This window comes from Symsagittifera roscoffensis, chromosome 8 (assembly GCF_963678635.1).
Source record: "Symsagittifera roscoffensis chromosome 8, txSymRosc1.1, whole genome shotgun sequence".
NCBI classification, from domain to species: domain Eukaryota; kingdom Metazoa; phylum Xenacoelomorpha; order Acoela; family Convolutidae; genus Symsagittifera; species Symsagittifera roscoffensis.
Genome location: NC_087069.1, coordinates 42,215,199 through 42,287,287, shown reverse-complemented (window position 1 = coordinate 42,287,287; position 72,089 = coordinate 42,215,199). Strand labels below are relative to the sequence as shown.

Here is a 72,089-nt window from a genome sequence, read left to right as displayed (position 1 = left end):
TGTTGCTAGTTTACTGGAGGTTTCAAGAGGCGTTAGTTTTGGGTGTAATGTTTTTATCTCATTCCATGTGGGAATGTTTATTATGTTTGATTCTGCTCCTGAATCAATTAAAAAATCAATTTCAAGATCTGGTGGTTGAAATTCTTTGCTTCTTGGACTTTCTAAAAGAAATGGTATTGTCCAAATTTTTTCTTTGGGTTGTTCTTTTTGTATATTTTGATAGATGTGATTTGTATTCAAGCATTTTGTTTTATTATTTTCATTGGATTGATTTGTAGTGTTAATTTCGTTAGTTTCTTGTGCCGTTTGTGTAGAATGGATGTGTTCAATATAATAATTGTGAAGGATTTCTAATTGATTTTGATAGATATGTGATGAAAAAGGTTGTTCATATATAATAGGTTCGTAGTCATTTTCGACTGCTATCATATTGATGGAGATAGTGTTTTCCGTATCACTTTCTGAATCTGATGATTCACAGTTTATTTGATTTAGTTGTAGCTCGTTATTTCCTGTGTCATCAATACCTGGGGGGTCTGATGTTGTTTCTTGGTTTGATTGTACTTGATTAATATTTCTTTGATGTTTAGGTGTACTACTTCTGTGGCGATTGTTAGAATTATTATAATGGTTATTATTCCTGTGTGGTGATTGGGAATAATTTCTAAAACGGTTATTATAACTTGAGTGTCGATTTTGTGAATTATTTCGTGTTCTGTTTTGATAATTATTGTTTGGTCTGTTATAGTTTGATCTATTATATGAGTTATTCCTTGATCGATTGTTCGGGTAATTCTGGTTTCGGTTGTTTGAATAACTTCTATTTCGATTATTGGAGTAGTTTCTATTTCTATTGTATGATGAGTTTCGTGATTGATTGTTTGGATAGTAATTATTTCTTGATTGGGAATTAGATCTAGAAACAAATTGTGTTGTATTTGAATTTGATCTGGAGTAGTTATTTTGACTATTTGGTCTATTATAATGGTTTTGTGATGAATTTTGTGTATTTCTTCGTTCTGGTGATCTTCCTCTATAACTTGAGTTATATGGTGATTGAGTTCTTGTGTAATTGGTATTGTTCGGAAGTGGTTTTCCTGAACTCTTGTTGCTGTATACATTTTTGTTCGGTAGATTTTGATCTTTTTTCATGTACTGATAGAATGATTTATTCGGTTCTTTATATTTTTGAGGTTTGTTTTGATTGTCCTGTTGTTTTTGTCTACATTCAGAAATACTATGTCCGTATCGTCGGCAATAATTACACCATTTTTTGAAAGATGTTTGCCTTTAAAGTTTGGGTGTTTTTCGTAAATATTGAGTATTTCAGTGATTTTTTCAACGAGGTCTGTATCTGATTCTTGTATATTATTGATATTCGTGGTATTTGCTTCAATTCTGTTAACATATTGTAATTTCAGATTTTCTGTTTCTTCAAGTTTCATTGTGATTTCCGCTTGCTCTAGTTTGTCTACTAGTTTTCGAAAATCTAAATCGGGCTCTCGAATTGAGGAGGGATGGGATGCTCTCTTTTTTATTGCTATTTTCCTTAATTGAGGTGTTAAGGTCATCATTAAGATTTCTGTCATTTTTGTGTTTTTGTAGTCTTGTGTATTTAGTGAGTATGCTTTTCGAACTAGTGTTTCGATACGTACTGCTAATTGTTTGATGGTTTCATTTGGTAATCTGCTAATTTCATTACATAAAACTCTTTGTTGTTGTTTGTTTCTTTCGGAGTCAAACATTTTTGAAAATTCTTGTGTAAATCTTTTCCAGTTTGATTTTATTTCTATAGGCAATAATGAAAACCATTTTTGGGCTGCGCCGTCTAAGGTTGTCTGTATCAACGCTCTGCGTCGATGTATCCAATTTTGATGTAGTGGCGTATTAATTGGTTCAGGTCCTATATTTAAAATTAAATTTGCTGTTACTGCATTTAAATAATCTTCTACAGAATATTCAGGGTCTGTTCCTGTGAATACCATTAATGGTTTGTTTGATGTTATTGATGATCCACCCATAAGGTATGGATTCATTGTCATTTGTAATGATTCTGCTGCATTTGGCATTTGTGAAAAATTAGAAAGTTAATTTTTTGTTATTTCATGTTGTTGAAGGTAATATGGAAGTGGTATTTCATTTTGTATTTGTGTTGGTTGATACGAGTGTGTAATCATTTGGTTTTGTGGCTGAATTGGTTGAAAAAATTGATTGTGTATTAATTGGGTTTTGCATTTGTATTGGTTGTTGATTTTGTGTATCTATCTGGTGTGGAGAAAAATTTCTATGATGTGTATATGGTTTCTGCATTCCTTGTCCGCGATATTCTTGGGTATATGGTGCAAATATATCTGGTTGTAAATAATCATCATCAGAGGATAGGTAATCCGTTTGATGAGGTGCATGTTTTTTATTTTTATTCTGTTGAAAGAATGGGTAATTTTCACTATGATCCTGAGGAGGATGTGGATTAGCTTGAAAATTTACTGAATTGGTTGTTGCCATTGGATTATTCCAATATCGAGATCTGATTTGATTGTTAATATTATTTCGTGGAGGATAGTTTGTTTTTGATGAATGTGTATAATTATAATTATGTTCCGCAAAATTGTTTCTTGTGAACGTTCTGCGTGTTTTTGACGGTATTGTCATGGGTCTAAATGTTTGATAATCCATTTGTGAATATTTTGGAGCAACCGAATGTTTAACGGTTGATTGTAAGGTTACCTGTGCTAGTGAAGTGTTTGTATTTCTTGGCGTTGTTAAATTTGGACGTATTGGTGAAATACTTTGTTGTGTAGTTGTTGTTGTTTGTACAATTTCTTCATTTATGAAGTGTGATGGTGTCTGAATATCTTGTTGAGTGAGATTTCTAGTTCCATTAAGGTTTTCATTGTGTATGACGGTCGAATTTAAGCTGTTATTTCGCGTATCCGGTAGAAATGTATTGTAGTTTAATGGTGTTGCATCAATGGTTAATGGTACTACTCTTACATAATCTCTGGTATAAGATATTGTACTTATTGCTTGACTTGCAATTGATTGTGGGATATTTATAAATGCATAATGAGACCATTCGGGGTCCCAAACGTAGTCTGAATGTTCTGTGATGACAGTATCATCGTTTGAATTTTGAGGTCTAAAATTTTTTCTTGCTTGTGAAATTAAATCTATATTATGTGTGAAATAATCTATTATAAACCATGCCAAAATTTTTTGTAAGTCATGTTTTGTATGTTGTGAAACTTCATCTTTTGTGAAATTTTCTTTAATTATATTTAGAAAAGATGAAAATAGTGTGATTTCATGTCGTACCTTAATATGTTTGGATGTCTCTGTCGGTGAGACATTTGAGATTGGGATTTCGTTTTCTAATATTGAGATATAACTATATATTATTGCAAAAACTTCATTAGTAAATATGGAGTTTGCTCTTTGTGAGTTATGATATTGTATGCTTTTTATATATTCTGAGAATACTTTTGAAAATTCTAAATCTAGGTCGTCTGTTTGAATTACATATTTGCGATGATTCGGGTTTGGTGAGGTGAATTCTATGGTGTAGATTCCGTAGTGTTGTTTCAAATTACATATATCTTTCAGATAGTGATCAATAATTTGTCTTTTGATTTTTACATCTGGGAACTCTGTTTTACATGGGCTGATTCCGGGTTCAAACAAATTTAGTAGTAAATTCTTGCAAAGTATATGCTGTCCTCTATCATTGGTTGCATCTACGAGGAAGGGGAAGATATCGTCATCATCTGGGCCATCTTCACTTGGAGTGTGTGTTTGACTCATTTTTTCGTTTAATGACTGTTAATAGGTAATTATCGATGTGTCTAATTGGTTGATTCCAGTTATATAAGTGTACTGGTTTGTGTTTATATTGCTTTTTTATTCGTCTTTTTCCTCTTTTTGATGAATTTGAAGTTGTTTCTGAGTCGGAAAAATATAATTGATCGTGAATGGGGCAATTTTTATCTATAGATTCTTTTAATTTATAGAGTTCGTCTAAATTGCTGGCTTCTGATTCTGAAAATGCGTTTCTATTTTTGGAAAATCTTTTTCGTGTTATTTGTCTTTGTTTAGTTATTATTTTTCTTTTTAGTGTTTGTCGTTTTGTTCTAATATATCCAACTGTTTGTGTATGAGGTGTGATTACAAGATCGTATTTATTGTTATCTATTTCACAGTTGTGTAAAACGATTGTTTGTTTGTTTCCTAGATTTTTAAATGACATAAGGTTTAGGATGACGGATGCAAAAAGTTGTTAGATGATTTCTATTTTCTTAAATTGTTAGTCCTTACGATTTTTTGGTTTGCTTAACCTGGGTCTATTTGTTCAGGGTTGGAGAGAAAATTATATCAATTCCGGAGAATGATTTTTTACTTTCTCGTGGCTAGTATAAGCTAAGGTGTTAACTTACTTAATCTTACTTAGGGGTAGTGATTGTGTTCAAGGGTTGGAGAATAGTAAATCGATCCACAAGGTTCAGGTATAATTAGAACGCGAGTAGTTCGTTAGATACTATTTTAAACTTACTAAGTCTACGATTTATCCTGGGTCTGGTAAGAGGAGGGTTCAAGTGAAGGACGAATAACCGAAGTTCTTCACTGTTTATCCTAATTTGAATGATTAGTTTTGTTCAAAAATTTCTATTAGTCTTGGGTTTTTTGAAAGGGTTGGATAGTGAATCGACGTTTGAGGTCGTTAGACACTAGCTAAGTGGGTGGGGGAGAACAAAATTGTTCTTTTTGATCCAAGGATAGGCCTTGATGATCAAGTTTAAATTTAATTAAATAGAAAATGAATTAAGATCCAAGGATAAGCCTTGATGATCTGATTTTAAAATTAAGTGAATTTAAGCTTAAAATGGTTTAAATTTGTTTAAGAAAAAGATTTAGTTTTTTAATGATATTAGTGAGCTTATGATTGCTGTTATGTTTTAGGTGATGAAGCTGGGACAATTGGATGATGTATGATTACTAACAGTTTATTGTCATGCTACTAATTTTTATTTTGATTTTCAATAAATTTTTTCCAAACATGTTTTATATAATACTGCAGAATTTTAGGAAAACGATCTGAGATCTTTTTATCAATCGTTATTGTATATTAATATTTTGTTTAGCGCCTGTAATGATTATGAAGATTGACTTCAAAATTTTATGTTTGCAAATGAAAATCTAAATTCATTGCTAATAGAATTCTAAATATAAAAGTTTGTGTTGGCTTTTGCCGTACTATCATATAACTAATTGGTAAGTTTCTATTTTGTCGTATGTCGTCTCTGGTTCGAGGTCTTCTTGCAATACCGGGTAGTTCTGTTATCGTTCGGAATATTGGCTCTGATCTATTGAGTCGTAGAGACATTTCGATTAAATTATCGTCGTATAACATTTTTAAAATGTTTTGTCTAAATTCTAATCTATTTTTGGTTAATTCTAAGCTATTAAGGACTTGTTCGAGACTTATGGTCGTACCAGATGAGTAGGACCGAGGTGGTTAACTCATAGAGTAATTTCGGATAGGGTACACCGTCTGCTCGTCACGCTATCTTATTTTCGGCCGGATAGATTCGTGCAACTTCTTAGTCTAATACCGATCCTAATCTTACTCTTATACTATCTAGTCTCAGGTTGTTTAACTAGTCTCTGCTAGGCTCAATAGATCTAGGGTATACTGGTTTATTGCGGCTGCTGAAGTCTTCTTGGAGAGTCAACTAATTCCTAAGTTAAATTCAAATCTCTCTGGTGCTGAAATTACAAGTAATTCCAGCACTTACAAATAAGTGGGTTGTTAGTTAGATGGATCATGATTGGTTAATATTAAATACTTTACAGTGGTAAAATATCTAATTTATCCAATCATAAAATGTAGTTTAGATCAGGTTCCAATGCCTTCTATAACTCTGGCCAACTCGGCTTATTTGAGGTCAAATTGACGTTGTGAATAAAACTTTTCGAAATGGCACACAAATTTGATTGGCTATTTCTAGCCAAACAGATTAAAGCGAAATAATTTCATTTGAAAAATTGATCTTTGAGCGGAAAAAGACCTTTTGAATGTTGCGACCGCACTTCGTAAAGAATTAAAAGTTTATTTGGTTGAAAATTAAAAACATGTCTTTTTTGTTGTCTTTTTATCTTCCATTCAAATTCCCACACGCTATCGCAAAATAAAAGGGATGTAATTAGCGTCTCGTCTTCTTATCATAAGACCAAACTGTTTGAATTAAATCAATTAAGAGCGCATTAGTCCGCAGCTCACGCGTGCTTTAAAAATACAATGCTAGGTTCGTTTATTATCCCTAATTAACCAAAATCGCATAAAAACAAAAAATTTACAAAAAACAGTTCTTTGCCGCTTTATGAAAATTATCATAATGATTTCTTCAAAAGGAATGGTCTGCTAACCCAGATCGACAAGCTCGACTTATGTTTCGAAATTGAAAGTCAAGCAAGTGCAATTGCGCTACTGAAAACCCGGGTCAGACGTAAGACAGTCGAAACATACTCATTTTTGATCGACAGAAACGAAAAATAACTATTCGGGGTCAAACAAAGAGTTTTTCAAGCAATGTTTAAAAAAATTTTAAGAGAGCTGCAATTAGTAGAATAAAAACCTACAACAAAAAAATCGATTATTTTGAAAACAGAATTTTTTTTTAATCGATCATAATGAATTTGAGATAGATCAAAAAAATTTTGGAAAATTGTTTATTTATCTATGCGGGGTCGAAAAGCAAATTCCTTAAAATTGCTGATTGAAGAAGTCGAAATACATCGATTTTTATGTCGAGAAAGTTGAAACGTATCTAGCGGTCGAACAAACAAATTTTCAAATTTTTTAAAATTGTCGGTCGAGAAAGTCAAACTTATTGAATTTTGGTGGAGAAAATCGAAGCATCGAAATTTGGTCGAAAAAGTTGAAACATACCAAAATTTGGTGGAGAAAGTTGAGACATAAATTGAGCACATAATTTGACCCGGGAAGAATTGATGAGAGGGTAGTAATCTGTTATCAAATTAGAAACTACTAGACTTACCAGAAAGAACAAGTCAATATAATTTTAGCATGGCTTTGGGGTAAAGGAATGTGAATTTGGTCCGCGACTAATTCTAAATTACACGAAATCCACCGGGCAGTCAAAAATGGCTAGACATTACCCGCCCAGAAAAAAAAGAAAAAATTCGCTATGTGAAGCTCGTCAGGTATAACGTTAAAGTCCTCAATCTAGTTGCAATAATTAGTTGCAAAATGTATAAAAAACTAATCAAGCTTTAAGTTTAAATTTTGATGAGTCAAAAATGCAGAAATTCGGGGAATATCAAGGGTTTCAAAATGAGTGGATCAGGTCACAAATTTTTTGTCTGTGGAAAGTTGCAACGCAAACTGGCCGAAAACTATGTCAAAAGGGCCAATGAAAAATGACTACATCGATATAGATCGAGTGCTTCAGAATAATGAACTTGATCACAGTTTCGATTTTCGTCTCATGAGAAAAAAGTGTTTTAATCATCAGTCAAAGAACATACAATTGAGGATCTGCCTAGTTGGAGGCTCATAAAACTAACAGGCTAGCCAAAAGATTTATTCAAGCAGTGATAAAAATCTTTTAATTTCAATTTTTAAAAAACTTATAGTTTTCCTAAAGGAGGCGCTCTCAATATTTATCTTTAACGTGAGCCTTACCATTCAGGCTGTTGGGAAACGTTCTTACGTAAGCATTGGAAAAAACATGAATCACTGCCAGGGGGCGGATCTAGGATTTTCTCGAGTAAAATTTTGAAAAACAGACCAAAAAAGGCGTGTTTAGCCGCTTTTCGGAAAGTTTTGACCTAAATTGTGTTTTTTTCGGCGCTCCCCCTCAAAGTTTGTATATATTGGCACCAAAGGCTTCTTTGGAAAAATTTCAGGGTCCGTCACCAAAAGTGGATATTTCAAAATAGTTCAAAGGGGGACCCGTTGGGTCGGCAGGGATGCGAATCCCTGAGGCAGGAGGCTTCCGCCCCCGCCTTCTGCCCCCGCCCATTCCCCTAAATTCGCCCCTGCTCACTGCTGAAGAATTTGAGAAATCAGTTTACAGGAAAGGTTTTGACGAATCAAAGCTTAATTTGAAAAAACCCCAGTTTTTATTATTTCTTTCCGGTTTTTTTTCACGCTGTTTTGTCTCAAAATCTGAGGCAACCACAAGTGCTCAGCTATATTTTGATTGCCCTGTGGTGGATTTCTTTTAATTTAGAAGCAGTCGCGGACCAAGTTAACTGTCTTTTCCCCCAAAGCCGTTATAATATTTTAATTAACTAGTTGTTTCTGGTAAGTCGTGTTTCTAATATGATAACAGATCACTGCATTCTCATCAAATCATAGAAGCCCACTCTTTTTGAAGAAACCGCTTAAAAAATCCGAGTGTGGCATTGAACTGGTTTCTTAACTTCTCTGTTCTTTAAGATGCACTTTATTATCTTTTATTATCTTTTAAACTAATACATCCTAATTTATGTTTGAAATGGTTTCATCCAGTCATTTTTCGACTCTTTATCTAAACGTTCTCGGCGGAACGTTTTCAAGACCATTTGAGAGATTTCTTTCCTGGAGCTCATTGTAACAAAACTTCATTTGTTATCATTTTACATAAAGTGTTTTGGGTTTAAAAATTATTTTTTGGTTAAATAGGAATGATTAACGCATCCTGCATTTCGTCTTTACAGCACTCGTGAGCGGCGGTATAATGCGCTCTTAATTAATCTAATGCAAATCAGTTGGTCCAAAGATAAGGACAAGAGACGCTAAATGCATCCCTTTTTATTTTATGAACATAAATTAAAGAAAAATGGACAATCTTTTTAACTTTTTTCAACCAAATAAACATTTAATTTGTTTTGAAGTGCAGTCGGAACATTCAGGGCCTTCGTTTAAATAAGAACTGTCTGTGTTTATTTTTTGGAAGGGGAACAGATGTTCAACAATGTTGGCCGTTTTGCCATTTTTTTTTGCATTTGGCACATTCTTTCAAACCTAGCAGGGTCCACACGGTTATCAATTTCTCAGACTCACGGGCATAGTTTTCTTGGGCCCAATTATTCTGTTTGCAGCATAAGTTAGCAGACTTGGTAGACGTGATAGAGCAGCAGAACGGGCAGAGTTTTAATCACACGGCAGAGTATACAAATTTTTCTCAGAAAACCTTTTAAATTTATGCAATTTTTTCTCAGAAATGCAAAAAACCCATCTAACTAATCCATGAAGTTTTATGTTTCTCAGAAAAACAAAGTATAAAGTATCAATGCATTACTTTACTATTCTACTTTGCTGTTAACAAACATCGCTTTTTTTCAGACATACAAAAAACCCATCCATGTACTTCTCTACTAATCTTATCTGCTGCTTGGAAAAAAAAGCCCTATATCTCAGAAATAGTAAAACGCATCCATTCAAGACCCTATAGTCTATAAAATTATGCCTCCGAAAATCTCAGCTATGACAAAAATCAATAACCAGCGGGCCGTTTAGTTATGTGTTAATTTAAGAAATTCCAAAAGTGATTATCCAAACAAAGATTGGTGAAAATGAATCTCAACAAAACAATCTACGATCATTTGAATTGGCAAAACACTTGGAATTTAAACTCAACCCGATTACTCAAAACGCAACTGCGATTTGTTGCTGCGATTTATGCTACAGAAAAACGCAACGAGTTTGCAATGGAGATTGTTATGATATATATACAGGTAAAACTTCCCTTGGAAAAGCCAACTCTCTAACCCAAATCGTTTTTTTTTTTTTTCATTTTTAGATCTAAATTTTAAAAACTTTCCCAAATTTTGTGGATTTACAAAAACCGTTGCATTGATTTCTTCATCTGGGTCTGATGTAGAACGAAAACTTAGTGGGCTACCTTAGATTAAAACTCCTCTGAGACTGAATCTATGGTAATGCAAAACATGCGAATTTCTTTTCTGATAAACCTAATAACTTTTGACTAAAAACGCAAAATTACTGTTTGATTAAAAATGCAAAACTTCGATTAACGCGTGAAAAGCGCAATTTTTGTAGAGCAAAAAAGTTAGCTCTCTATCGCAGCAAAATTGTTAGAAGCCTAGTTGATTACTATGATTAGTTTGCAATTTTGTTACTCGCCATGTTATCTTTAAAAGACTTAACCGTATTTTTGGATTTCAAATTTAAAAAAAAAACAATAAGTTTAGGTATGCGGAAAACACAGTAAAATTAGGCTGGTTTATTTGTGGATCGCCAGCTAAGAGGACTCGATTGTATGGATAAAGTTAACGAAATTTTCTTTTGCACAATTCTTAGAATTTTCCCCAAAAATATTTCAATTATATTGTCAAGGTGTCTTTTGACACTCCTTTGAACTCCATAGCAAACTAATTTCTATAACAAATTTTTCACAGTAAAAACGACAGAAAAACGAACATTTGACTATTTTATCAGCCGACTTGTATATGTTCTTTTGGTTTTATGTTAGTGCCCAAAGAAGATTTTTTTTAATTGCAAGTTTGCTTTTTCTTCGAGGAAACTTAAAACATGGATGCAATCTTCTAAGCCGCGCTCCAAACAAGGGGTAATCTGCATTGAGATCGAATTTTAGCTATTTTTTTTGCTCTGCTTGTTTACATGCATACAGTTGTTTTGCTTAGCTGACGTGATATTCTGTGATATAAATTGACAAACTTTAATTAAGAAATAAAAAAAGACAAACTATTTTGATGAAGATGCAACTTGAACTTTCTAGATGTATTCGTGATGACGTGCATCCAAGAATAACAATCAATTGTTTGGTAATTTATAGCTAGTCTTCGAAAATGTGAACTAATTTTTATAATCGAGCTGAAATGGATAATAATCAGGGGCGTATCTAGGATTTCCAAATAATTTTCAAAAATTTTGTAGACCTTTTATTAAAATTGAACCAGCTGATTTTCCGAGCTCTCCCAAAGCGCTAAACAGACATGTTTTGGCCCAAGTTTCTACGCGTGGGCCTAAACATAGCCTATATTCTTTCTTTTTGGAACAATTTTACAAAACAATTGTGATTTTTACGGCACCCGCTCCCCTCTCAAAATTATAATTTATTGGCACCAAAGGCGCCTTTAGGAAGTTTTTAGGGTCCGTCACCAAAAATGGATATCTCAAAAAAGTACATAAGGGGGACCCTTTGGTTCGGCAGGGAGTCAAATCCTGACGGACACAAGCGTCCGCCCGCCCGCCACCGCTCCCGTAAATCCACTCCCGATAAAAATGCTACTGTTTTTCAAGCGAAAAAATCAATATGTTTGGCTATAATCCATTTATTTGTTTGCATTAAAAAAATTAGTCTTAGATTTTTAATCAAGATTTGATACACCTTTAACCCAATTTGCATTGCTTAAGTTTTTTATGTATTCTCACTTCACAATTTTTCTCTTTTTTCTTATTCTCACCTCGCCTTAATTTGCATTAACTCGCCAAACTAGTAAGCCCTTTTACAAAATCTCCCATGCTAGGAAAGCATGCGGGTACATAAGGGGTTGGGGATGTAGGTGTTCAAAGTGCAAAGGATATTTTTTGATCAAATTGAGAAATCGAGTAGGCCGTAAGCAGTGCAGAAATTGCCGCATATTTTGCATCAATTTTATCCAAGCTCTAACCCATTAGAGCTATGTTCATGATAGCATCATAGCATGACTGCATTGTGCGGGAAATACTTGACGAATATAAGTTTGATAATCATAGCACAGTCAAAAAATACCCGAAAAGAAATTCTTAATGTACATAAAATATACTTTCAAAAGTTTACTGTTGAGCAAAATCTATCACTTAATACTTTATATGTCGTGTAAGGGGAGAGCTCTCACAAAAAATCTCAAATCTTAAAAACCTTAAAAGACAGTCGAAACATTCAAGGCTTCGTATTGATACGAGCATAATGTTTTCCTTTTCGGTGACTTTTATACGTACCGGTCAATCGTTGCTACATAATAAAAAGTTGATAGCCGGAAATTTGATTCAACTTATGCTTAAGTTTCTTTTGTCGGCTTTGGTCGTGACATATATGGGTTAAAATGAACTTGGTAGATATTTAGTTGAATTGTTCGAGGTGAAACTCGCTTTGTTAAACTTGGTTCAAGCCTTGATCAAGAAAACTGATCGGTCTCGATCAGAAATCTGATTTGGTAACTTGCGCACCAGTCAAAAAAAATTATGTCTGTCAAACATTACCGACACTGAGTTTTTTTGATGAACATAGACAATCGAAATCGCACTGACTGAAAATTCAAGTCAAACGGAAACCTTGAGCCCTTTTAAACATGCAAGACTTGCAATGGTTCTGTGTTTTTTTTTGTGTGCGCGATAAAATTCATTACCATACGTGACAAGGATGCGTCAAAAATATTCGGAACTTAAGCATCTCAATTAAAAACACGTTGTCTTATTAGACCTATTTAAAAAAAAACATAGAAATGATTGAGCTCATTCTAGTTTTTTTTCTCCCAGCTAATTTTTAGTTTGACTTTTTAAAATTTGAAACTTCGAAATTCCTGTTTGATTTATTAAACAGGTATTATGAAAACGTTTTTTTTTTCCAGATGAGATCTGTTTTTTTTTATTTTTTTTTTTTTTTTATTGAGACGCTTTTTCGAAAAATTCGCTTTCCCAAAAAACTACCCGTCAGATTCTCATAAAAGTAATACCAATGGATTCAGTAGCGTTTCACCTACCTGCCTGCATGAAATTTAGGGCAATTTTTACCCTACCCCACCCCTACGGTCTTAGAAAAGCTTCACAACTCGAGTTTTTTCACGTTTTGCCCATTTTTTCGGAAATTTTCGATTTCCTCAAAAACTACCCGTCCAGATTTGGGATTAAGGGTTTAATCGATAGACCAGGTTGTAGGAAACTCCCATGCACAAGCGGCTGGTCCCTAATTTGCGTAGGGGAAGAGCTATAGACTTAGGAAAAGTCACTTTTTTGATTTTTTTGCCTATTTTTTCGGAAATTATCGATTTCCTCAAAAACTACCCATCCAGATTCGGAATTAAGGGTTTAATCGATAGACCAGGTTGTGGGAAACTCCCCTGCCCAAGCTGCTGGTCCTTAATTTGTCTAGGGGAAGAGCTATACACTTAGGAAAAGTTTTTTAAAAAGTTTTTTGGCATTGGAACAAAGATTCAATATACTTATTGTGTGTATTTTTTAGACAATGGAATCCGCTATGCTTACGTTTTCTCGCTTTTGCTTGGTGCTATTGGCTTTGTGTTGAGTTTTTTTGTATGGCTCGAAGAAGTCCAACGAGAAGTTGCACGAGTTACGCTAGTTCTCTTTAATCAGGTCGGTTTGTTCCAGAACGTTTTTGTGATGTCAGTTATAGTCAACATTTTATAGTCATATTTGCCATGCTTGGACAAAATTTAATTAATTCGAAAATTAAAGAGTCGTCAGAAAAATGAAAAATACTTTTCATTAAATTAATCAATATTAAAATAATCAAACAAGTCTCTCCAGCTTTCAGTTTGATTTATGAAACAGGTATTATGAAAACGTTTTTTTTTTCCAGATGAGATCTGTTTTTTTTTTTTTTTTGAGACGCTTTTCGAAAAATTCGCTTTCTCAAAAAACTTCCCGTCAGATTCTCATAAAAAGGGTACCAATGGAATCAGTAGCGTTTCACCTACCTGCCTGCATGAAATTCAGGGCAATTTTTACCCTACCCCATCCCCCCCACGGTCTTAGAAAAGCTTCACAACTCGGTACTTTTTTTACTTTTTGCCCATTTTTTTTGGAAAATTTCGATTTCCTCAAAAACTACCCGTCCAGATTTGGGATTAAGGGTTTAATCGATAGACCAGGTTGTAGGAAACTCCCATGCACAAGCGGCTGGTCCCTAATTTGCGTGGGGGAAGAGCTATAGACTTAGGAAAAGTCACTTTTTTGATTTTTTTGCCTATTTTTTCGGAAATTATCGATTTCCTCAAAAACTACCCATCCAGATTTGGAATTAAGGGTTTAATCGATAGACCAGGTTGTGGGAAACTCCCCTGCCCAAGCGGCTGGTCCTTAATTTGTTTCGAAGAAGAGCTGTACACTTAGGAAAAGATTTTTAAAAAGTTTTTTGGCATTGGAACAAAGATTCAATATACTTATTGTGTGTATTTTTTAGACAATGGAATCCGCTATGCTTACGTTTTCTCGCTTTTGCTTGGTGCTATTGGCTTTGTCTTGAGTTTTTTTGTATGGCTCGAAGAAGTCCAACGAGAAGTTGCACGAGTTACGCTAGTTCTCTTTAATCAGGTCGGTTTGTTCCAGAACGTTTTTGTGATGTCAGTTATAGTCAACATTTTATAGTCATATTTGCAATGCTTGGACAAAATTTAATTAATTCGAAAATTAAAGAGTCGTTAGAAAAATGAAAAATATTTTTCATTAAAATAATCAATATTAAAATAATCAAACAGGTCTCTCCAGCTTTCAGTTTGATTTATTAAACAGGTATTATGAAAACGTTTTTTTTTTCCAGATGAGATCTGGTTTTTTTTTTTTTGAGACGCTTTTTCGAAAAATTCGCTTTCTCAAAAAACTTCCCGTCAGATTCTCATAAAAGTGGTACCAATGGAATCAGTAGCGTTTCACCTACCTGCCTGCATGAAATTTAGGGCAATTTTTACCCTACCCCACCCCCCACGGTCTTAGAAAAGCTTCACAACTCGGTACTTTTTTTACTTTTTGCCCATTTTTTCGGAAATTTTCGATTTCCTCAAAAACTACCCGTCCAGATTTGGGATTAAGGGTTTAATCGATAGACCAGGTTGTAGGAAACTCCCATGCACAAGCGGCTGGTCCCTAATTTGCGTAGGGGAAGAGCTATAGACTTAGGAAAAGTCACTTTTTTGATTTTTTTGCCTATTTTTTCGGAAATTATCGATTTCCTCAAAAACTACCCATCCAGATTCGGAATTAAGGGTTTAATCGATAGACCAGGTTGTGGGAAACTCCCCTGCCCAAGCTGCTGGTCCTTAATTTGTCTCGAAGAAGAGCTGTACACTTAGGAAAAGTTTTTTTAAAAGTTTTTTGGCATTGGAACAAAGATTCAATATACTTATTGTGTGTATTTTTTAGACAATGGAATCCGCTATGCTTACGTTTTCTCGCTTTTGCTTGGTGCTATTTTTTTGTATGGCTCGAAGAAGTCCAACGAGAAGTTGCACGAGTTACGCTAGTTCTCTTTAATCAGGTCGGTTTTTTCCAGAACGTTTTTGTGATGTCAGTTATAGTCAACATTTTATAGTCATATTTGCCATGCTTGGACAAAATTTAATTAATTCGAAAATTAAAGAGTCGTCAGAAAAATGAAAAATAGTTTTCATTAAATTAATCAATATTAAAATAATCAAACAGGTCTCTCCAGCTTTCAGTTTGATTTATGAAACAGGTATTATGAAAACGTTTTTTTTTCCAGATGAGATCTGGTTTTTTTTTTTGAGACGCTTTTTCGAAAAATTCGCTTTCTCAAAAAACTTCCCGTCAGATTCTCATAAAGTTTTTTGGCATTGGAACAAAGATTCAATATACTTATTGTGTGTATTTTTTAGACAATGGAATCCGCTATGCTTACGTTTTCTCGCTTTTGCTTGGTGCTATTGGCTTTGTGTTGAGTTTTTTTGTATGGCTCGAAGAAGTCCAACGAGAAGTTGCACGAGTTACGCTAGTTCTCTTTAATCAGGTCGGTTTGTTCCAGAACGTTTTTGTGATGTCAATTATAGTCAACATTTTATAGTCATATTTGCAATGCTTGGACAAAATTTAATTAATTCGAATATTAAAGAGTCGTTAGAAAAATGAAAAATACTTTGTTTCCTTAATGTTAGCTGGTTTGTGAAACACACATTTCACTTAATTCTAGTGAATAATTATTCTCATTGTTGAAGCATTGTGCATATAATTTTTTTTTAAATATATTTAGCATGTAACCATGATTGATACGTTTTGCCTTGTCGCACTCTGAAAGGCCCGTTTAATTCACACTACGGTTGCCTTGTCCCACTGTGAAAGGCTCGTTAACTTTAGTACGGTTTGCCTTGTCGCTCTGTGAAAGGCCCGTTTAATTCATTTTACGGTTGTCTTGTTGCACTGTGAAAGGCTCGGTTTATTTGCATTACATTGTGGGTTTACAGCAAATCTTAATAGTCTCATTCTATATCTTGTCACACTTTCAGAAAAATGGCTCAGAAAGAAATTGACAACACTCAAAAAGTTGTTGACAATGTATTCTCGTCTATCCAGAGCAGGTTAGAAGAAGCTCTGTGTGAAGAAGACGACACAAACGTCAGGATTCGTGTGCAAGCTGTGCTGGAGTCGATGCCGGAAAAAATGGATACTGTAAATGGACACTTTAGATGTACGAAAAGTGCCTTCAACGCCGTTACAAAACGGTTAAGATCAGTATCCCGACCACGACCAGCAGTATTGCCACCAGCAGGAGAAGCAACCCCAAGCAAAGTTATGAGATCATCAACTCTTGGGCGTCAATTTAGTTTTGATTCTAATCCTGACAAAAAAAAATTGATGCAACTTAAAGCAGAAGTAAGTGTTATGTGCTGTTATGAACAATTGCCATGGGGTGATAAATTTGGATTGAAAATGAATCAGTTGAATGTTATTCACGGCGTTTGTACCTAAAGTTTTTTTAGTCTGAAGAAGCTCATTCACTAGCACAGTTGTTCGAAGACGATTCAGTTTGTTGTTTTTCTCTAGATCAGGTACATTCCTCACCAAATCCTGAGTGATTTCAATTTTTCTCTACATTGATAATATCATGAAAGTATCTGTTCTATGAAGTATTTGTTCTGTTCGATGAATCCCAAATTTCACTTAAGGCTCACTTAAGTATCCTTGATGGTCATGTGCTTTTTGCACATTTTTCCAGTTTGTTTGGATAGTGTTTAATGCCTTACGGTCAGTAACTTCCACTGAAATTTTATCATAACAATCAGAATTGATTCTATCGTGAGTTTGTTTGATCAACAACGACACAAAAACACCTGTTTCTTCTGGGATTTACGTCGCAGGTGCTTTCTTGAATTCCACCATGTTGTCTGTGCCAGCAAGCATACCCGCTAGGGGCCCTTCTCACAACTGGGAAATTTCCGCTAATTATATGACTGATCAGAAACTTCCAGACTTTGAGTGTTGCATTTGTGAGAAGGGTGGAGAGCAAAGTGCATCCGGGTCCTCGTCCCGCTCCCTGGGCAGAATTGTATAACAATTCTGGCAGAGTGATGCACACAATTACCTTGCTACATTAGTTTACAAAACTCATCCGAAATCAATCTGCGATTTCGCTAACCTTACACCCCCCACCCACATTTTTTCAAACTCGTTTTTTCATTAAAACAAAAAGCGCTAGCTAATTCGATTTCATCAAAAATTTGTATAACGTTTTTTCTGAAATAACCAAACAGGTCTCTCCAGCTTCCAGCTGGGCCCCTATTGTCTAGGGAAACACCTATGGACTTGAAAAGTTCCCTCATGAAAACTTTTTACCAAAGCGTTACCAATGAATGCATAAGCTTCTCTTTCACTTTTTTTTGCGTAGGAAGGGCGCTATCGACTTGAGAAACCTGATATTTTAAAACAATTTGAAAATAATCAATATTAAAATAATCAAACAGGTCTCTCCAGCTTTCAGCTGGGCCCCTAGTTCTGATGCATTGAGCACAAATTTAATCTATTTTCAGCTGTGATTTTGTCTTGTGATTGTTTTTCCTTAAATTAGGACTAATTTGGCCATTTTGGAACAATTAAAGTTCGCAATTTACTAGTGTTACATTAACGCGTAACGGTAAAGCAAACTTACAACCGCTCAGAAAATATATCAAATTGAATTGAAGCTATATCTAAATAGGCGTATGCACTAAACGGCCAAAAATTTTATTTCTACATCTTGATCTAATAATTATGCAGTCGAATCTGATTGGTTAAATTTGCGGCCAGGCATTTCAATCCAGTTTTCTAGCTGATAAAAATATAAACTTTGTCCAGAAAAAGTCAGTAATATGTTTTCAACAGAACCTAAGTTCTATACTTTTGGTTTTTCGGCTAATCAATTTATCAGCTTGAAGTTTGAATGGAAATGCCGGATCATGTTTGTTTTCGGTTGAACAAGTAGCCAATCAGATTCAACCACATTAATTTCAGTTCAATATCGAAATGTAGAAACACGCACTTTGGGCCGTTTAACGCATGGAGCCCCTAAATAGTCATAGCCCGAATAAAATGTTACTCAAGTTCGGGACTGGTCAGAGAATGTTTTAATTTAATACAAAACGTTCGAAACAGTTTTAGAAAACAGTGTTTTAAACAACGCACCAACATTTCGGCCAAAAAACTTTTCACTTTTTTTGAAAGTCAGACAATCCAACCACAAACGGATAACTAGCAGGCACTGTTTTTTTTATGAGCTAAACATGCTAGAAGTGAAACGTCAGTGAGCGAAATATGTACTGGATATTGCGTGCTTCAATAAATGGATTTTTCTAATGTTTTTTATCAACAACTTCGCACCGAAACGAGCAATCTTGTCGAATTAAGAGCTCAAAAAATGGTTGTATATTTTTGTCTAAGAAAAATTACATTATCAAACTGCTAATTTTTTTTTCGTATGGTCATCTAGAGTGGCCTATTTTTGATGGATGACAACCAGATGAGTCTAATCTAGACCGTAAACTTAAAAATGAGCGAAACAAACAAAATGAAGGCATTTTGTTGGTAAGGTGACCAAAACTGGCGGTAAACGTACATTTTACGATATAAAATGTTTTTTTAATCGATTTTCATTGATAACTTTTGAAAATTTTAGATCAATTTAAGAGTCTATAAATCGATTAAAACCGATTTGGATGGAATTTTTGACATACTGAAATGCATGCAAAACTCACCTAAATCCATTTCAAATCGATTTGAATCGATATTTCTTGAAAATTTTGATTCGATTCAAGTGTCTTAAAAATCGATTTGAATCGATTTGGATGGATTTTCAGACTCAGAAAATTCATTTTTTTGCTAATACGGCAAAAAACATACTCATCAGAAAAAAATTGAAATATTTTATTCTCGATTTTTTAAATAGAAACAGACGTGCCAGATGTTATAGAATTTATTTGAATGATCCACATTAACCAAATTTTCAGCTCGAAAATATGCAAAGAAATTATAGACATTACGTCGCCAATCCGTGTTATTTCAATAGTCAGATTTGACTATTAGTGTACATGGATTCCGAATTCAAATGATATAACATGCACATGCCATGGATTCCGCGTTCAAATACTCGCATGGCGGCACGAACAGGCATATACGCAAAATCCCGGAATCCGGGACAATCAATTAAACCACCGAAAATTGGCAAAATCCCGGAATCCATGGTATAGCGAACAATTACTTGAATTCGGAATCCAGGACATGGTCCCGGAATCCGAGCCATTTTTACTCAACCACTAAACAAATAGTTGCTAAACAAATAGTTGATAAATTCAATACAGTATAACCATGGAATCCATGACGTTGGAATCCAGTGAGAAAAATGGCATGGAATCCAAGATTTTTATATTTTTGAATTAATCTGGCAGAAGTTTGCAGTTTTTAAGCAATTTTATTTTGTTTATATTTTTGAATTAATCTGGCAGAAGTTTACAGTTTTTAAGCAATTTTATTTTCTTTTTTGTTTAGTTTGTCCTACAAGTTATTATAACTGCAACTATTAACATACGTGCTAAAATACTGTATTCCGATGAAAAAAGTTGTGGGTACAATCGTTTGATCAAACTTAGTTAACGAGCGTGCCGAAATACTGTACATGTACTTCGATGAAAAAAGTTGTGGGTGCAAATGTTTGAACTACTACTAGTAGTAACTACACGTATGTAACATACAGTATAAAGAACATAAAATATATGGAACTTCCATTGAATGAGTGTAACACAACTTGAAAAGTTTCTAAGGTAAAAAAGCTGAGCTTGTGAACTTCACATGTTGAACATGTATCGAGCAACTTTATCGCCATAATCGTATCGTAGTTGTTCGAAAGGCTCAATGTTTCTTCGGGCTTTGAATACAGCTAATCGTTTTGGCGGATCGAAGGCATTAAGAACAACTTCTATGATCTTCATATTCGCATCCAAATTCTTCTTGGAGTTTAGCGTGCTGTGATTAGCCAGTCGACCAAGACAGCGGTTGGTTGGATGCTCAACACACACTTCTGAAGAAGCATCGATGAAACGCTTCACAGGCGCGCCAATTTCCAGCACAAATTCAGTCGGAACAGAACGGTTCCTTATCAAATCTTGATATGTTTTATCTGTCACGGCAACCCCATGGTAGTCCATGATAATATCATCCTTCTGGAAGGCCTGTGTGCTGACAACGCCTGAATCAGAAAATATTCAACATTTAAAGTTTACTCTATATTATGTAACACTGTTACATGGCATTTTTGAATGGAATTCAAAAAACTGTATTGGTTGAAAACTTTATGACTTTTTAAAACTTTAAACTATAACGTTTGAATCACAAAAGAAATTTTTTTGAAAAAGAAACTTTTGAAAGTTTTGGAAACTTGTCGTCAACGTTTTCAAGAAACGCAAGATTACCTCTTCCGAAGGTAGGGAAAACAACATCACAAATGCCAACCCATTCTTGCGTATCACATCTGTGGGCCAGAAGCGTTTGTGCTTCCAATGAAAGAAAGTTTCCAGTGCCTTTATAACTAATGCCGCTGGAATCAGAAAGCGGCTTTTGTTGTCGCTTGCTTTTCTCTTTCTGCAGCATGGCGATTTGGGACATGACTTTCTTTAGGTCGTGATGAGTTTCCCATTTGTTTCGCTGGAAAAAACCCGACACGCGCGTCTCCGATACAACAAAGTTTGGATACTGATTCACAAAAGCTTGTGCTCTAATTGTCTGTCTAATGTATCTTTGTTGATCTTGTCTACATCGCACAGCTTTTTCAACATCTTTGTAGGTGTGATTGACAATCTGGAAAAACGTGAGCGTATTGTTTCATACATCCAATTGATAAATTGTGATACTGTATAAAAAAACTGTGAAGTACAAATCAGCTGAAACAGTCGAAACTTTCCGAAAGTTTCCGAGTCGAAACGTTTTTTAAATAAAAAAAATTCTTGGAAAATCAAAGTAGTACCTTCTTGTGAATTTCCTGCGTTTTGTGTTTCACCAGTTGAAATGCAGGATCTTTTGACAAAGGCATGAATTTTGCCACTTGACGATCGAGCAATGTCTTGGGTCGCTTAGCAGGCTCCATTTGAGCAGAAATCTAAACAGATCCTTCTAGAACGAATTCCCCGTTGTGTTCAAATCATATTAGGAAGTTCAACTTCCACAGACTTATAAGTTAAAAGTTGAAACGTACCATGTCAGAAACTGTGGCGGCAATTCTATTCACACGAAACTTGGTGTTTCCACTGGAGTTCACAAAAAAAAGTTCTGTTTTGACTTGGATTGGTTGCTCAGGGAAAGATCGGGTGAAAGAAATCTTTTCTTCCGGGACACTCTGAGGTAAGAAATGTGGTCGAACTTCGGTGTGATAAAGTTTCAAACCCTGTACGAGCCATCGCGGCAAAATGTGATTCGAACGTTCAGTAGACACTAAACAAACAGTTTCACAATTTTGAAAAAAAGTTATACGGAAGAAATTCAAGATGACTCACTTTCACTTGGTTCAATTGAAACCGTTATACAAATTTCGTCCTCATCTGACAATGCCACAAACGCTTGTGCAACTGCATGAACAGACATGCAGCTTATGGTTTTTTCTAGCATTGATGGCACGACATAACAGTATAAGAAGGCTGTCACAAGTTGAAATAACGAAACACGTTGTTTATGGGTTAAAAAACCCGATTCTTGGAAAACATCCAAGTGCTCTTTAACAAGTGTTTCGATTTCTTGCCTCTCGCAATTTTCATTTTGGTCGTCTTTGGACGAAGCAGCTTCAAGTTGTTGAACGCGTGCAAGTTTTGCAGCTATCTAAACTCAAAACAAAAACTTTTAGTTGAACTACAAAAGTGAACAAAAACATTAGCTGAAAGTTTCCAACTCTTCACGGTTTGAGCATTAAAAATGCTTTTTGTTTCAAAACAAAAGGAATCTTACCTCGGTTTGCGAGTCATTGTTCGTTGGAATAACTCGTTTTGCCATATTCTCAGATGAAGAATCAGTCGGAGGCTCTGTACTTGAACTGCCAGTCTGAGTGGCAGTCGCTGACTGCGGCGTGAACAGAGGTATTTCCCATGACAAAGTTGTTGATGAATGCTGGTTTGAAGGAGTTGATTCTGAAGGTTGAGAAAAAAAACGACTGAGTTCTGTTCCATTGGCAGTGTAATCATCATGATGATCAGTGGGCTGGCTGGCAATTTGATTTCTATGAAAAAACGCGGGATCAAAGTGTGGTGGGTACACCACTGGCATTGGGCTAATGAAGTTTGAATACCCTTCACTTCGAGAAGATACTTGCTGCGGAGTCTCCAATGTGTGGTAAGTATTGTCATTATGATTAACATCTGTAATAATTGTACAAGGTTCAGCATAGGGCATAGGTCGGATGGGGGTTCCTAAAGGAATTTCCACAGATGGGAGCTGTGCAAAATTTTGGTCGAAACTCCGAGATGTACTACATCTGTTAGTAACAGACTGTTGACTAGATGGAGGTTCATTATGATCTCTATGGAAAACAGGAGTTTCAAGTTGCGCAGTATTCACAGCAGGAAGTTCGGAGTCCATAGTTCAGGTTAACGAAACTTGGAATGAAATGAGAAGTGACTAGAAAGGATTGCAGAATCGAATGAATCACCCTCGGAGGGTGTTACTAACAACTTACTATAATAGTATTTTTCAATAATTGAAGTTCAATTGGTGTTCAATTGGTACTCAAATTGGTTGTGATAAAATGCCATATTATACTATATTATATTATACAGTGTATAATTGACTCTTAATTGCTGAATTACTGCAATAATATAAGATAGTATAATATGGCATATTATCACAACCAATTTGAGTACCAATTGAACACCAATTGAACTTCAATGATCGTTTCAATAGTCGTTTTATGCGGTTAAACCTAAAGGTTTAAATTGGTTGTTAAAAAATATACTCATCATGACAATTACTCATCATGACAATGTACTAAATATTATTCATTTAGATAAAATCGCTCCTACAAGATGCTTCCATCATTGTTCAAGGAAAAAGAAGAAGTGCAAGTTCTTGATGAAGTGACGTACATTTGGGAAGCCGCTAGAATACTGGGTTTCATTAGTAACTGGGGTGTGAGTGTCAAATGGACTGAATGGAAGGGTCCACCCGTACAGATAACAATTCCAGAAGACCTTCGCGACAATCGGAGGATGAAACATTGGAAAATAAGAAAGACAATCAAAGTTGTTGAAGAGCCAGATAGGGCTAAAAGAAGAAACAAAAAAGATCCACTTCTGTTCAACCCAAGACGCTTAACTCGCAATACAGATGTTTTTTTTCTGTGCTGCTTGTGAAACAGATTGCGTTGACAAATGCATTCTGATGACAGGGGTTGTACTGTACAACGATCCTTTCAAACGTGAATGTACATTGAGAATTTTGGACTCGGAGCACGATGAAAACCCCCGAGAAGAACCAGAGGCTAACATATTGGTTGTAAAATACAATCAACTTCGAAATCAAGGGCTCTTTGAAGATACGCTTACACCTGAGGTACTTATTCGCTTTGAAAAACATCTTTCAAAACATCACTCGGAAAGAAGTTCAACTTCAAAAGAAGTTTTTTTGAATAGCTGAAATTGAAAAACATATTTTAACTTCATTCATAATCTGTTTGAAATCTTGAATTGTTTCAGACATCTTTTTGTGACACGGCTACTTTAGTTTTGGAGCCATGTGAGGTTCAGGATCATCAACGTAATCCTACAAAAAGAGCTAAAAAAGACGAAAAAGAAATTGACATGCTGACACTTCTCGAAGCCACAGAAGACATAGTGCCTTTGACCTTTGTCCCTTGTTCCAACGGTGTCCTCAAGGTTTGTTAACAAAATAATTACAAGCTTTGGAAGTGTGTGCCGCAATTTTTTCAGATGTCATAAAGTTAGGAATATATGTCTCAGCGCCCGATCAAAATAATTTGTATAAAAATTCAATTCTTTGTTTCTCAGGTTGGATCAACTGCTTTCTATGGAGGGGAAAATTGCAGAGTAGACAGCTTGGAGTTTGAAGGAAGGACAAAAAAGGCCTTTGCACAGTTGACATGCATAAATAACGAGGACATTTCTATAAGGATGCCTGCACTCTTGGTTCAGCTAGCTTGTGAAGACTACCTCAAGGTAAAGTTTTTTTAATGAAACATTCCGAATTTTTATTGTCCCCGATTCCATAAAATTTAACATTGCTTACGACTGAGAAACGAACTAGGAATTCATGTTCAAACCTTTAGCCATAAGGCCCGGAATCCAGTGTCAAATGACAAAACATTGCCAGTTTTTATCACAGGCTAAGGCCTACAATTTTCATTTGAAACATTCCGAATTTGTCACGTCCCGGATTCCATGGAATTTAACAATGCTTACGACTGAGAAACGAACTAGGAATTCATGTTCAAACCCTTAGCCATAAGGCCCGGAATCCAGTGTCAAATGACAAAACATTGCCAATTTTTATCACAGGCTAATGCCTACAATTTTTTTATCGTTTTCAAAAACTGAAATACTTTGTTCAAAAGTACAAGATTTTGGCACGTAAAAACACAGGCTATTGCCTACAATTTTTATCGTTTTCAAAAACTCAAATACTTTTATTCAAAAGTACAGGGTTTTGGCACGTGACTAATTTTGTAACATTTCAGCATGAAACGTGTGACTTCAATGCAATTGAACATCCAATCAATTTATCGTTTGCGGTGTTTTCCGCCTTGAAACGTGCTTTTGGACTGGCTAGGGACAAAAACTCCATCACTTTCAATCTTGGACCCGTGACCAAACTAACAAGACAAATAATGGGTTTTTCGACAGAATCCCAAAATGAAGTGGTCAAGTTTAATGCAGCAATATCCGAAGGAATTCGAGGCTGCCACAAATCTTGGGATTCTGTGTTGGGTAGCAGGTGGGATGTATTGCCCGCACAAAAAGACAATGGTCATGATACACTTATAAAGTATTTAAGGATTACAGAACACCGTGAATTCACAAGTTTCAACTTACGATGCAACGTTCAAACGTGCACAGGCCACTACGCAAGTGAAGAAGACTACCGGACTCTTTTTTCACACAACTTAGAACAGTCAAAACCCCATTATTTTTATTAGTTCAACTAGTTCAAAGTTCCAGTGTTTTCGCGTGAATGTGATCAATTAAAGTTTCATAAACTTCAAACCTTGTTGACAATGTAACTTTTTTCAAATCCGAAAATTGGCAATCATCTTTTTCTCTCTATTAAATGAAAAGAAAACAAATTGTTTGCAAACACTTCAATTGGAAATGTTTCTCATGAGGCTCATAGTAAGAGCTTTAAGCTATGTTTTTTTGACAGTGTCAGTACAAGCAGTACTGACAAAAAATTACAGTATAATCATAATCATCATCATAACGTCATTCAACGACGTAAGTTATAAATTATCATCATAAATTCACTTTGACGGTCACTCACAGTGATAACTGCGCGCCGCGAAGGAGTTGAAAAGGCGTATTTACACAGAATTTGGAAGAAAGTGGACTCCACATCGAATGTTATTGTTTCATGTTCGAATAATCGAGAGAAAAATAACACGTTGAATGCGGTCGCTAGGGAGCAGAAGATTTTTTTGAGCAATATTCAGTGGTTGGCATAAACGGCTGTCAGGTTGAAGGATTTGCCTTTAACTTTTTGTTTGGACTTGGGGCTGGACTGACTAGGACACAATCATGTTGCCTCATCATCATCATGAGTTCGATTCGCTTTTCCAAAAGTTCAACTTTAGAGAAGTTGTTACCCAGGTTCGAAGAGTTTCCAGTTGCAAGAAATTTATCCTGGAAAACAATACTGGATGACATCAAAAAAAATATTCAACTTTATACTATAAATATAGTATACTATATATAGTATATATTGATATAATAATAATAATATTGATATACTTGATATACATTGAATATATATGTAAGTTACATCAAGCCTTGATGAGTAATATTACTGAGTAATATTAAATTAATTTTGTCATAAACTCAGAGAAGTTTTACCAAAACGTTATGAATAAAATTGTGTGAAAAATATTCAATATTTCAACTTGAGCATAATTTGTACGTACGTTGTCTCTTACTAGGGAAACATGTTGTGCAAACGATGAGTCGTGTTTTTTCAGAATTTGAAACACGTCAAAAATTGCCGCGAGCTCATCGGCATTTGCGTCGGATCCATCTCTGTAAACAAATTCAAAAATTTCAAAAAAAATAGATTTTGTCATATTATTCCAGTTATTGATTTTGAGGTTACATTATTATAAACTTCAACCACAGATTTTCACAGTTGACTCTTTAACATGATGTTAATTTTTCAAAGATGTTAAACGACTCACTGTACTCGAGACACAATATGAGTAAGCGCAAGGAACGAGAAAGAAGGGTAGCATTCAGTGAACTTTGTTTTCTGAACGCGTTCTGTCTTGAAGGTATCAGCGGCCAGACGAAGATGATTCTTGAAAATGAAGTTAACTCCATAGGCGACAGAAACGCCTGTCGTCTCCACCATATGAATCATATTCGCTGGCATGATTAAACCTTGTCGCGCTTTCAGCGTGATAGCTTGGCACCCTCCCATATTCAAGCCTTCATGGGAACCGAAGAAAAATTTCCTTCGGGACTGCTGCAGGAACTGGTTGAAGAGATCCTGGTTGATGCTCGTCGGGGCTATCAAGAAGAACGTCTTACATCCTTTCAGTAGAATATAGAGGACTGATGTGCTGGAAAAATCTTGGTGGAACATTGTCACAGCGCCATCTTGAGAAATGAGAAGGAAGTTGGACTCTTTATTGGGCCGATATGCTGCGGGCAATTTTTTTGAATGAATGTGTCCCAGCGAGGTACTCGATAGGAATGACGGTTGTGTAAATTGTGTGATTTTTTGATGTGCGGCATCAGCGTCAATAATGTTGTAAAACATGGGAGGTGTTTTTCTGAACAACTGATCCACCTCTTTTCCATCAACTATCCTTGTTTGTTCCTGGAATGGTTCAATACTATAACTTAGTAAGAAATTAGAAATTAAATTGAAAAAATTTCGGAAAATCATCCAGAGACATTTCAACCTCAACTTTCAGTGAATGAATGAATGACGGTCATGATAAAAATTTTATACTGGCAACCTTTGTTGGCAAATCTTTGAAAAGAAAGCGTACTAAAGCGTTAGTAGTACTAACCCTGAAATTCGAGTCGTACGAGCGGAGGGTTAATGGTTTTTGTTAACCTTCCAATAGAAGCTTCACGACGTTTGGGTTGTCGAGGACTGATTGTGACACTTTTGACGTGAAGCCGTTGAATCGAAAGGCGTCAGGAACAAAAACAGCATATTCTGAGTTCAAAAACTCTGCTTCCTGAAGGGCACTTTCGATATGTCGCGCTTCAACTGTCCTTACCAACGATTTCGCGATTTTTACCTGTGAACATAATTTTTTTCTGTGTGAAACACTTTTCATTTTTTACGAACAAAATGAAAACTCACGCAGGATAACACTCTTCGTAAGTCTTGGATAGTCGTGAAGCTCTCCAGTTGCCTCAAATGCAATATGCGTGAGTCTCTCGGCAAGACTATCTTTACAGAAGGCCAGATAGAAGCGGCCTTAGAATCCACTCTAGTCTGTTTTGCTTGCTGAAAAAAGGAAGTAAGTGGGTAGTTTGTCCGGGTGAGTCAAACTCATTTGAAAAAACCCAAAGAACCAGCGTTGTGACTTCATTTAAAAAAATTAACTCCATTCTTCATTCAAGAAATATCATATTTCTATTTCTATCATAAATAATGATTATTTTCACTAAACGTGCCAAAATCCTGTACTTTTGAACAAATTTTTTCGAGCTTTTGAGAACGATAAAAAAGTTGTAGGCATTGGCCTGTGATAAAAATTGGCAATGTTTTGTCATTTGGCACTGAATTCCGGGCCATATGGCTAAAGGTTTGAACATGAATTCCGAGATCAATTTTTTGCATAGTTGACAGCATTCGAAAGTGCCATGGATTCCGGGCCTAATGAATATCTCTCCGGAATCCATGGCACTTTCGAATGCTGTCAACTAGGCAAGGAATTGATCTCGGAATTCATGTTCAAACCTTTAGCCATGAGCCCCGGAATCCAGTGTCAAATGACAAAACATTGCAAATTTTTATCACAGGCCAATGCCTACAACTTTTTTATCGTTCTCAAAAGCTCGCAAAAATTTGTTCAAAAGTACTGGATTTTGGCACGTTTAGTGAGAATAATTTTTCTTGAATGAAGAATGGAGTTCATTTTTTTACAGTTCACAGGCCTACAATTTTTTTATCGTTCTCAAAAGCTCGAAAAAATTTGTGAATTTTTCGAGATTAATGATTAACAATGTTACCTTGTTTGCAGTTGAACTTTGCTGTTCTTCTGTATCAAGAAGATTGAAGTTGAACTTAAAGTCATCCCCAACTTCAGAGTCAACTTCAGCTGTTTCAAACAGTTCTTCCTCTTCAAGAGGAAGCTTTTCCTGTGCAGTTCCCGGACTTTTCGTAGAACTCGTTGAATGTTCTTCTTCCTCTTCCAGTGGAAGTTCAGCATTTTCTTGGTTCACTGAACAGGATGTTGTTGGCAACATTTGTGCTGTTCCTGCCTGTGGAGAACTCGTTGAAGGTTCTTCTTCCTCTTCCAGTGGAAGTTCAGCATTTTCTTGTTGGTTCACTGAACAGGATGTTGTTGGCAACATTTGTGCTGTTCCTGCCTGTGGAGAACTCGTTGAAGGTTCTTCTTCCTCTTCCAGTGGAAGTTCAGCATTTTCTTGTTGGTTCACTGAACAGGATGTTGTTGGCAACATTTGTGCTGTTCCTGCCAGTGGAGCCCTCGTTGTTTTTTTTTGGCTTGTTGAAGTTGACTGGGCAAATAAAACACCTGGGAGTCAACTGCGTCCATGTCTAAACACAACTGGTCTATATTGACTATGACTTCCGAAGTTTGGAGTCCAAAATCTTACATAACAAAAAAAATTGGTTGAAAATCATGTTCAACATTCAAGTTGCAATTGATTATTTTATTATTTTAGTTTTTTTCAGTCACTAAAATAGCGGTTATTTTTTTATTGCAAACTTTTTTTTTTCAGTTGGCCAAAAGCAACCCAGGGCCTGAGGGCTAACAAAACCTTACCAAACCGAAACTCTTCGTCTTCAAACTGCTTGCTTCGACGTCTATCAGCCAGGGAAAACGCTCTTTTGCAGCCTTTCCATGTTCTCACGACTGCATCAAAGTTTGTTCGTGTTGGCGCCAGAAAATTTGCTTCGACTCCTCGTACACGATTGCTCCTGATTTTGTTCCAGCAGTAGGGACTCAATGCATGTTCAGCAACTGCATAGATGTCCGCGAACCAAGAAGATTCGGGCACACCGCAAAACATGCATCGGAGCATGCTCTCCCGTTTGACCTGCTTAGCTCGGCAAACGTTTAGTCTTCTGTGGCGGTTGAGCGTGCCGGTAGAGTGAAAGACTTTACGACATTCTAAAAAAGTTATAGTTTATCACTGATATATCATGGGATGATGGAAGCAAAATTCTAATATGTGAATGATTATTGATTAATAACATGATGTAATTTAATTACAGTACTGGCTTCTGGAAAAACCAATAAAAGTTTTGTTGATTACCAGGTTACATACATGCCATTTTCCTGTAAATATCGGTTGTACATGCCGTTTTCCTGTAAATATCGGTTGTACATGCCGTTTTCCTGTAAATATCGGTTGTTCTAATATGATTGATTTCAGTGATTCGTCACGAATTCGTGAATTACGAATTCATTCACGACAATGATTCGTGACGGTCACGAAACGGTTTCAGTCATATAGTATAACCCGGTTATACGGGCCGTATCATGACAATGATTGTCACACTTGACGGTCAATATTTCAGTATTTAAATAATTTATTTTTCTTTATAATGCAATCTAGAGGTTTTTGTCAATCAAAAAATCAATCAAATGAACTTTAAATTCACTCAAAAACACAAAGTGTATTTTGTTTAAGACCAATCATAACTGTAGTTCAACTGAATGATGGTTTAACCATTCTAATTTACACTTAATTATTATAATTGCTTACCATTGCAGGTTTTGTCAGTTTCTCTTCTCTGACGATTTGGCATTTCTCACTGAAAATAAGAAATTTAACTTGTAACAATTGTTGAATTTAAATTCAACTTTGAAAGTTTGAAGGTGGATTATAATCTTCAAGATTATAATCCACCTTCAAACTTTCAAAGTTGAATTGAAGTTCGCTGCGATTAACGAATAAATGAAAAATAATTGAACAATGTTATCAATAACTCTTCGCCGACAAGAAGGTTACGAGAAAAGACACGAGAAAGTTATATACTATTCCTGCCGTTTCAAAGCTCATGTGACTAATTAAACGTGTGTGTGAATAACAATGCACTGCTACGTGTTATTATTGGAAGCATTGGACAAGTGTGCTAAATTACTGTAACCTATTTACTGTTAACGTTTCAAAGCTCATGTGACTAACTAAACGTGTGCATTGAACAACAATGCACTGCCACGTGTTTCAGAGAAACTTTCTCAGAGAAACGGATTTATTGCTATGGTAACAGAGAAAGCATTGGACAAGTGTGCTAAATTACTGTAAACTACTGATTTTGATGTAGGCCGTTTTTTTGCAATAATTTATTTTGTGTAATCTCAAAAAAGTTGGGTGCCGAAATCCGAGGACTGAATTCTTTTCTGGCCCGGAATCCGGGACAAAGCCTTTTTAACAGTTACCATCTAGTAGCACTGTACTACTAGTACATCATGTAGCAATTACATAAACTTATATATATATATATATATATATATATATATATATATATATATATTAAAGCTGCCTATATATATATATAATTTATATATATATCATACTTGAAGTAACTTACATGGACTTGAAGTCCACGGTAGACTGGACTGAGTATACAATATATTATATGATTAATATGAACACTATTATAGTATAATATTATACTAATATTACTAATATATACTAATATTGATACTATAACTATTATACTATCATAGTATGATATATATTAATATGTATATGATGTAATTAATCTTTATTGATGGACAAAACTAGGAAGGACAAAACTAAATTGCACGTCACTGTCAACTTTTGAAAACGGTTTTAGTGGAAATTAAGATAATAACAAAATTGAAAGACAAATGAAAAAGTTATAAAGCGGATTCTTCGCATTTGGATTTTCTAAATTTTCGCAGTGAACTAATGGCCGAAACATTTTCTTCAGTTTTTTTGCCTCCACATTGATCCATTAACAATGGGCGGACATCATTGACGTTTATCTTTCTGAAACTTGATCCTGGCTGTAAAATATAGTTTTCAGGATCAAGAACACAATCAGATTTGATTGTATCAAAAATAAATTGAGCTTTGAGGAACTGAAAATCGCCTCCAGCAAAAAGCTCACAAATTAAAGCTGCCTGTGATTTTTTTCGTATTCCTTTCGAGTTTCTTCGCTCTACATTTTCACTGTTACAATCAGAAGTTCTACTTTCACTTTGAATCTTTTTCTTTTTTGTTTGGCCCTGTCTAAGCGTCGTGTAGAATTCATCAACTTCTTCCGTTGTCATAGTTCATAGTTCCAATTGAAAGATCGGTTTCGTCCCTCAAAACTATGTAACAATGCGGGGTTTTGGAGTGTGAATATAAGAGAGTCTCTGCTGTGTCTTTTCGGTAAACAGAACCCCCATGTTCCTTGATCCACTTTTCCATCATAAGTTGGGCTGTTAGACGAGGCACGTGTCTGTTTCCTCCATCAACTGCAGGGGTTCCAGCAAACGAGCCCAGTACGTAAAATCTCATCCCAGTTAACATCTTATTCTTCGCACGCACTTCTCCGACAGCAATACGAGGATTCGGTACTGCGTCGATGCATATTTCCAGATAAGTTTGTCCTAATGACACGTTGAAAACACTCGTAAGATTCGCTAAAACGTCAGGCACTTCTTTTTCTGCTTTAGTACGTTGAAGAAGCTTGCAAAAAGAGAAAAAACTTTCAAGAAAAAGTGGATCATGATTACACATTTTTCCGCCTCCACGCATTGTTCTTGTATGAAAATCTTTGCTGGCGTGATGGTTAGATTTTTCTAGACCTTCGCAAATGTGGTTCCACGGGGACACCACGAAGTTTCCTTCAACAATTTGCGGAATAGTCACCAGCTTGAGTTTGTATGGCGTCAGTCCGTGTTCTGCGAATAATAGTAAAGAAGTTTGATAGTAGGTTTCCGCCCAAAAATTGAAATCAATTACGTTAAAACTCTCCTTAGAACTTCTCAAGATAGTAATACAACGGTTCAAGCTTTTTCTCAAAAGTTCGCTTGCATCCAGAGTCGTTATAGAAAATTTTCCTTTCGCTTTAGGGTCCTCTTTCGTGAACAAATTTGGATGCAATACTTTGAGGACATCAATGGAATTTGCGACGGTTTTATCTGAGGTACCGCTAACTATTTCATCGCACCACACTCCATCATATAGGTCGGTTATTGTTCCAAACTTGGCATCCTAAATTGTAACATTGTAAAATTGAAATTATGAGGATACATTAAAATGGTAATTTAGCATACCTTCAACTCCTCTTTGTCCGCGATAACAGTTAAGGCACCACTTCCAGATAACGATACCGCTCCAACCGTTCCAACTTGTTGCGCATTTTTTGCAGTTCTTGTAAATTGGAAGACGGGTCTCTTGGCATCACGACTTGACAGATTCTGTTCAAAGCGGTGAAGAAACTCCATTTCGAACGGACTTTTGTCGTTGATAATTTTTTGAGCCATTTTTCTCAGGTCACTTTCAACGCATCGAGTGAGCATGTGCGTGGCATCTGGGCAAATGCATCTCACGTCATTAAGGAAAACTAGAGAAGTTTCAGGAATATTCGTGCGAAATGGAATCTTTACATCCGTTCTTCGACCAGTTATTTTGTCGCAAAGGGAAGGTAGAAAACGTTCGTCTTCTACATAAAGTGCCATCTTAGAAGGGTAATCTGTAGACAGGTCGTTTCCGGAGCCCAGTATCAGTCGATGGAGAAACGGGGTATCTCCACTGTACGTCAATTTTGCTCCCAAATTTTTCAAATGATTTGTTTGCTGGAATAACCACCCTGACTCTTGACATCCGACAACACTCGGTCCCAAGTTCAACTCCATCGCAAACCTTGAGTCTTTTCCTCGATAAGCTAAAAAAAATCATTTTAGTCTCAAGTTGAGAAAAAAACTTGCGAAGAAATGATTTTAAAATGATTTTAGAAAAAGGAGTACCTGCGAAGCAGAAGACGCTCGTAGCAGATTGGGCGCTAATATCTTCAGAAAGTAGTCTAAAAGCCATTCTCGTAACTTCTGTGCCACCAATTTCACAACCGTCACCCCAAATATCGACTTTAACGTTGTTGATGTTTTCTGTTTTAAACGATAGAAAAACAGCTAGTTGTATACATGCAACCAAGTCCGTTCTGAATCCAGAGAAGGACTTCTGTGGTTTGCACAAGGCCAAAAAGTGATTTACAAGGCTTGCAGTTGATCGTTGGACATTTCTCATTGAGGGTACTAAATTATGTCCGAGGCCAATCAGTTGTAGTCTATTCCGGATAATGTTGATCACTTCTTCTACGTTTCCAGTTTTACAAGCGATGCCCAAGCAAAACTCAAAATCCTTCGTTGAACCTCTTTTAGAAAATAGTTCCATCGCCAAATCTCGTAAGACATTTGTGTCATTCTTTCTATACCCAGAATACGTCTTTTTACGGCTGAATGCGGATTGTCGAATCAATTTAACAAATGTGCTTATTTGAATTTTTTTTTGTCGTATCAGTTTCAGCACTTGTCCCCATAGTTGTTGGGAGTTGTCAGCTGTTATAGACATAAATTTTGATCGTTTCATTATCCTGGAAACGTGTCTTGACTCTTCCAATGTTTGAGGTAGGTTTGATTGAGTGCCGCACTGTTCAAATGAAAATGATGTTTCGGTTGCTTTGAGCGCTTTATAAGGATCAACTTCGTCAGGTATGAACATTGGACCGAAGAAACATTTTACTAGCTCCTTCCGAGTCTTGGTCCAAGGCATTTCTCTTGAACCACGAAGAATTACGAGTTGCATTACGCGAGCCTAAACAGTGTTGTGTTGTCCCAATTGGATATAAATTTTATTGAAAGTTGAATTTTAATTGAACGTAAAGTTGAACGTAATTGAAGTTGAATTAATCAACGTAAAGAATGTTTGGTGACTGAAAACGATAAATTTGTGAAGAGTTACTTACTGCTAAAATTGTAGCTTTTTTTGATTGTCCCCGCACAGATATCTGACGAAGAACATCAGAAACGATCCACTTATCCGTCCCTGCGAGCATCTCTTCAAGAATCTTTGATAACTTGTCGTACTTTTTTTGGATAAACTTTTCGGCAATTGCATCCAGAATGTTACAGTCAACAAACTGAAGGTTAATGTCCGAGTCGGCGCCAGAAATTAAAAATTTATTCCATAATTCCATTGTTCAAGTTGACAATTGTGAGTAACTTTTGTTGAATCTTTCGATGAAGGACTTTTTTCAAAACAATGATGAATTGAATTTATGCAATGGTGATTTAAAGTAACTATCATAGGTACTATATGATATAGTGTGAATCTTGACACTGAGTTGTGCGCACGCGCGTGCAAATTTTTTCTGACAACAAGTTACTAACTTATCCTATTATGAGACTCAAGCTTAAGTGTTGAATAGTTTATGAGACTCAAGTTTTAGTGTTGAGTAATCATGAGTAGTATTCATATTCAACTCACAGGCTGTTTTTCTGAACTTCAAATGTTGAACATCAAATGAAACTAGTTAAACTAAACTAATATAAAATTTGCTAGAATGCTGAAATCCTGTAAATGACAAATGGAATCAATGACAAATCCTGTAAATTGACAAATCCTGTAAATGACAAATCCTGTAAATGACAAATCCTGTAAATGATAAATGACAAATGAAAACTAAACTAATTGAAATATCTGTATATACAGTATACAGTATAGAGTATATAGTATACAGTATAGAGTGATACAGTTGAGAAGTTAAGAAGTCACTTAAGTCACTAAAAGATTTCTTTTGTTAATCATGGTATCATTAACAGTTGTGTTAATCATGAAATCCATGGCAAAACACTAAACATTTCTAATTTTGTGTATTGATAATTGTTGTAAAATGTCATGGAATCCGGTCCCTTGGTAAAGTCCCGGATTCCAGAACACGCAGAAGCCAAAAGCCCAGGAATCCATGGTAAAACCGTTTTTTAATGCGTTTTAATATGGTATCGGATTCCATGGTTTTTGTCATGGATTCCGGGATTGTCACAAAATCGGTGGTTTTAGCTGTCCCGGAATCCATGACAAAAGCTGGTCACATACAAACTGGTTTGAATTAGGAATCCACGGAATCTAAAATTATCAAAGAAAATGCGTGCGTTCCGGAATCCGGGACACACGATTTCAAGCTTTTTGGCACCGATTCCGCAAAAACCAAATAACACGGATTGGCGACGTAATGGAAAATCATTGTAAATCAGATTATGGACAAAATATTATGTAACAAAGAAGAAAAGAGTCAGCATAAAATAAATTTTGATCTCAAAAATATGCAATTAGAGGATAGAAAATCATGATTGTTAATCAAATTTTTTGTAAAAACTTATGAAATTAATCAAGAAAATGTGTCAATATAGATCAGTTTTTGAACTCAAAATATGTAAGAAAATCATAGAATTTTATGGATATTTTGGTCTTTTTTTGTTTTTTTTTAAAGCTACAATACACTATGGATGTGAATTGAAAAGTGATAGACAACAAACAAATGCAATAAAAACTCAAAATTGACGAAACTCGAATAAAAAAAACGCTTTAAATCGATTTAAATACGCTTTATTTCTCTTAAAAATAAAAACAAATTAAGACTGGAAAAAGTGGATTTGGATGGATTTAAAATGAGTTTGGATCCGTTTTTGTAGCAGGGATTTAGGATCAATTTAAATCGATTTTAAATCGATCCAAATCAATCTTTATCTTTTTTATTTAATCTTCGTACTTTTTTCAACTAAAATCAATCTAATTTTGTTGAGTATTTTTTTTCATCCTAAAATTGATCCAAATCCATTTTTGTCAGTGTGGGTGATTCAATATTCAGCAAATAATTTTTGTATAATAGGTTGCCTTGATTCTGCTTTGTTTGTCTTACTGTCTCTCATAACTCTTATTAAATTCACTGTCTGGATCAGATCCGTCTCCTTCGTCATTCACACAAAACTTTCACTTAGCTGCCAACTTGCTCACTGTGAATGTCTCATAAAAAAATGTTACGAAACCAAACTATGCACTGGTTAGGCGCACAGTTTTGTGTTTGTATGTTGCTGGATTCCACTTACAAAATTAGAGTGATTCCGCGTAAAAATACCTGTAACGTAATTTTTGTCGGCACACTGATTTTGTTGCGATGTGTGCAACGAGAAAATATAGGTAGTTGTTCCGGATTCCGCAAATGGAAGTGGATTCCGCAATTTTATGCGGATTCCGCATACAATTTGCGGATTCCGCTTACAATTTGCGGATTCCACTGACAGTTGCGGTTTCCGCGACAGCTTAAATTTACTTAATACATGTATTATTATTTGTTCATGGATTCCACAAACTTGTTCTGGATTCCAAAAAATTATTTGTGGATTCCGCAAAGTTATCTGTTTTTGGAGCAATTTTGAGCAATTCAGTGTTTTAGCTATTTGTCCGTGGAATCCAAACCAGCAGAAAGGATCAAAAAAAGCAATGTTGCGGATTCCACCACAAATCTGGTTTTTGCCTGTTGCGGAATCCGCTTACAATTCACAAAATGCACAGTTTGGCCTCGTAATGAAAAATTTGACATTTTTGTTTTTTGAAATTAAGCAAACAGAATTTGCGGTCGCAGCCATGCAGGTATTTTCACACAGCTCAATTCACACAGAACTTATTCACACAGCTCAATTACTTAGCTGCCTTTTGACTCTAGATATCTTAAGAAGACTGAAGTTACGTCATTGTTGGGTAATGCGCTGTAGCTGTACAGAATAGATGGAATATTCCGTTCAGTCAGTCTCCTTTCCCTTTACTTTCCTGTTATTTCCCTTTTACTTTTCTTGACGCTGTTTTGCGTGCGTGCGGTCGATTTTACTCGTAGATATTTAAAAAAGTGTTCAATAAGCAATTGAAATTGTGTTTTTTTGCTGTCTTTTATTTAGAAATCTAGAAAATAAAATTGAGCCGGTTTGATCTACGTTTTCCGCGAAGCTTAAAAAATGTTTTCCGCGAAGCTTACATCATTTTATTTTCCTACCACTTCCGAAACAGTAAAATTACAAACCTGTTTGGGCTATATGACGCTATAAGGCCATAGTTTTTGGTTATGAGTGGCAAAAATTTCTATTTTGGAAAAATTTTATAGACTAACTCACTAACTTTCCTAAATTTTCATATACTATTTACAAACACGCATCCAGTTTTTGGCGTTAATAATCAATTATTATATGATTTTAGTAACAGTCTTAGAAAAATTGAGAAAAAATTGATTTTAATTAATTACTTATCGATTATTATCTCTCTTTTTGAAATCAAATATAAACAACTATTATACATTATAATCGAACATAATCAATTATTTTTATCCAAATTTTTAATTTGTTTGTTTTGCAGAACAAATCCATTATATTCGATTATAATTGTTTATAATCCCTTTTGTTTTCCCAATTTTTCTTCGACCTTACACATGAATTTTGTTGCGTTGGTTTATTTAAAAATTATAAAATTGTTATAACAATTTTCAAATAAATTCAAATTTAAAACGTTTTTTTTTCTTTTTTTCTGGATTATATTTGTTTCATGATTCCCATTTTAAATTTTTATGATCAGCAAATTATCAGCACACTGCTTTAGTTCCATGATTAATATAGAAGAGTCATATTCCACTTACCGCGAGATTCTTTCAACTAGCATGAAGGGATCTCTATGAAACTTTTGTGTCGCGGTAAAACTCTGTTCAAATGAACCAAGGAAATCCAAGACATCTCATTTTTATAGGTTTTTGACAGAAAAAGCATTATAATCTAATATAATAGACTATAATTGATTATAAGAGAATATAAGAGACTTTCAGAAAAACTATGTTCAATTATAATTGATTTCAATTTTTTATAATATCAAGAAAAGTTTTATCATTATTATCGATTATAAATAATTTAAACATTTAAATTTGGTGCTTATAATTAATTAAACTTTTAATAAAAGTACAATTGTAATTGTAATTGTAATATAATCGATTATTTTCTCTTTTTTTTCTCAGTGCGGGAAAGCGTCTTCTAGATAAAATTTTGAAGTCTGGGGATTGGCTAAATTAAAATGTTGAGGAAAAGCACTAAAAAGTAGACCTTCCGGGCGACTAATTTTTTGAAATTTTGGCCGTTGGGCGTTCCACTCCTTGATTAAATGTGTCACTGTAAATATACCAATAATGCCAAAACAAGAAAAATTGTAACTCAGCTTTTGTTTGAAGTAGTTTTTTTTGTAACTTTGGACTATCAATTTTCTTACATAGTATAAAGTTTACTCAGCATCAATCTATCCCGGGTTGACCTCCATATAAAAAAAATTCTTGTCATACAACTCCATAAAAGAAAAATGCTTATCGTGCAATTTCATACGCGGAGTCTTTGAGGCGATGATGTTAACTTGGGGCGATGATGTTAACTTTGGGGGGATGATGTCCAAATTTTGTTTCCGAAACTTCAAACAATCGCTTTTTTCTTGAAGTGCCATTCAATCAAAATTTTTTAGAAAGGTCAACAATTGATCAATCAAGCAACCAGATTAATGGACAAGTCATCAAAACCACTTATTGAAGTCATGGATTCATCACAGATCAATAATTCTCGATTTGCGGAAAAAAATTAGCTGGCTTTTGTTAATGTTTTTTTTTACTTATGATCAAGGGCGGATTTAGGAGGGAGGGAAGGGGGTTAACGCCTCCCTCCTAGGGGATTCGACCACCTGCCGACCCAAAGGGTCCTCCCTTTGTACTAGCATGAAGGGATCTCTATGAAACTTTTGTGTCGCGGTAAAACTCTGTTCAGATGAACCAAGGAAAGCCAAAACATCTCATTTTTATTTTTTTTGACATAAAAAAGCATCATAATCTAATATTACAGACTATAATTAATTATGAGAGATTATAAGAGACTTTCGGAAAAATTATATTCAATTATAATTGGTTTCAATTTTTTATAATATCAAGAAAAGTTTTATCATTACTATCGACTAGAAATCATGTAAACATTTAAGTTTGGCGCTTGTAATTAATTATAATTTTGATAAAAGTACAATTGTAAATGTAATTGTAATATAATCGATTATTTTCTCTTTTTCTCTCAGTGCGGGAAAACATCTTATAGGTAAAATTTTGAAGTCTGGGGATTGGCTAAATTGAAATGTTGAGGAAAAAGAATTAAAAAGTAGACCTTCCAGGCGATTAATATTTTGAAGTTTTGACCGTTGGGCGTTCCACTCCTTGATTAAATGTGTTCCTGTGAATATAACATTAGAGCCAAAACAAGAAAAATTGTAACTCAGCTTTTTGTTTGAAGTAGTTTTTTTGTATTTTTGGCCATTCAATTTTCTTACATAGTATAAAGTTTAGTCAGCATCAATCTATCCCGGGTTGACCTCCATATAAAAAAAATGCTTGTCATACAACTCCATAAAAGAAAAACGCTTATCGTACAATTTCATACACGGAGTCTTTGGGGGGATGATGTTAACTTTGGGGGGATGATGTCCAAATTTTGTTTCCGAAACTTCAAACAATCGCTTTTTCTTGAAGTGCCATTCAATGAAGAATTTTTAAAAAGGTTACACAATTGATCGGTTAAGCAACCAGATTAATGGACAAGTCATCAAAACCACTTATTGAAGTCATGGATTCATCACAGAATAATAATTCTCGATTTGCGGGAAAAAAATTAGCTGGCTTTTGTAAATGTTTTTTTTTACTTATAATCAAGGGCGGATTTAGGGGGGAGGTAAGGGGGTTGATGCCTCCCCCCTCGGGGATTCGACCACCTGCGACCCAAAGGGTCCCACTTTGTACTATCTTGAGATATCCATTTTTGGAAACGGACCGTAAAATTTTTCTAAAGGCGCCTTTGGCGCCAATATACCAATTCTAAGGGGGAGCCCGGGCCAAAAGTAAACGTTTTTTTTTGTTCAAAAATTTCTAAAACCTGCCTAAAAATCTTTTCCTCGCTTGGCGCTTTTCTAAAACCTAAACAAAAAGTTTTCCGTTGTCTTATTAAAATCATTTTCACGCAGTTTGTAGAACCTTTTACAGATGGTGAAATCTAGCATATCAAGGCCCATAATAACTTTCTGAGTGCTCAAAACCAAAAAAGTTTGCGTTCATACTGGGCAGTTCAGATTAATTGCTGCCAGTTGCTGTAAAAGTTTGATCAAACTCTGAAAAAATCGTGTTAAATAACAGTTATTTTTAAAATTAGACTTTTCATTGAAATAAAACCTATTTTTGTTTTTTATCTTTCCATTTACCGTAGATTTTTTCACTTACATAAGACAAAAGCCAGTAGAAATCTTTGAATCCAAATCGTTATTTAGTCATGCTTTTTTGCTAAAAATAGGATTGAAAAAAAAACATTACTATACATCATGCTTGACATTTTTTCGTTCTAAAGAGCAATTTTGCAGTGTTTTTTTTTGTAAAATGCCGCATATTTTTTAAAAATCATTTTGAATCGACAAGCGCACAATTAAAAGCACATGTTTCGTTCCGTGTTAAGATTCAATTCAAAAACACTTGTGACTTCAGTGTCCTGTAAATCTCTAAAACGCCTCTAGACCAAATAAGGTAACACGAATTCTGTTGATTCTTTCTTTCCTCTTGCCTCAGTTATTATTTTGTGTCATAAATTAGAAAATCCATATTTTAACAATTCCCTTAGTCGCCTTGTTCAGTTCAATTAGAAAGTGGCTTCTTGCTTTTCACAATTTTTTTGCTTAAGCAATCGTTTTGACACCTTTCCTTTACATATTGCAGCATAAACGAGCAAGATTTTTGGGTTTCGGTTAATGAACTTCGTGAGTTTATTTTCTTGGATTTGAATTGCGACACTAACTTTGAGTCATAATAGATTTTATTTATAAAAAATTGAAGTGTATAATTTAATTTGTTTCGTCTTTATTGGTCGAGCTTATTTGACACAAAGTTATTGAACTGTCTTTTCAACATTTAACACTTGAAGCGTTACCCTTAGAACTTTCACAAATTACCGTTATACCCCATTAAGCGCTATAATACCAATACCGATTTACTCGTCCTAGACGGTATACCACTCTCCAAGTTTTCCTGTTGGCTTGTAGCCTGAAGTATCGGGTACTCGAATATTAACCTAATACAGAACAGACATTTTGCGGTCACACCTATTTTAATACTATTACCCGTTGTTTGGGCTTCATATAGGACATTTGTTTATCTTCGCAAATTTACAGATTACCTCAAATCTAGACAAAATCTCGCTCTATCAACTCTTTAGAAATAATCGCACTGTTTATATTCCTTTAAAAGAGTGGACATCTCATTTTGGAAAAAAACGTGTTTGTCTTCCGGTATGTACATTTCCAAGACTATCCAATTTTGTGTCTTTTTAAAACCGTCAAAACTTAGAAGCTTGTTTTAATACAGCTTTTAAAAGCCGCATTCGAATGTACGTTTAACTAGAAAAAAAAATAGGATTCCTCGTCAGATACTTACAAGTTTGTGCAAAACTCTGTCAGAATCTTGCAAGTTTTACAAGTCGGGGTGAGGCTGATCACTGTTTTTATATTGGGTTATGCGCAAGTTTGAGTAAATCTGTAATGAATATTCAAAATTTGCGTAAATGCATGCTAAAAATTATTTAAATTGGCATTTTATACGAAAAAAAAATATATTTTTTTTTCGGCGAACGAGCTTTCATATTTACCAATCATTAGTACAGAGAGCGCTTCCAGAAAAAAATAACATGTTGTGACGCAAGTTCTTCAAGTAGAACCAACGGGGCTCTCCTTTCCTTTGAGTGAGCTCCTATAGTTCCGCTCGTTATTTTATCAAAACTTTAAACAAACTTAAAATAGCAATAGGAATAAGAACTTTAGCAACTAAAAAGCGCACATCATTTACATACAGTCTAAGAAGACCTCTAATTCTCAGCCAGCTGAATTATTTCGTAACCACTATTGAACCGCATCCGTGAAAATGCGCTAAACACCTTAGACAGACATTTTAATCGACCTGTTTAAACAGCTTTTATGAAGGAAAAAATGAAAGATTATTTTCTCTGACGAAAAACCTTAAAGAACTTCCTGTACGTCCCAGAGTAGGATACCATACCCTAACATACTTTCACAATTTGTTGAATAACAAGACTGCTCGTATCAAGGCGAAACCCTGAAATTTCCTATTGCCTTTCAAGGTCTATGGAGCAGTAATAACATGAGAAAATAATTGCAAAATAAATAAAATGGATTTTTTGAGCACTGGAGGTTTTTTGTGAAAATTATTCCCCCACACGCCATGTAAGATACAAATTCATAGATTTTGCTCCTAGTAGCAAAAAAATAACAGCAACTCAATTACAGCAAATAAGCTTCCTTAAACCACTTTTCAACGATTTTTGGACAGATTAAACCTCCGCTTACGCGTCAATAGCGCGAACTATATCGCTCATTAATTGCCCCCAGTTGGCCAAAATGGAAATATTTAAGCCTCCATAATTTGATCGCACCTGGATAATTTTTTTCAAAATAAAGTTCAGGACAGCAAGACTTTTTGATTGATATAAAAATTTTTGTCAAAAATGGCTAGTTAAAAGTCGAAATTTGTCTGAAATTAAAAAAATTACCCCGAGCACTAACTTTCCGTTACTCACATTACAAAGGTTGGAACAATAAATAACCACGTTCTTATCGAAGATAATTTCCAAATCACGAATTTTGCAACTTAAAAGCAGGTACTAAGGAAGTAAACTTTGTTTTAACGGTGACAAGTAATTGTAAAGACAACATTTCCGTGTCAAATTATGCAATTGATTTGATATCTTGCCTGAAAAACTTAAAGCCACAACCTCCTATCCTCTGTTAAAACACAACTGAACAAATTATTCAGAGTTGCTTGCTATGTAGCTGCCAAGTTTCAGTAACACTTTGTTGATTGTAAGATTGATTGTAAGATTAAGACTACAACTGCCCGGGTTGACCAAAAAAGCTTATCATAGAATTCTCATAAATGGGAAAAATTTTTTCCTACAACTTCATACAATTCCATACGTACAGAAAGTTGTTTGAAAACTCTATAATAAACATTTTCACATAAATGGAAATTGTGTGATAGGTGTTTTCTCCATAAACCAAAAAGTTGTTTTTTGTTTCTAAATTAATTTTCTAAAAAAAATTTGGGTTGTGTTTGCAACCGAACACAAGTGACAAAGACCTTGGTTACTCAGAGCACAAAAAGTTGGACGGTACTACATTTGCAATGCATGAAAATCGACCTGAATTGTCTTCTAGGTGTCTTTCACAAAATAATATAACAAAAGTAACAAACTTTTATTTTTTGCAAAATTTTTCAGTGATGATTATTTTAATTTTTTGAATTTTTAATCTATCAGATATTGATCAAGGCATACATAAACACGCCATACAAAAGAAATAGGAATTTGAACAAAAATTTTAAGTGAAAAGATAAACAAAGCCAATATTATTGTATCCAGGACTACGTTATGCACACAAGAAATTAATTTTTGCATACAAAAAATTTTTTTCGGAAAATGTTTGTGTCGTCATCAAAAAGTATATGAAAATTGTATTGAAAGCATTTTTTTTCAAAAAATGTTTTAAATCAGTTTTGTTTGTCACCAGTCTGTTCAACTGATCTCAAAAAGCCGCAGAAATGGTTTAGTTTTTTTCTAGTGTTTTTCGAAAATGTATGAAAATTGTATGACAAGCATTTTCTCCATACACTTGATGTATGGAATTGTATGATAATGATTTTTGTTGTATGGAATTGTATGTTAAGCATTTTCGGTGTTTGGAGGTCAACCCGGGTGAATAGTTAAGTATTTCACCGTAATTGTTACCATCTTGAGATCACCTGACCCAAAAAAGTTTTTTGTGTATATTCAAGTTTAAGTAACTAGATTCAAATAAATAATTTTCGAAGTTTTTCTTGAGGCGACGCAGTCAGTTTTAAAGTCGGATAGCTAAATGAAGTTCAATTTTCAATCAACAAAAATAATTATTAGTCTAAAGTGCTAGTTTTGAGACTAGCACTTCATACTAGCAATGTAAGAGGTAGTGGCAATCCCGTTCAATCATTCGTTCCACGAGTCCGGAATCAGCGACGCCGGGATGTCCTCCATATCTTCAGGGTGAATTAGCCAGTGTGTGAAATCATGACACTCAATATGACACGCCCAAGTAGCAGTAGTGAACTGGTCTGGTTTCGCCTGGTATTTCCACATTGGGTGGGGGATCCTTTGATATCTGGAACATCTCTGGCACTTGTATCGGAGATTGTTCATAGAACCTAAACGCAAATATATGTTTTCAGGTTTGCTATTCGAACTGCTTTTGAGTTCCCCGATTGCTAAAAAAATTCGATTGTTAAGAAAAGTCTGCGATATTTTGAAGTTCATATTTTTGTTGCAAATACTTGATCAAGTTTTTCTGAAATATTTCTATTCACCTATAAGACAATTATCGCATAAGTTCTTGTCAATTAGCACGCGCTGCTGGCAACACATTCGACACTGTCCCCGAACTTCGACTTTTTCAATTGTCTCCTCTTGAAACTTGAACACTTTGTTGCAGACAGGGCAGTTGGCGCAATTTGGCTGTTGGTTTTCGGCTTTGTCAACCATTTCGGCTAAACAACCGCTGCAGTATTTGAGAATTGAAGAACTGCAGCACGGCATTTCAAAGAGGGAGTCAGAACTCTCGGCATCTTTCATGCATACACAACAACCTGTCATTTTTAATAATTTAGGCTTCCTTTTCCGTTTTCAGTTTGCGGTTTCAGGAATTGCGCTCTTAATTTTGGAGAAAAAGTTTGAAAATTGGAGTATATAAGGTCAATTGAATGCGATTTTGAAAAAGGTTTTGATTGTCAGTTAAGAAATGTAAAACTACCAGAGTGAATCAAATATTTGCCAATAGCGCAGGTGTCGCAGAACACTAATGTTCGAAATCCGAAATTGTATTCAAAATCTGAACATATATCGGACACCTCTCAATCTTCAAACAAAACAGTCAAATATGTTAAATCGAGCTGGAGCCTTGAGCAGAATGATCTAATGGCAGAGTACTGAGTTAATAATATCGGAACAAGCATTTATAATACTAGTCGAAACCAGACTGGTGGCGTTTTGGTGTCCCAGTCATGATTTACTGAGAGAACAATTTAGTCAATTTTATAATAAATAGCAGAAAGTTTGGAAAGGGAGAAATATAATTAGTAGCAAAAAGTTCGGACAGACAGAATTAATTAAAATGAGCAAGCAGTGCTTTTCGACGCTTTTTTGCATGCAAAATCTGAAGCCGAACAACCTTGAATTTTTTGTCAGACCAAATTCAAAATGCGAGATTGTCGGTTATCCGATGATTATGCTAGCCTAAATTTTAAATACTGCGATGAACATCCAGATTTAACTATAAAACAGTTCGGCGCTTCGGATGCAATTGCCCGCCGTGGTTATATATTTTGAGCAAAACTCGGATCTACTTAACAATCTCAACCACCCCCCTCCCTTCCCCTATTGTTTTACTAAATAATATCCACCCCTGTAAATAAAAACAGTAATTTCGCACTAGAGCATTGTATTTTGCTGCATTCTGATTGGTCGAAAGTTCGCTGCCAGTAATCTAATTAACAATCTCCTCCCCTTTCTTGAAAGTGGGGATTGTTAAGTAGATCCGTTAAGTAGATCACTCTGCCTTATGAACTTTCGATGTTATGTTTATTTCAGTTTTAATTTCAGTTGATGTCTAGACAGTTGCTCTTTTTAATTATTTCTGTCTGTCCGAACTTTTTGCAACTCTCTATAAATTGAAAAGAGCAATGCTCCAAAAAATTCGCACCAAACTACAGTGCTGATTTAAATTAACCGGACAAAACGAGCTAAACTTGAAATTTAAAACGCGTTTTTCTCAAATTGGGTTGAGTTTAGATGAAAACTTATGAAGACAAAACTTGCTTAAAAATTTAGCAGAATTAATATGGCGTAATTTGTTTTGCAAAATTCGAACCCAAAATTTAACCCCAAAAATGGGTCATTTTGGCTTTTCTTAGTTATTCAGAAATAACGCCAAAATTGCCCAGTCAATCATAGACACAATTATATCAAAATGAGGCCCTTGCGTAGCCCAACAAACTTTAAGAAGGGTATATTCTCCAAAACTTTTTAAAAAGATAATTTATTTTTGTTTGATAGACAAAAAGGTCGTTTTTACTATATAAAATACCAACTTTTTTTTAAAAAAACCTTTTTTAAGCGGTTTGCAATTTTTTTTTGGAGAATAACCCTTCTTAAAGTTTGTTGGGTTACGTAAGAGGCTCACTTTGATATAATTATGTCTGTGATTGACTGGACAATTTTGGCGTAATTTTTGAATAACTAAGAAAAGCCAAAATGACCCATTTTTGGGGTTAAATTTTGGGCCCGAATTTTGCAAAACAAATTAGGCCATATTAATTCTGCTAAAATTTTAAGCAAGATTTGTCTCATAAGTTTTGACCTAAACTCAACCCAATTTGAGAAAAACGGGTTTTAAAATTCAAGTTTAACGCGTTTTGTCCGGTTAATTTAAATCAGCACTGTACTTGCACAAAAAATTAAATTTTCAAGCGGGTGCGTTGAAATGTTGACCGATTAAATTGTTCAAGGTCATCTATATTGCTAGCAATTTGGCATTAAATATGCAATCGAATTTTCAAACATAAATTCGAACTGTCAAAAGAGCAAACAGAAATGATTGAGTTTTTTCAGTGGTCAGTTTATTTAATATTAAAGAGTTGCAAAAAGTTCGGCAGACAAAAATACATAAAAAGAGCAATATGCCAATTTTGATCAATTTTGAATGCAAATTTGAATTTTTAAGTGACATTGAGACATATTTCTGCCTGCAAAATTAGTGTTTGCATGCAAAAATTGATCGAAAAAGGTCATTTGCTCTTTTTAATTATTTTTGTCTGTCCGAACTTTTTGCTACAAGATATAACTTCATAACATTATAAAAAATAGCAAAAAGTTGGAACAGACAGAATTAATTTTGAAAAGCAATCTGCCAGTTTTTGCAAGTTTTGCATGTAAATTTAATTTTTAGTCGAGCTTGACACATCATGAGTTTTGCCTGAAAAGCTAGCTTTTGCATGTAATAGTTTTCTAATTTAGGACGATTGCTCTTTTTAATTAATTCTGTCTGCTCCAAATTTTTGTAATTCTCTAGATCTTCAAAATAATTTGCATTCAACAGCAATCTGACATGCAATGTTTCAAAGGAAAAACACATAAAACGACAACAGAAAAGCAAACGTGAAACTTCAATGGACTGTGTCTGATAAGTTTCAACTTGAAGGTCAGAATTATTTCAACAGCATAAGACGTGGTCCAATAAATTTGTTATAATTAGTATCAAAAAGATGGGACACAGAAAGTAGATAAAAAGAGGAATTGACCAATTTTGGATGAATTTTGCATGCAAGATCTAATTTTTAAGTCCAATTTTGGGTCTCAAGGTTGTCTAAAAAAATTGCATTCATAAATCTATCAAAATGCTACGATTGCTCTTTTTGAATAATACTGTCCGAACTTGGCAATATCAGCGAAACTAAGCAACTTGATTGACATCCAAATGAGCAGTTTTAGGACAAATAAAGTAGTTTAGATTCGTTTACCGAATAGGATATTGAAAAAATTTGGCGTTGAGTTTAATTCTTGCCTTGAAAATAAAACTATTGGTTTTTTTCTTTGAAATTTTTTGTTGAACAAAATAAATTTCGATGCTTTGCCTGGCAATTGTTCAAAAAACTGACATCTCTGGAAAAACATAATTGCTTTGCAATGCTTTCTTTACCAGTTCAAGGCAACTTTCATTATTTTTAAAGTCAGAAATGTTTTTTAAAACCAGAACGTTGTCGGATGAATTTATTATAACGATTTTGTTACTATTTCGATTTTGAAAGCTTGTAAGTTCGATTTTGTTTGTAAGTTCGTTTTTGAGAACCTTGAACCATACTTTTTGCCCAAAAAAATTAAAAAGGCTCGCTAAAAGCAAGTTCCAAAAATTTGAATAAGATAGAATTAAATAGAAAAAAGCAAATTGCCAAAATTGCAACCAAATTGGATATTTTTGTTAATCTTTGAGTTATACTTTATGTCTCAAAAATTGAATTTTGCATGTTAAAGATGCCTGAAATAAGGTATTTGCTCTTTCAATTAAACTTTCTTGTTCTAAGCTTTTGCAACGCTTTAAATGATAAGTTGCAAAAATGTTTTATTAGACAGAAAAAATTAAATAAACCATGCGCAATTTTTGAGCAAAGTTTGCAGACAAATTCACATAAAGTTTTTCATAATTTAAGTGTCAGCTATAACTTGTGACATAATTTGTTTTCCAAAAACATTAGATTTTGCACGCAAAGTTTGTCTGAAGTAGGAAATTTGCTCGTTCTAATTTATTTCCTCTGTTCCAAGTTATAGCATCTTGCTGTTCATGTAGATATAGAGAGTTGCAAAAAGTTCGGACAGACAAAATTAATTAAAAAGAGCAATCGTACCATTTTGACAGATTTTTGCATGCAATTTCTTTTTTCATACAACCTTGAGACACAAAATCGAACTGAAAAATTAGATTTTGCATGCAAAATTTTTTCAAAATAGGTCAATTGCTCTTTTTAATTAATTTTGTCTGTCCGAACTTTTTGCTACTAATTATAGCAGTTTTTAATAAAAAAAAACCCTAAGAAAAAACGAAACCTCAGGGAACTAAATTGAAAAAATTTTAGGTTCAAGGTCAGAAAAATCATATTTTTTTAAAAGTGTTGACTAAAGTTTTAATTGAAAGGAGTTTGTTTTTGAGATTGAGCCTATTTTCGAGCGAGTACCATGTGCAATTAGAATTTAATATTTTGTAATTTGAAAAAATCAATTTGTACCCCGGAAAAAAAACTTCGAATATTTTATTTGGTTCAGCCGTTGCATGAAAAACTTTTTAAAAGCATTTAAAAAACTATTTTATAAAAAGTGAGAAAATTTTTGAGAATTTTTTTTTCGAGTTTTTTAGAATTCGGGCAAAACAGAGCATGGTTTTGGAGTGTTTTAGGAAACTATTCAATCGACTTTAAAAACGCAATTTGCTTAACGGCAAAATTTTCAAAATTAGACAAGTTTATGTACCTAGCAGCTTTAATACTTGTCGCTGATTAGATTTCTTCGGCAACACTAAAAGTTTTTTCCACAGTTCGTCAAAAAGTTTTTTTCCTTACGTGACTGCGAACGATTAAAACATTCAAAAGTTTTTTTGAAAAACGAATAACATTATTTTGAATCTTGTTCAGCCGTGATTCATAAGATAATTACAACTTTTCAAAAGTTATTGCAGTATGGAGATAAACCGGTTTTAACTTTTGAGTTTCTCCTAATTTCGAGCAAAAAAGCGAGGAATTTTTTAATGTTTTAATTGTAAAAAAAAGTAATTCACTTTAGTTTTTTTTTCGTTTTGCACATTTTTATTATCACACCGCACAGTATCAACTGAATCTAATTCGAAAACTTGAAACAAAAGAAACTATTTATTGTAGCTTTTTGAGGTCAGAGCATTATGTGACACTACAACGGGTTATCTTTGTTTTATACGTTTTTTGATTTTTTGATTTCTCATCAAAAGTAACTGTTGTCGTTGCTCTCTTTGCTATTTGCTTATCAATCTGTTTCATTTTTTTCTCAGCATAAATTTCCGTTTTTTTTTTCAAACCAAGAACTTTTTGAAGCGACTTAAAAAACGTACAATTCACGAATTTGCTTGATATGAGAAGTGTTGGTTTTGAGTGCTAAATATTTAAATAGAAATAAACAACGTAAAGACACTTGTTAAGAACTTTCGCATTTTTTAATTATACATTTTTAGATTTCTCTATTAGCGGTTTGAATTTTTCTCTCTTATCTTTTTTAAAAAATTTGTTATAATAAGAGCAAATTATGCCATCCAAAATTGTGATTTTTTAAAAAGATTTCAAAGAAGATTAATATTATGATTATCCTAGCAAGATAACTATCCTTGAGTCCATGCTCTGTTACCCCCTGCGGTTATTATTTTTCCAGTATCAAAGTTGGCCATAAAAATTAAAAACCATAAAAAAGATAATCATGCTAATTATAATCATGATAATCATAATCATTATAACCATAATCATAATCATACTAGTCCTAATATTAATCATAATAATCATAGTAATCATCATAATAATCATAATAATAACAAAAAATGACAATAATCATAATCATAATAAACATAATAATAATCATAATAGTCATAATCATAATCTGTTGTTAACTGAAACCAAAAATTAAAAAAATAAAAATTACAAAAACTTTTAAAAATATTTTACATTTTGATTTTTGGTGAAATGATGATGGCACTGGAACCAAATATTCCTGAGTTTTTTTTTGTTTTTTTTTCAAAGTAAATGAAGATAAGTTTTTCTTTCGGGCTGTCGGGTGCTCAGCTATTTGATGGAGTCTAATTTATGCTTCAGTTGAATTGTCAACAAAAAGGGTTCCAAAAAGGTCATCAAACCGAAGTGCAGATTAAGCGTCAGCAAGTTACTCGGTTAGATTACCAAATACGCATCAACGTTGCGAATTTTTTCCGATTTTTCATTATGTGCTATTTTCCTCCGCGCCTCTATAGAAGCAGACAATTACGAATACTTCCGCTACCATAGGAGAATAGTTCATTTCACAAAAGTAGTATATTCAATGTAAACTGCACAGAACGCCGGGATGGCTAGAGTTTTTACTGGCGGGCTAAATGTGTTCAGTTATTACAACTCTTTAACGTTGATTGACAAATGTGTTTCAACATTTGGGTTGGAGGAAGGGGGTTACAGCTTTATTTTGAAGACCTCATACCAAATTGGTCTTGCAAAATAGATTCTGCTGTGCTGTTGAAGCTATCCGCCCTCAAAGTTGTTAGTTTCTATCCTTTTCTGTGTATGCACATAAAATTGATGAAAATAAAAGAGAGAAAAAAGGAAACAAATTGGTGTTTTTTTTTGCAACAGACAGGAAACATGACAAAGGTATTTATTCTTGCTCTATCAGTGTTATTTTGAGCATAGCAAGATGCCTAATACCAAAGCACATTTTGTCAAAACTAACCAACAAAAATTTGCTTTAAATAATAAAATTATTGGTTTCTTAATGTTTTAAGTCGATCTATTTGTCCTAATTAACAGTTTTTCATGAGAAAAATCCTTATTTTACTTTTATTTTTTCAAACAGTTCACTGGATCAGCTTTTTATCAGACAAATTGTTCAGGAAACCGAATGTAAGTTTGTGCCAATTGGTTTTATTTTAGTGTGTGATTATTCGATTTTTTTTCCAAATTAGATGCAGAATTTTGCCCACACTTGAAAAAAAAACACGAACCAGAAAAAAGATCCAGTGAAAAAGAACACCTATATATCTGCTCAAATTCCGCCTTTTTGCAAATCTCTTAAAAAATGATCAAGTTGAATAAACCAAAACCAAACCAATCAGTGCTTTCAATGTGCATATTACAAAAAAAAACAAGAGCAATGAATTTTGTGCGGAATAGGTAAAAAGTTAGCTCGCTCCTGCGATTCACTAAAATAGTAAAATGATTTAGAAAAAATGTTTGCGCTATTTTAGCGTTAAAAAATTGAAACAGAAAAAAGGTACAAACAATGAGACATTTCTATTATACGGCACAATTATCAAACCTGTCAATTGAGCTTGTTGTTTCGACTTTTGTGACGAAAGTAACGGATTGTTTCTGCTCGGGTGGTCTTTTTTTCTTCAGACAAATTTCGAATTTTTAACTAGCCATTTTGACGGAATTTGGATTTTTTTAATATCATTCAAAAGAGAGTTGTTGTTCTGAGCTTAAATCTGAAGATATCTTTTACCTGTGATCAATTTTTCTAAAACTCTTCGGGTTTAAAGATAGTCATTTTGGTCAATATGGGACAATCAACGCGCGATATACTTCGCGCTATTAAAGCGTGAGCGGAGATTTATTCCGTTTTAGAAATCGTTTCAAATTGTTTGATGGAAGCTTATTTGCCATAATTGATTTGTTACTAGGAGCAAAATTTATCTCTTTGTACTTTTTATGGCGTTTGAAGGGATGATTTCATTTTATTTTTTTACACTTAGTTTTTCATGTTTTTACCGCTCCATAGAATTTGAAATGCAGTTGGAACATTCAGGTCTTCGCCTTGATATGAGCTTGTGTTTCTTAAAAATTTCTTTTCGCTGATTATATTTTGACTCTATCAGATTCGAGCAGCATCGTCAAAGTTTGAAAATAGCAACAATAATAGCTTTAGGACGATAGAACAGAAAAATGCCCAAAAAATTTAAGAATTAGCCACGAGAACGCATTTTTAATTTATAGCATTCTAGTTTATAAAACTACGGAATCGGAGCAATCAGCAGAATGGTCTAAGCTTATTCTCTTTAATAAACTAATCGGTTAAAAATATATTAGTATTGTCAATATTACCCAAGAAACGAAAAATTGAAACAGAAAAAAGGTACAAACAATCAATATTTGTCAATTTTTTTGCATTTAGACCCTTTCTGCTCTTAAATCATTCTGCTCATTGACTGGCGTTTTTAAAACTCACTTAAATCAGGCGGGCCCAAGTGAATTTTGCACAGAACAATACTTTTTGAACAACAAAACAGCTAATTTAAATGGCAAGAAAAAAATTGTCAAATCAATCTAGACACTTTAATTGGAGACAACCCTCAGATTGAAGGCGCGATGAAAGAATACAATTGAAACTTTTACCAAAGGACTGAATGTTATATTAGCTACATGGTGTCAGATTCAGCACTCAAAGAAAAGCGTAGTTAAGTCGATAAAACATTCGCGTTTTATGAAAAATTGTAAAACCATTCGTGTAAAGCTGCTACTTCGAGAAAAACAATATGAATTAAACAATATGATCAATATGAAAAAAACCGGCGGCAAAAATTGATCACCCTTCAACATTTAATGACCCGGTATGTGATGGGGGTAGTGAAACTTGACGTCAATTAATTGAGGCAATATTAAAGAAGCTGAATTAAGCCGATCGAAAAAATCGTATAGCTCAATCGATAAAAGTTTCGTATACATGGTAATTAAAAAAACACACGAACTTAGGCTTTTTTCATGACAGAAAGGCCCAAATTTTTCGACCAATCAAAACTTTCAGCATTGTCAAACCTATGTTTGAATAAGTTGAAATTTTCTGCCGTTGAGACTTTCTGTCTTGTGAATAGATCTACCTGCCTTTATTTTTTGTTAGATGCCAAAAAATTAAATTATGAGAACTCTCATTACGAGTGGTTGAATGTTGAAAGGTGCTTCATTTGAGCTGTATTGTTTTTTCATCCGAGTGGTTTAATTTTATTAAGAAGAAAAATATTTTCTATTGTTATCTGACACTTCATTTTGAGAATTGTGACTTTCGCGACTATATGTTCAGACTGGTATCTGACAAATAAGACGACAAATGTTTAGACGACAACTGCTTTTGGTGAGATTTTAAGGCGACGCCTCAAACAAGTTATCCAATTTTAGACAAGTTATCCAATTCTAGAAAGTGAATTCACTTAAAATCATTTCCACTTCACGTGCTTTAACTCTCATTTGTCGTCTTAACTTCATGTCGTCTCAATGTCTTGTCGTCTTATTTACCTAGCAAGTGTCCTGATTTTTGCGACCAAATTTTGGTAAGTCCAGAACTTCGCGACCCTCTGCGCGACTCTACGTCCAGATTGAAACTCTCTGTACAACTATGATTTTGAGTCTGGGCATAAGTGTCGGATCTCGACCCGGGTAGTCACGCCTCAAAAGTTTATGAAGGTTGTCTAGCTAATATGGCGACAACTTTGGAGCGACAATAAAGGAGCCGAATAATGGAACATTTTAACCCACTGTAAGAAAGCCCTGTACTGTAAGAAGTCCTTGTAAGAACTGTAAGAAGCAGTCCCTATACGCTACGCTTTTTTTGACAGAAAATGAATAAAAGCATATTCAAGTCGTGCGGTTCTTCTATATTTGGTGTTTTCCTTCCTAGTTCTAAATAGTCTGTCTCCATGAACTATTAAGTATTTCCTGTGTTTTTTCTCTCTAAAAATATTCAAAAAATCGTGATACTACAATCTGTTTATTTTGCAATAAATTTTATGACCTGGGTTGGTTTGTTTTGAGGCCTCCCTGTCATAAGGGGCTCCATTGCGACAGCATTCAATGCGAAAATTTGGTCAGTTGGTCGGAACTCTCGAACGCACTTCTGTGGGGACATCCAACCCCTTTTTATCTTTCTCGTCTAATCTATTTTGTCTACTTGAAGTGCGGAACTTCAAAAAGACAGTTAGATTAGAAGAAAAATATGAAGGAATTGCTTGCATGTTTCTGAGTGCAAGAACAATGAGCAATGGAGAAATTAAGCAATCATCAAACAAGTAAGATTTTTCAACTGATAACTCGTGATCAGTCAAAACTATCCTGTAATGTCTCAAACTCGAAACTGACTGTCGCACTAATGGTTAATTGTGTGAAAAGCTGAGATTTATTTTTTTAATCATACGTTTGTTTTCGAAAACATCTATTTCGATTTTTTTTGTGCTAGTTCATACGATTTATTGTTTTATTTTTTTAAGTCAAATTTTATATTAAACAAAACACCGCCGGTCAGGAATAATTTCGTTTTTGCTTTCACTTTAGCGTATGTTGATTTAAATTTGCAAAAAGCCCAGCAAACCAAAATTTTCCGGCACTTTGACTTATTCCGAAGCTATTTTTGGCACTCTTCAACACTTTTTTTATTTCTCGAAACTTTTTTCACCTCGATGATTTTCTACTGAGTCTTCCGTAAATGCTACTTGAATCTATTGAAGTGAATAATGTGCTCAAGGGCTACTGGCTGTATCATGATTGGTCGAAACTTAGCCAATCAAAAACAAAGACAACCCATCCCATTAACTGTGTGGTCGGTTTTAGGTTCCGAAAGACTCAAGTCATCTTGAAATAAAGAAGGACTCTCATTGTTTCCAAAAAAAGTGGTCGCAAATGTCTTAAAATTGTTTTAATTGATTGAAGACTAATTGAGCCGACTCTCGGTTCGAGACCGCCTGAATCCTTTCGTCTATCGCGTCTGCGGTGTTTTTTATGCTGTTTTTATCGAAGGCGGAGCATTAAGCAGAATTGCCTAGGAGCAGAATGGGTCCAAAAGCAGAAAACCAGAAAACTATTAACCTTTACTGATTATTACGGGCTAATTGATAACACAGTTATCAAATCGTCAATAATACCAAGAAAATGAATGATTTATTCATGAATTGAATGATTTATTCAAGTTTTTTTTCATTGAATTTAAAAAATTTTTCGATTAACTCACTCAAAGTATGCATAAGTTTTTAGTTTTGTTGACCATATTGATCTTTCTTATGTTTAATTTACCGATCAGCGCATAAAAGTTAATATTTTTCTGTTTTTCTGCTCTTAGAATTATTCTGTAATTAGACCATTCTGCATATTGATTGACCGACCACCTGTTTTGTTTTACGCTGTTTGAACATTATTTATAAGTTAAATTTTTCATTGGCTGTAAGTTCAACCAATCAGATTTCTTCAAGAAGAAAAATTTTGGGACACATGCAACTGATTCAAAAGTGTGCGTAGCAAAAAAAATTAGGTCATATAAGTACACGTCGTTAATCAATCAGATTTCCGATAAAAAACAAATGTACGCAAGAATAACAAGGTTAGCCGGTTACGTTCCCACCATATTGATAAAGAAAACTTAAAGATTTTTTTTCCGTTTCTTTTCTTCAATTTAGTGTCGGTTTTAGTGCGTGGTGCGATTCGAGAACTAAACTCGCACAGAGTCTTAGCGAATTAGACATAATTGACTTCATTGTTTCAAAAAGGAACAACAAGTAAAAACAAAATTAAAAATACTGAAAGCTGGATTTTTTTCCAGTTTTGTTTTTGCACAATGTTTTTTTTTTCAGAGAACTTTTATAGCCAAAGAAAGACTAAATTATACATCCAAAACTAGTTTTTTTTTATTACAATCAAGTTAAAGAATAAAAAAAAACAAATTGTCTTTTATGATCGTTTACACGCTCGAATTTAAACTAAAACAAGACTGCTCGTATCAGGGCGAAGCCCTGAATGTTCCTACCGCCATTTAACGTTTATGGAGCAGTAATAACAAAAATTAAATTAGTTACAACAAAATGAAAATTTTTTTTCTCTAAAATTTGATTTTTTAAAATAAAAATCATCCCCCCACACGCCATATTAAGTACAAAAGGATAGGTTTCGCTCCTTGTAACAAATCAATTATGGCAAATAAGCTTCTTTCAACCAATTTGGAACAATTTCTAAGACGGATTAAGCAGTAATAATATTAAAAATTTAAATGAATTAAAACAAAATGAAATTTTTTTTCCCCAAAATTTGAATTTTTTTTTGAAAATCATCCCCCACACGCCATATTAAGTACAAAAGGATAGATTTCGCTCCTTTTAACAAATCAATTATGGTAAATACGCATCTTGTAACCAATTTGGAACAATTTCTAAGACGGATTAACTCTCCGCTTACGTGTTAATAGAGCGAAATATATCGCGCGTTAATTGTCCCAAATTGGCCAAAATGGCAATCTTTAAACCCCCGTAACTTTACAAAAAATGATCACAGGTAAAATATCTTTTCAAATTTAAGCTCAGGGCAACAATACCTTTCGAATGATATAAAAAAATTCCGTCAAAAATGGCTAGTTAAAAAGTCGAAATTTGTCTGAAGAAGAAAAAAACCCACCCCGAGCACAAATATTCCGTTACTTTCGTATCGAAAGTCGGAACAAAAAAAAGTTCCAGCCAGTTTTTCTCGACTCTGGATATTTTTTTTTGAAAATTAAATCACGATTGAAAGGGTTTTGATTTCTTATATCACACGAACAATTTCGATTATTATATGTGGCACCTGATTTTGCGTGGAAAACAAAAAAAAATAAAACATACCCAAACAAAAAGTTCATCCCCATTTTCAATGGTCGGAGCAAAAAATTATCATTATTGTCGCAATTTTGTTTTCTTAGCTCGATTTTGATTGGTTTGTGACGTGTCTATTTTTGACCGCTCTCGAACCTATTATTTTGAGAATTACGAATGCTGCGACTTATAGGAATTCACCCGTGCGTATTCATAGGTTCCAAGGTGAAAAGTCAGTGCCTAAATTAAAAAACACTTGCTTAATTTTTGCTCAACCATTTTTTCCAATTAGTCGAAGACTATTTTAACCGAATCTCGGTTTAAGGTCTTCAGCAATCAACAAGCTGTTCTATTTAATTTCTATTTGATTTCAACCAATCAGAATAAGAAAAAACCAATTTTGAACTTAATTTGGATGCTACGAACGTTGGTACTTATGGGACTTAACCGACCCATTCACCGAAAAAAGAAAAATGACAAAAAAATTGGTGAAAATACCGAGAAAGTTCAGAATCCTGTTCGGAGTTTTCTGAATTGATCAGCAACCGGCTTCTCTTGTTTAGTTTGAACTCAGCTCACCTGCCTTTTTCGTAATCGTCTGAACTTAATCTCATTTTGTTTCAGACTGAGCTTGAAAAAAAAGAGATTTTCAAAGATAAACTTCTTAATTCCTCAATTACGTCACAGATCATTTGGTGCATTATCCTTTTCTTCACGTTCGATTTAGCTCAGCCATCCATCGATTCTATCAATCCTGTAAGAGTCAATTCTGCTTTAGATTTGAAGTTCCCAGACCAGAAAAAGGTAAATTCTATTTCTTAGCTTTCGGTTAACTCAGAATTTATTTTCGTTGAACTATTAATTGTTCCTTAATCGTATAAAAAATCAGCTTTTGTAATATAAAAGAGGTTCAGTATTACAAAGAACTTGATTTCCTTTTTTGGGAAACTTACTACTCTTACGAAAGAGTCTTTCTGAGTGCAATTAGTTCTGAACGATTTTGTTTTACAAATGGTCAAAATTTTCATCGAGATAATCTCACACAATAAACTTGAATAAAGCCCGTTAATCTTAAATTTAGATTTAGTTTTTAATTGAGGCGGGCTTACTATATAGCTGTCAATTGGTGTCTTTCAATCAACAGCAGGTATATCCGTTCCTTTTTATCAAATCATTGCCATTATAGACACCAATCAATCTTGTTTAGAAACTGCGTTTGTTTTTTTTTCAGATTTTTCTTCAATTCGTTTGCAGAAGCATTGAGTGTTTCTTTTGTCTCGCTTGGTGCACAAACTCAAAGACAGATCGAATCTAAAGACGTTGTTGATTATTTTCAATTGACCTATTCTCAAGTTCAAGTTGTCTATCTAGCCAACGATACCTTCGTCGACTTCTGTGTATTCTGTGACCCATACAAAGGTAGTTTAGCCAAAAAAATTCAATTGAATTTTTCTCAAAATTCAGTTCAAAATTTTTTCAATTTTGAAAATCCAAATAACCAAAATTTTAAATAGGCATGGATCTAGAGTTTTCTCGTGGACTGTTTTTAAAAAAATTTTATCACATAATTTTAGTGCCCAAATTGATTTTCTGAGCTTTTCTGCAATACTACGAAGGCCTTAAACGTCAAAAATTTCTTAATAGCGGATAAAATTTTGAAAAAAAAACCAGGCAAAATCGTCGTTTTTTCAATATATTTGCCAACATATGATCAAAATTATGCTTTTTGTTGCACGTTCTTTTTAAATCTAATGCAAATTAGCACCTATAATGAGCCTCTAGAAAGTTTTCAGTAGTTTTCAGTCGACCAAAATAAAATAGAGCCAAAGAGTGTACATTGTGGATGGTCAGGGGGTCGAATCTTTGAAGAGAAAGGGGGAATCTTTGAAGATCCCCCTTCAATCTTAGATTTTTTAGTTTCAGTGTGATTTGCACTGTCCATTTTTGTACGTAGACTTTTTTGAATTTTATTTTTGGCTAAATTACCTCGTTGTTTGTGTCCAACTTGCGGGCCCTCGATCGATATGACGATGACAAAGAAAGAGAAATCCTTGGACAACGTAGCTCCAGAAATAGCCACGATTGACCGCGAAGGCAGACATCGTCAAAACTACTCATTGGCATAAAATTTTGATAGTTTTTTTATTTCGTAGAAAAGTCCTTCTGAAAATGAATAGTTAAAACTTGATGGAAAATTTGCCGAAAATTACTTTTGTTGCGAGAAATACACAAAATACACTTGTTTTACTTGAGCAGGAAATCATACTTTCAAAATTCTATTTTTGTACTTTTTCAACGGGCCATCTCAATCACAAAAAATAAACACATTAATTTTGTTCATTTTACAAGGAAACTGCCCCTCACATATGAAGAAAATATTAAATAGCTTAAGAAATGCTCACCGTAGTTTTGACAATTCCTGTCAAAAAGGGCGCGAAACTTGGTCAGGTAAGTTTGATTGCCTTATGACCCTAATAGGGTTCAGCGTCGGCCTGGGAAACATCTGGCGGTTTCCCTACTTGTGCTTCAAAAATGGCGGCGGAGTATTCTTGATTCCTTACTGCATTGCTCTTTTTGGAGTCGGAGTTCCTCTCCTTTTCCTTCAAATTGCCCTTGGACAATTCATGTCCAGAAGTGGACCGGACGCCTGGAACCTCTACCCCCTCTCCAAAGGTCTAGGAGTGGCTTCGATTTTCATCCAGTCTTATGTCTCGCTTTACTATATAGTTATCATAGCCTGGATTATTTACTACTTCTACTCAACCTTGACTTTAGAAGCTCTACCTTGGACAACATGTCTCGAAAGTTACGGCAAGTTTTGTCACAACGACACGTTCAAGATGAGCTCCGAGGATTTAAACGGAAGTTCTCCCGCTGATTTCAAGGAACCAGCCGAGTTGTTCTGGACTAAAGGAGTTCTAGGACTGTCTGAAAGTATGGAATCAATTGGCGGTGTCCAACTTCACATGGCGTTGAGTCTTCTGGTGGCGTGGATCATAGTCTACGTTTGTATCATCAGAGGCATAAAGTGGACCGGAAAAATTGTATGGTTCACCGGTTTGGTACCTTACGCAATGTTGCTAATCCTTCTCATTAGGGCATTGACTTTAGAAGGCGCAATGACGGGCGTGAAATTTTACCTCCAACCCGACTTTTCCAAGCTGTGGCAGGGCTCGGTCTGGCTAGATGCTGGAACCCAGATCCTGTTTTCCATGGCACTGGGCGAGGGAACCCTGCCGACGTTGGGAAGCTACAACAAGTTCCATCACAACAGCCTGCGTGACTCGTTCATGTATTCAATTGTAAATTGTATGACTAGTTTTATCGGAGGGTTTTGCATTTTTGCCACTTTAGGTTACATGGCCCATGAGAGAAACATTCCGATTACCGAGGTCACCGAAAAGGGACCGGGGTTGACCTTCATCGCGTACCCGAAGGCGCTGTCCTTGATACCCTACGGATCCAAGGTGCTCTCGGCTCTCTTTTTCTTCATGATGTTGTTCCTAGGACTTGACAGTGAATTCGTGGCGGTGGAAGGACTCACATGTCAGATTATGGACGCGGTTCCAAAATTATTTCGATTCCGTTTTTCACGCCAAGTTCTCTTAACCTTTGTGAGCATTCTCTGTTATAGCATTGGACTCATTTTCACCACAAATGCCGGAATGTACTTCTTCCAGATTCTGGATTTTTACTCCGCCAGTGGATTTGTGGTCCTGTTTCTCTGCTTTTCCCAGGCCATCACAATTGCATACCTCTACGGCGGAAAACGATTCATGAACGACATCGAATCAATGATGCACATTGGCAAAGTCATGAAGCTCTATCTTCTGTTTTGCTGGTACGTTGCAACTCCTGTGATTTGCGTCTTCATAACCGTGATCTACTGGCTAAAATTCTCACCACTGAAGTATGCCGACTACACCTACCCGCTTTGGAGCTCAATTATTGGCTGGACAATTGCCTTGTCAAGCTGTCTAGCCGTACCCGTAACTGCTCTTTACCAAGTGTACATCAGCAGAAGTGATTTGACGCTTCTGAAAACAGCGGTTCTGAAAGAGCATCAAGTCCACCCGAAAACAGAGATGCCCTTCCGAATCATGACGAGCGGTGTTGAAGCAAACACGACCTTTGGCGCGATTGATTTCACAGCCGAAGAACCACTCCCCAAAAAGGGCACTTGGCACATTTCTGCAGTCTGAAAAGTCTCAAAAATTCATTTCGGCATCTCGCCAATCTGAACAAGGAGTGAGAAAAAGTTTTTTCTCCAAAAGAAGTTTCACTCAAGTCAACAAAATATTTTGAATGTAAAAAATTGATCAGAAAGATAAAAAATTGTGATGTTTTCTCGAATGATCTGTGATTTAAAAAGTAAATAACATTTGCAAGTTGCTTTCTATACATTTGATGGTCAAAATAAGATGACAGATAATTCAACAGTCAACAAGAACTCAAGCTGAGAATTTATCTACAGAAATCAAATATAGGGTAAATTTTACTCTAAACTTCAAGTTTTTTGAACTAGTTTGAAAACTAGACAGAAAAATAGGGCATGAAGAATTCAAAATTTGAGTAACAGAAGTTTGGTTTTTCCACGTCTTGATCTTTTGGTAATGTCGTCTTAATTTCTTGTCGTCCTAATATCACGTCGTCTTATTTATCCCCAGCGCAGTTACATGTTTTATGGCCATCACTGCTTTCCAGTTCTTCATTTCTATTATTATGATCAGCTTCAAGTGCACTGCTGCTATTTGGCCGAAATTTGGTCTCAATTTGATGTTTTGAACAAAGAGTTTGAATGATAAATTTGTTTTCAAAAAGGGAACAGACTAGATTATAATAAACACAACTCATATAATAATAACAAAAACTCATAACAAGAACACCGAAAAAGACAAGTTAGCTATGCTTGTTGATGATAAAAAAATTGAGGCCGTCATGGTTTACTAAATGTTGTTGTCATTTGGAGAAAAAATATCGCATTGCTTCACCAAAAATAACCTGGCTTAAAAATCAAGTGGTGTCTTCAATTTAAATAGCAAATGCTATGCGATTGCCTATATGAACATTTATTTTTCGCAGGTTAGTAAAAATTGAGCTAGCTATGATGTTATACCCGAAATTGAGGTTCTTCCACACTAACCATTTTCCCCCTTTTTTGGGCGAAAGTTGTTCATTTTGCGGGAGGTTACGGGCAGAATTTTGCGTAGGTTACCGGCGCTTTCTTCTTTACGTTCTATTTAAGGCTTTAAAATGAGTTTTTTCCCTTCACTACTTCAGTTCGCAAAAACCTGACTATCATATGCTCAAAGAAAAAAAGAGAATTGGCATAAAAGGGTAGTTCAGTTTTGCAGAAAAAAATGACGCAATAGTTCCAGAAATACATCCACCAGACAATTCAGGACTAGACAACCACATGTATCAAGTCACTGCTTAGAAGCTATTTTTATTTTTAAAAAAGTCGACCTTGAAGCAGACAAAGTCTAGATCCCACCTGATGTTGAGGTTAAGTTTGCAAACATGTTGCAAGGGGGTTCAGTACAGGAGCGGAATTGGGTTTAACTCTCATTAGGGTTTCGACCCACTGACTGCTCAAAAGATCCCCTTTTAAAAGGTGCTTTTGGTACCAATAAGACAATATACACTGACATTGGAGAGCCAGCGCGCACCGAAAATTTTCGCAATGGCCTTAAAAGGCCATTGTTTTTCTGAAGTTTGCCCTAGAATGAATGGGAAAACAGTGTTCCTACAATGTCATCGAATAGCTCGAGAAACGAAATTGGTCGACTTAAAAACAGATTGACACATGTTTCATTTTTTTTCATAGTTCGTTAGTTCTGCCCCCCCCCCATTCGATAAAATCTTAGATACGAGACGGAAGCAAAAAATGAAGTTTGGTAACCAAAACCATTTCCTTGTTATTGTAATTGGAGCCTTGTTTGTTTCTTTTTAAGACCAGAAAACGTCCAAGTAAACTCAGAAGAATTTTTTCTATCGGAAGTTTGCTTCCTCAAAAAACCTCGGTTAACATAACGCGACATCCAATGATGCAATATTGAATTTTATCGCTACAAAAGCAATTTTTTTTGTTGTTTAGCACTGGTTAAGCGTTCTAAAATTTAGTAAATTTAAAATGATAACCATTCATCGACGTTTTTTTTTGAATGTTTGCCCTGAATGTTTTTCTATCAAGCCCTGAATAATAGATGTTTTCATACCTTAAAATTTATTTATCAGTTGGATTAAACAAGTCATTGCTCGGATCTTCATGCACATAAAACATGCACTCAACATCGAGTTAAAAAACCAGCCTGATAAAACTATTTGAATTTCCCTAAATTTTCTCGCAAAGAGTAAAAAAAATAGAGGTTTCAGAAGATTCTGATTTCTCTGGTATATATAATTTTTTGTTCCCAATCGAACTCGCTCAACAATTTGTGAACCCAGGAGATTTTCTGTGCAAGATCTGAAATTCTTTATTTCTTACATAAGTTGATTCTCAGATCTGAAAATTTTTAATTTCAGATCTTGGTGAGAGTTTGCAAATTTCGGATCTGAAATAGCCTTGAAAAACAAAATTTTAGATCTGAAGTTAGATCTGCGAAACCCTTTGTTAAATTATAATTTATGCATTTCAAGCAAACAATTTAGTTTTTATTTTTGATGTTTCTGCAATTTCAGATCTGAATTAGAACATTTACTAGCTACGGGTGAGCATGCATTCAAAAATTGATGTAGATTCTGAACCAAGAAGTCAGCGCTCTGAATTGCAGTTCCTAGCAGTTCTTCTTTTTTAGGCTTACAAAGATTGCATGTTTTTTTTTAAAGAACACCTTTTGAGTCAAAGTTTTCACAAGGTTCTTGATTTTTTGAATTTTTCTATAAAAATTGCCCGCATTTCGATTGCAACATCAGTTTTTTATGACAAATGCAACTAAAAAATTCTTAAAAGAATTCTTTTTAAAAAGATAAGCAGAACGTTTTTGTAAACGCCCGTTACCCAGCTAAACATTTATTGAATACTAACTGAAATTGTTTGCAAGATTCAGAAATTTGAAGATAAACTTCTATTTGATTATTGCTTAACCTCGTCTAAAATTGAAAATGTTCAAACCAATTTTTCGCAACTAGTTTTTTCTAGACATTTAGAATTTTTTCTAAAACAAATAATCAAGACACGCTGTGAAGACCTATAATTGAGTATCACAGCTGACCCCCTTTAAGGTTCCTATGAGACTTTAAAACCGAGCGAAAAACACAAGCAATTCCATAACGCCTACAATCAGGCTTGCCTTTCCAATGCAGCTAGCAATATTTGTCCAAGTGCGACAAAAGACCTAAGAACATCATAAACCAAAGTATCACAGCCGTTACTTTGTTTTCATTGTTTGTTCAAAAGCCAATTCAATGCGTTGTGATTTACAGCTGCGTATAAAAAAAATATTCACTGATTTGCATATTCAATTTGCATTTCATCAAACCGTTTTAATGGGGGTTGATAAATTAGACGATAAGCAAATTAGACGGAGGTACTTAAAAGGAAATTAGACGGTTTTGCAAAACTGCAATTGTGAGAAAATAGACGAAAGCGAGAGAAATTAACTTTGTTTGCACACAAATTGCGTTAGAAAAATAAAATTGTTTGTAGACAACAGTTCAATTTCGGTGGCCAAAAACTTTACAACTCAATCATGCATAATTTATTCAATTCAAAACTCTCCTGTGATTATCAGATTTGACATTTTATGTTCATTTGAACTAATTGTTTTGATAGGTATTGACATTTTATGTTCTTTTTGTATTTGTGAAACTTGACTCTTAAGAAAAAATTTTGTTGGCCCTTTCCTTTTCATAGCTTTTTCGTCTAAAATGCCAGATCTGTAAAAAAGTAAATTCCGTCTAATTTCGTTTTTGTAGTATCCGTCTAATTTGCTTATCGTCTAATTTCCTAGGCCCCCTTTTAAATAGTCGATTTTGTGACGTAACCGTTTTTGGCTAAAAATGTTGGCCTAAGTGCTTTTGCTTTCTCTTTTTTTAAAGAATGTTTTCTGATTGTGACTGATTATTACTACACTCGCATAATGTTTCAAATGTCTCAAAATACGGTTGTGACTGATTATTACTAAACTCGCATAATGTTTCAAATGTCTCAAAATAGCACTGGAAGGTTCAAGAAAAAAATAAGTTTGCGGTCAGATCTGAACAGTCTTACAGGTTTTTTAAGGTTGTTCACCAAAAAGTGCACTTCTTGCAATTTTTCCCACTTTAAGGTGACTGAGTGAACCACAGGCGTGGATAATTCTCCAATTCTTTCTGAAATAAAGAAGTGTGATCAGGATACCTCTTCAGATAGGCCCCTGTAAGGCGGTCAAATTGATAACTATTTATATGATTGCGTATGGCGGTCAACTCTCATTATGTTTGTAGGCCTCGTATGACAGTCAAATAGTAACCTGTTTATAGGCCTGCATTTGGTAGTCATTTAAAAAACTGCTAATAGGTCTCGGTTTTCACAAACCTAAAACCAATACAACAAGTACCTATCTCCTTGCAACATCTTAGGCTTCAATTAGGTCGGTTCTGCTTCTGTTGATGGAGAACTTTGTCAAACAAAGTTGAATCGAATGAAATTTTTTTCGAGTCCAATCATACATTTCGAACTGTTGAACAATCGACGCAACGTGCTTTTGAAGTTACGTGCATAATTTTGACTTACTAATGTATGCACTTCAGTAGTCTTCCCGCTTCTTCTAGGTGTAAAGTTTGATTCTGCGGTAGTTACTGCGGTCCTTAATTTTTCGACGGTTAGGATAGATCAAATTTTTGGAGGGTAAAAAAACGAAGTTCAAACACGTTAATTCACTGAGACTTTATCGGAAAAAAAAACAAACAAATGAAAAATGGATGCAGAAAAAATTGTTAAGTTTCTGAAGAGAGTCAACCGTCAACACAGACTGTAAGTCATTAAAATATTTTTTTTGAGCTGCAAATGAACGTCAAAAAACACAAAAAATGGCAAATCCAGTAAAAAGTAGCAAATTAGAAGTAAAATACCATTTGTAGGCCAAGCTTAGACTGGTATCAGTATTTGCTTTTCACACTTTCATTTCCAGTGGAAGGAAAAACCACACAAGAATGTTTTTTTTTCACAACAATTTGTAGATTCTCTTGATACATGCTCGTTATGCGAATCAAGAAACGTTTGCGGCAAATGTTTTGTGTATTGGCATATACTTGTTGTTTGTAGTAAATAGCTCCACCAGCGTCGTATAAACTACTTGAAGCAGATGGTTTCATTCTGGGTATGAAGGTTGCAAAAAGTTACATAATTGCGGTGAACAAATATCAGCAAAACTACCGAATGCAGATGTTGTTGAGCAAACCTCCATTTATTCATAATTGGTATGTAATGACCCAATGCGGATGAGCACATATATGGTGGGGGTCGATCGACACTTGAATGCGGACGGATGTTTTAGCTTTCGTTGAACGACTAAAATGGCATAAACACCGGAATCTTGAATGGATCAGTCATCGAGACGGCTGGTTTTCATAGTGCTGCTCTTATATCAGCGAAAATTGTCCGAGCCGTTGGCAGAGGGCGGATGTGGTGGTGAAGGAGCAATTGTTGTGATGAAACAGATTGAAACCAAGAAGAAAATATTTCCGGATAAATTGTGACCGGTAAGGTAGAGAATTCAACCAAAATGGTTGTTATTTAATAGTAAAAAAATTCACACGAGTCGCCGCTTCAGATGAATGATTCTCGACGGTGACTTCTACGCATTTTTTTTGAGCTAGCAGAAAAACCTTGTGAGTGCTGCATATTGGCAGAACAGCTTTGTTCATGTCAAGATCAATCTTTGTTTCATCGTCTATAAGCTCAGCTTTGAAATTCTAGCCGTTAACAACTTCCGTTGATTGTCTTCGACAACCATTTCAAATCGTTTGCTTTTTGCGTGAGGCAAAACTCAGCCTCATTCTGCCATTCAAATTCCTCGCGACGCAATTATGCATTTTCTAGCTCACGTGTGCTTTATTCTGAGTTAAATGAGACAGCCTCAGAGTGTGTTGAGCTGTGACAACTTGATCTGATTCAGATAGAAGTTTTTTTCGCCAATTGAGGTTTTCATCCCCAGAATACAATCCAAAGCTTCATTCAGTTTTAGGTAATTATGTGTTTCCTCCAGCAGTTTGCCGTGGGCTTCAATTTTTTCAACCATGGTTCAAGGTCTGCGAGCGCTTTTGTTGGCTCAAACGTGTGATTCGCGAGGCTACACAATTCATCATTCTTTCTTATAGCGTTTCCTAATGCTGCTTTGCAATGACTGATCAGCTTTTTAACTTTAACTGCCCTTACATTTGGTTGGAGAGAGTCTCTGAGGTTAGTTTGAGGCTCATAAAATTCCTTTTCATACCTTCTACATCAATCAAAACACTTATTGATCGTTAGAGTGTGCTTGTCTGACAACAATACAACTTAAAATAGGCTAGAAAAAGTCTGAATAGGGAGGGACTATCCGAAAAAAAATTATGTTCAAGTCAAGTGTGATGTCGGTCTCCACACCTTCACAGAATGAACCGGTGTTGCAAGTTGATCCTCACACTATACTTTAATAAAAAGGGAGGGGTAGTCCAACCTAAGAATTACTGCTATCGAAAAATGAACAGAATTAGTCACAAATTTAGCGTAAAAGTAATTTATAATTCAAATTACTTAGACTGGGCTACTAAGGCAGCTAGACGGATGAATGGATCATCCGATTAAATATCAACGAAAATTTTTCCAAAGACAAAGCTCCAATCCTTAATTTTTTTTGAAAAGTTCGGGCAAAACCACCCGCACTCTTACAAAATGACTTTCAATATGACACAGGGGCAAAATGACTTTCAATTATAATTGGTACTTCGCATACACAAGCAAAAACATAATACAAAAAACTTCGCATACACAATACTACTTGAAGCAGATGGTTTCATTCTGGGTATGAAGGTTGCAAAAAGTTACATAATTGCGGTGAACAAGTATCAGCAATACTACCGAATGCAGATGTTGTTGGAGCAAACCTCCAATTATTCATAATTGGTATGTAATGACCCAAATGCGGATGAGCAAATATATGTTGTGGGCCGATCGACACTTGAATGCGGACGGATGTTTGAGCTTTCTGTGAACAACTAAAATGGCATAAACGCAGGAATTTTGAATGGATCAGTCATCGAGCCGGCTGGTTTTCATAGTGCTGCTCTTATATCAACGAAAATTGTCCGAACGGTTGGCAGAGGGGCGGATGAAGCGGTGAAGAGAGCAATTGTTGTGTTGAAACAGATGGAAACCAAGAAGAAAATCTTTCCGGATAAACTGTGACCGGTAAGGTAGAGAATTCAACCAAACTGGTTGTTATTTAATTGAAAAAGAATTCACACGAGTCGCCGCTTCAGATGAATGATTCTCGACGGTGACTTCTACGCATTTTTTTTGAGCTAGCAGAAAAACATTGTGAGTGCTGCATATTGGCAGAACAGCTTTGTTCGTGTCAAGATCAATCTTTGTTTCATCGTCTATAAGCTCAGCTTTGAAATTCTAGCCGTTAACAACTTCCGTTGATTGTCTTCGACAACCATTTCAAATCGTTTGCTTTTCGCGTGAGGCAAAACTCAGCCTCATTCTGCCATTCAAATTCCTCGCGACGCAATTTTGCGTTTTCTTGCTCACGTGTGCCTTATTTTGAGTTAAGTGAGACAGCCTCAGAGTGTGTCGAGCTGTGGCAACTTGATCTGATTCAGATAGAAGTTGATTTCGCCAATTGTGGTTTTCATCCCCAGAATATAATCCAAAGCTTCATTCAGTCTTAGGTAATTCTGTGTTTCCTCCAGTAGTTTGCCGTGGGCTTCAGTTTTTTCAACCATGATTCAAGGTCTGCCAGTACTTTTGTTGGCTCAAAAGTGCGATTTAGAAGGCTCTATTACTCATTACTGTTTTCGTAGAGCGTTATCTAATGCTGCTATACTCTGATTGATCAGACTTTCAACTTTAACTGCCCTTACTTTTGATTGAAGAGAGTCTCTTTTGATTGAAGAGGTTATAAGGGATAAAACTCTTTGATTATGAGGATAAAACATTTTTTCTAGTCAAAAACTTTTCTTCTTAGTTATAACGTCTCTATAAGATAGTTTTTTCCTTGACTGTGCTTATCTGACTTGACTACAACCTAATCTCTGCTACAAAATGTGTGAATGTCATTTTCCGAAAAAGAGGGTAAAAGTCAAGAGTCACGTCACGCCCCACAACGTTTTAGGTTATCCTGGAGTTGTCACCTTGTACTATTTTGCTTAGTAAAGAGGAGTTGTTTGATTTAGTTTTTACGGCGATCGGTGAAAAAACAAATTTGAGGACACAAAGCTAAATTACATTTGATTTATAATTCAAAATACTCATACTGGATTGCTACGGTAGCTAGGCGACGTATATGCTCCGCTCTGCGTTTTTTCAGCGATGATCCTGATTTTATAAGTTTGAACACCGCTTGATACCACCTCCTTTTTTATAGCAACTTCCAACTATCGTGAATGATTCAAATTGAAACTTACCTACCATTGCGCTTCATTATAGCACTTTTTTCTAGCATCTCCGCACTATTGTGATTTATTTTATTCCAAGGTGAGCTGCTTGATGAATTTCAAAAATTAGCCGATTGCTAATCTTTCGCTTTACTTTGTGAGATATGATCCATTGTTATACTTAATAACTAAATACCAGTTATAATAATATGAATATTCAAATCTGTGGTATCAGTTCGTTCATAGTAAGGACATAGACTTGTCCTTACTATGTTCATTTGCTTAAAAAACTAACCCAAAGTGAGATACAGGCGCGAAGTGCAGCGTTGCATTGCCTGTAAAACAAGCTCAATGAAAAATAACAGTGATAAAAATGATTAATTCAAACAGAGCAACAATTTTCCTAATATCATATTTTCTATCAGAACTAGCCGCGATCAATTTATTCTCTTTTACATGTTGAAATCAATCATAAATACGCAATTGAAAATTTCTTTGTGAAAACTTTCCCAAAAGATAAAGCTCCAATCCTTAATTTCTTTTGAAAAGTTTGGGCAAAACCACCCGCACCCTTACAAAATGACTCTCAATTATAACACAAGGGTGAAGATACAACAAAAAACTTCGAATACACAATACTACTTGAAGCAGATGGTTTCGTTCTGGGTATGAAGGTTGCAAAAAGTTACATAATTGGGGTGAACAAGTATAAGCAATACTACAGAATGCAGATGTTGTTGAGCAAACCTCCATTTATTCATAATTGGTATGTAATGACCCAAATGCAGATGAGCAAATCTTTGTTGGGGGCCGATCGACACTTGAATGCGGACGGATGTTTGAGCTTTCGTTGAACGACTAAAATGGCATCAGCACAGGAATCTTGAATGGATCAGTCATCGAGCCGGCTGGTTTTCATAGTGCTGCTCTTATATCAGCGAAAATTGTCCGAGCCGTTGGCAGAGGGCGGATGTGGTGGTGAAGGAGCAATTGTTGTGATGAAACAGATTGAAACCAAGAAGAAAATATTTCCGGATAAAGTGTGACCGGTAAGGTAGAGAAATCAACCAAAATGGTTGTTATTTAATTGTAAAAGAATTCACACGAGTCGCCGCTTCAGATGAATGATTCTCGACGGTGACTTCTACCCATTTTTTTTGAGCTAGCAGAAAAACATTGTGAGTGCTGCATATTGGCAGAACAGCTTTGTTCATGTCAAGATCAATCTTTGTTTCATCGTTTATAAGCTCAGCTTTGAAATTCTAGCCGTTAACAACTTCCGTTGATTGTCTTCGACAACCATTTCAAATCGTTTGCTTTTTGCGTGAGGCAAAACTCAGCCTCATTCTGCCATTCAAGTTCCTCGCGACGCAATTTTGCATTTTCTTGCTCACGTGTGCTTTATTTTGAGCTAAGTGAGACAGTCTCAGAGTGTGTTGACCTGTGACAACTTGAGCTGATTCAGATAGAAGTTGATTTCGCCAATTGAGGTTTTCATCCCCAGAATACAATCCAAAGCTTCATTCAGTTTTAGGAATTCTGTGTCTCCTCCAGCAGTTTGCCGTGGGCTTCAGTTTTTTCAACCACGTTTCAAGGTCTGCGAGCGTTTTTGTTGGCTCAAAAGTGCGATTCGCGTGGCTACATTACTCATTACTGTTTTTGTAGAGCGTTATCTAATGCTGCTTTACTCTGATTGATCAGACTTTCAACTTTAACTGCCCTTACGTTTGATTGAAGAGAGTCTCTTTTAATTGAAGAGGTTATAAGGGATAAAACTCTTTGATTATAAGGATAAAATATTTCTTCTAGTCAAAAACTTTTTTTCTTAATTATAACGTCTCCATAAGATATTGTTTCCTTGTTTGTGCTTA

General features: G+C 34.9%; 1 protein-coding gene across 9 annotated transcripts; it reads left to right on the top strand.

The window, feature by feature from the left end:
* The first annotated feature begins 37,398 nt into the window (after nucleotides 1-37,398).
* LOC134853028 (sodium- and chloride-dependent GABA transporter 2-like) lies at nucleotides 37,399-62,463 on the top strand. Of its 9 annotated transcripts, none has more exons than XM_063868947.1 (6): nucleotides 37,399-37,475; nucleotides 41,163-41,988; nucleotides 58,282-58,461; nucleotides 58,889-59,077; nucleotides 59,670-59,751; nucleotides 60,088-62,463. In XM_063868947.1, the coding sequence occupies exons 5-6, from the start codon at nucleotides 59,682-59,684 to the stop codon at nucleotides 61,857-61,859; spliced, it is 1,842 nt and encodes a 613-aa protein (XP_063725017.1). In that variant the 5' UTR covers nucleotides 37,399-37,475; nucleotides 41,163-41,988; nucleotides 58,282-58,461; nucleotides 58,889-59,077; nucleotides 59,670-59,681; the 3' UTR covers nucleotides 61,860-62,463. The 9 variants fall into 9 exon arrangements, with proteins under 9 accessions (XP_063725017.1, XP_063725015.1, XP_063725016.1 ...); XM_063868945.1 differs by having other exon boundaries at nucleotides 37,414-37,475; nucleotides 41,126-41,988; XM_063868946.1 differs by having other exon boundaries at nucleotides 37,427-37,475; nucleotides 41,140-41,988.
* The last annotated feature ends 9,626 nt before the right edge of the window (nucleotides 62,464-72,089 follow it).

Bases quoted from the DNA above. Each gene is read 5' to 3' on its own strand.
- LOC134853028 (XM_063868947.1), top strand. From the start codon at position 59,682: ATGACGATGACAAAGAAAGAGAAATCCTTGGACAACGTAGCTCCAGAA. The intron at 59,752-60,087 runs GCAGACATCGTC...CCTGTCAAAAAG, and splicing joins AGCCACGATTGACCGCGAAG to GGCGCGAAACTTGGTCAGGT.